This window comes from Petromyzon marinus, chromosome 58 (genome assembly GCF_048934315.1).
Source record: "Petromyzon marinus isolate PM22_M1 ecotype Great Lakes invasive population chromosome 58, UKy_Petmar_22M1.pri1.0, whole genome shotgun sequence".
NCBI classification, from domain to species: Eukaryota; Metazoa; Chordata; class Hyperoartia; order Petromyzontiformes; family Petromyzontidae; genus Petromyzon; species Petromyzon marinus.
Window position 1 is genome coordinate 3,231,304 of NC_133724.1, and position 70,959 is coordinate 3,302,262.

A 70,959-nucleotide genomic window follows, 5' to 3' on the forward strand; every position below is an offset into this window, starting at 1 on the left:
GGGGAGAGGAGGGGGGAGAGGGGGGAGAGGGGGGGGAGAGGAGGGGGGAGAGGGGGGGAGAGGGGGGGGAGAGGAGGGGGGAGAGAGGGGGGGGGAGGGGTTCGCCCACGCTTTGCCCCACCACCAGCAGCAGCAGCAGCAGCGGGCGCACGGGCGTCAGCGTCACAAACGAGAGGCAGCACCGGTGACGATGATTTGAACAGAGATGGCGATGATGGTGATGATGATGGCGATGATGATGATGATGGTGGTGATGATGATGATGGCGATGATGATGGTGATGATGATGGCGATGATGATGATGGTGATGATGATGATGGCGATGATGATGATGGCTATGATAATGATAATGATGGCGATGATGATGGTGGTAATGATGGTGATGATGATGGCGATGATGATTATGGCGATGATGATGACGATGCTGCTGATGATGATGGCGATGATGATGATGATGATGGTGATGATGATGGCGATCATGATGGTGATGATGATGATGGCGATGATGATGGTGATGATGATGGTGATGATGATGGCGATCATGATGGTGATGATGATGATGATGGCGATGATGATGGTGATGATGATGGCGATGATGATGATGGTGATGATGATGATGATGGCGATGATGATGATGGCTATAATAATGATAATGATGGCGATGATGACGGTGGTAATGATGGTGATGATGATGGCGATGATGATTATGGCGATGATGATGACGATGCTGATGATGATGGCGATGATAATGATGGTGGTGATGATGGCGACGATGATGATGGCGATGATGATGATGATGGCGATGATGATGGTGGTGATGATGATGGCGATGACGGTGGTAATGATGGTGATGATGATGGCGATGATGATTATGGCGATGATGAATATAGCGATGATGATGATGGCGATAATGATGATGGCGATGATGATGATGGCGATGATGATGATGGCGATGATGATGATGGCGATGATGATGATGATGGCGATGATGATGATGATGGCGATGATGATGATGATGGCGATGATGATGATGATGATGGTGCCGTTGCCGTGTAGGTGTCGGCCTACGGGTACGCGACGCGTGGCTACGCGCGCCACCCAGCCCGCTTGCTGCACGAGACGGCGCTCAGTCGCCTCGTGCTCTACGTGCGGCACGACGCGCGCATCGAGGCACGGCTCTGGCAGCGTCTCCAGCGCGAGGGCCTCCTGCGCATCCACACGGGCGGCCCACACGGGGCCCACGCGGGGATCACGAGGGGATCACAAGGGGATCACAAGGGGATCACAAGGGGTTCACAAGGGGATCACAAGGGAATCATAAGGGGATCACGCGGGGTTCATAAGGGCCCACAAGGGGATCACAAGGGGATCACAAGGGGTTCATAAGGAGCCCACAAGGGGAACCACATGGGGTCCACACGGGGTCCACGTAGGGACCACATGAGCATCAAGCTGGGACCACATGGGGACCACGTGGGGATCACGTGCGGACCAAGCGGTGATCACACGGGGACTACGTAGCGACTACATGGGGACCACATGGAGACCACGCGGGTACCACATGGGCCCCACTGAGCGCGCTTCGCAGAGCGAGACACCCTCTCCTTCACCGCGCCGTGACCCAGAGCTCGCCCCGCTCCCCCGTGGTCTTCATTCACAACCTCGCAGTTTGCCCGCGTCTCAGACCTGCCACAGAGTCTCACGGGGCTCTCCACCCACAACACAACGGGGGATGTCGTCTGATAACCCTGACCCTGCCATCGACGGAGGCTTCACGCGCACCTCACAAGTAACCCACGGGGTGGTCACCTTAGACCTCACACTAGCACCGCACCAGGGTCCCTACCCTCGCCCGCACCAGGGCCCTAACCTCACAGAATTTTCTTTCTCGCTCGTGACCCCAACGGGGCTGTGGGAGGCCACGAGACGGAGGGCCCGCGTCGTTCGAAAACGGCGCGCGGAAGCGGATATCGCAGAGCTGCCTCTGAGATCCCTTCCTCAAATGACCTCTGTTCACTAAAGTAGATTTAGGCCCTTGTATCGGGATCACCACCATCGTCATCATCATCAACATCATCACGCCATCGTCATCATCAACCACCATCGCAGTGAACATCACCATTCCCAGCGTCACCATCGCCACCGCTTTCACATCTCCACGTGCTCTGTAACACGATCGATTCACACCGTAGGTTAAGCTACAGTAAGTAGGGGGAATTCAATCTCAATCACAAGTAATAAAACAATATTCTTCTTTCGCCTCGAATGTGAAGTTGTTGATTATAAACCAGCATTTATCCGTGCGTCTTTACGCAGAGCAGCGCAGAACAATTAATTGTTGTTGTGCGTCGCTGGGCTCCCGTGTCTATGCTCCCAGCCTCGGGTCGCCACCTTTCCCACAGAAAACACAAATTCGGAGACGTCTCTCTCTGAGTCGTCACCCGGTTTGCAGTTGCAACTGTGATGAAGTTCAACGCGGCAACACCGCAAACAGATCTCGGTGACCCAATCACCTCCTGCCACCGCTACGCACACGGTGAGTGGGTGCGTGGTGGAGTGAGTGAGTGGGTGAATGGGGAGATGTTAACTACCTAGCCTGGTATACAGGAGGTGGTGGGTTCGATCCCGACCCTGACGCCTGCTGCATATTTGGAGTTTACGTGTCTCTCTCTCTCTGCCCGTGGTCACGTGGATTTTTCTCCGGGTCCTCCGGGTTTTCTCTCCACTTGCATTAAGATTATTTGGCTGCTTTAAATTTCCACGTGATAAGCCACTTCGTTGAGCTAGCATTTGTGGCCAAGGCGCGTCTGAAAAGAAGCTATATGGCTCAGATGGGCCTTACCTGGTAAAATAAAATGGTTAGTTTAGTTTCAGTTTAGAGTGTGATTGAGTGGGTGAGTGTGAATGAGTGGGTGAGTTAGTGAGTGGTTGAGTGAGTGGGTGATTGAGTAGGTGAGTGAGTGAAGGATTTAGCGGTTGAGTGAGTGGGTGGTTGAGTAGGTGAGTGAATGGTTGAGTGAGTGATTGGGTAGGTGAGTGAGTGGGTGAGTAAATGATTGAGTGGTTGTGTCGTTGAGTAAGTTGGTGGTTGAGCAGGTGAGTCAGTGGGTGAGTGGTTGAGTGAGTAGGTAGTTACGTAGGTGGGTCAGTGGGTGAATTCATTATTGAGTGGGCGAGTGGTTGAGTGGGTGGGTGAGTGAATGATTGAGTGGGTGAGTGGTTGAGTAAGTTAGTGGTTGAGCAGGTGAGTCAGTGGGTGAGTGGTCAAGTGAGTAGGTGGTTGCGTAGGTGAGTGAGTGGGTGAATTAATGATTGAGTGGGCGAGTGGTTGAGTGAGTGGGTAGCTGAGCAGGTTAGTCAGTGGGTGAGTGGTTGAGTAAGTGGGTGGTTGAGTGGGTGAGTGAGTGGGCGAGTGAGTGAGTTCAAGTGTCAGACGCACAACACCTGACCCAGAGAGGATTTTCTTCACTGTGAATAACTTCGCTCTGCTCTTCTACACGAGAGAGTTCGCCTTCAATTGACAGCTGCCTCTCTCGCTGCATCAGCTCAACCTTCCTATGAGAAAGGACGACTCGTAAAGAAAGGGCGACTCTTAGAGAGAGGGCGACTCTTAGGCGGCAGGTGGAGGAACCACATACGAGCGGGAAGGCTGCAGTTCTCATTTCTTCAGAACTACATTTTGTGTTTCCCTTGATGTCCTTGCCCCGTGCCTCATAGTATATACAACGCCCGTCATTCATCCTAAAGCGGCGGTGAACTCACCACGGCACCTATGCCAGGCCAGGTGCACTTTGAGGCCACGTGAAGTGTCGAAGGCCCGCTGACAGGAGGTCACGGCACAGGGACCGTCCATAAATGACGTCACGCACCTGGGGGGGGGGTTGGTCAGACATTTGTGACGATGTGTGACGAGGGGTTGAGAAATGTGACGTCACATAAAAATGCGCAACTTTAAATAAATATAGACAACACGTCCCACTTATTTAAATAGACTTTTTAATAAATGTGTTCTACAACATCAGAGTGCAGCGCCACATTAAATACGCACTACAATGACAATAGTTTAAAGCGATTTCAAGCATGTTTTATTTATTTTTTGGTAGGGGGGCAGAGCTTTGTGACGTCATATTTGAGGGGGGGGGTCTGACTTTTTGTGACGCCGTGTGACGAAGGGGGGGGGGGGTAAAAAATCGTCCAAAATCGCGTGACGTCATTTATGGACGGCCCCACAGACTCAGCAGGTGCCATGGGTTGACTGACCGGCATGACTGGCAGATATCACTGGCTGTGCCCCCCCTACCGTGGTTATAGTATATACAAAGGCAAAGATCCCCCGTATAGCCTGCACAAAGTGTTGGGGCAAGTGCTGTTTTGCGAGAAGCGCCTATTAAGGCTGGAACGGAACACGAAGGGTATTGGTGGACAGCTCCACGCCCGGCCGCTGTTGACTTTGACGTACCGTGTATATTGTCTATACAGGGTGCTTAAAACATCGTCACAATTCTGAGAATTTTTTTTTGCAAAACAATGACCACGTGACATGTGCTGCTGCCTCCGGGCTCTCGAGGCCACCTGGAGAATATTCCAGGCCACGCGTTGACAACGATGGCGAACACGTGGGAAGAGACTCTTTGACTTTTTTGCAGCTATTAACATTACATTCGTTATCACGTTACGGTGTATTAGCGTCCGTTTTTTTTCCATTCAAAACGATAGTCCCCATGTAATTGTTCAACATTTTTTTTTGAAGCACGCTTCTCCCTGCCCATGTATATGGTATACTAGCTTAACTACCCGGCTCCGCCCGGGACTTTGATTCGCCACGCCCGGCCGTCTTTGTCTCCCCAGTGGCGATGTTCACACACCGCAGCAGTTATTCGTTTGAGGTTGAGTCGACCTAGGGGAGGCCCAGGACCGGTTCAAATAATCGTCACCGGTGGTGGAGGTGGTGGCCGTGAGCGGGAATCGAACTCGGGTCGCCGGGTTCGTAGCGCAGCGCGCGAATCGCTACGCAGTCCCCTCCCACACACAGGATAAAGACAAAATCCACCGTGTAGCCTGTAGAGGCAAGTGCTGTTAGCGAGCACCTATGAAGGCCGGCACGGCACACGAAGGGGTGGGTGGCCAGCAGCACGCCCGGCCGCCTTTGTCTCCCCAGTGGCGATGTTCACACACCACAGCAGTTACTCGTTTGAGGCTGAGTCGACCTAGGGGAGGCCCAGGACCGGTTCAAATAATCGTCACCGGTGGTGGCCGTGAGCGGGAATCGAACTCGGGTCGCCGGGTTCGTAGCGCGGCGTCGTGCTAACCGCTACACTACAATGCGTTACGCTTCCACGTGCGCGGGTCACGTGACAGATTTGACGTCACAGGTCACTTGCCGTGCAAAAAAAAAATGCATTAGTGAACTCCTCACCCCCTAAAAAAACAAAAGCGTTTTAAAAATAATTTTTTGCATGGTGTACAGTCTGCAAAGTACCCACATGGCAAATTCCAAGTTTGTTGCATGTCGGGAAGCACGCTAAACATTTTGAACAGACAGTACCGTACACGTCTGCGTCTTGATGTGAAGCTTTCGTGACTACAGGAATCCATACTCCTTGGTTCTTTCGGTAAAGTCACGTGGGTAGAAATAAAAAAAATAATGCTAAAATCACGACGTTTCGATTGCAACACCTTTGCCACGGCAGCTCTCTCTCTCTCCCACTCCAGCAATTTTTTTTTCTTGCCGTGGTTTTCCCAACCTGATGATCGTCGCTTGCGTTGCAATCGAAACGTCGTGATTTGTTTGATCTTATTTCTAACTCCGTGACTTTACCGAGAGAAACAAAGAGTATGCACACTGCGGGACTCGGTCTGCGCACGTGGATGAACTCTGCCCTCTGCTGGATTCCGCTGCGGACATTCTTAGATGCGTGTGGTGCGTGCACGTTGAACTTCCTTGAACCGTGCTAATCGAAGTTGTTAATGGGGTAGGGGGGAGGCAGGCAGGCAGGCATGTGAACGATTCATCGATTAGATCTATCCTGGGGCTCACAGCAAGGCGTGGACTTCGGCGCGCGTTGGCTGACACACTGCACAGTGATGAGCACTGCCCATGGACTCACATTGCACGTAGACTAACACTGCTTAGACTAACACTGCACCATATACTAACACACTGCCTATAGACTCACATTGCATATAGACTAACACTGCACCATAGACTAACACACTGCCTATAGACTCACATTGCACGTAGACTAACACTGCTTAGACTAACACTGCACCATAGACTAACACACTGCCTATAGATACACTGCACCATAGACTAACACACTGCCTATAGACACACTGCACCATAGACTAACACACTGCTCATAGACTCACATTGCACGGAGACTAACACTGATTAGACTAACACTGCACCATAGACTAACACACTGCCTATAGACTCACACTGCCCAGTGATGAGCACTGCCCATAGACTCACATTGCACATAGACTAAGACTGCACCACAGACCAACACACTGCCTATAGACTCACATTGCACGTAGACTAACACTGCTTAGACTAACACTGCATCATAGATTAACACTGCCCATAGACTAACACTGCCCATCATAGACTACACTGCCCATACACTAACACTGCCCATAGACTAACACTGCCCATACACTAACACTGCACCACAGACTAACACTACCCATCATAGACTAACACTGCACCATAGACTAACACTGCCCATCATAGACTACACTGCCCATAGGCTAAAACTGCCCTTAGACTAACACTACCCATCACAGACTAACACTGCCGATACACTAACACTGCCCATAGACTAACACTGCACCATAGACTAACACTGCACATCATAGACTAACACTGCCCATCATAAATAACACTGCCCATCATAGACTAACACTACCCATCATAGACTAACACTACCCATCATAGACTAACAGTGCCCATCATAGACTAACACTACCCATCATAGACTAACACTACCCATCATAGACTAACACTGCCCATCACAGACTAACACTGCCCATCATAGACTAACACTGCCCATAGACTAACACTGCCGATAGACTAGCACTGTCCATAGACTAACATTGCCCATAGACTAACACTGCCCATCATAGACTAACACTGCCCATCATAGACTAACACTGCCTATCATAAACTAACACTGCCCATCATAGACTAACACTGCCGATACACTAACACTACCCATCATAAACTAACACTGCACCATAGACTAACACTGCACCATAGACTAACACTGCCCATCATAAACTAACACTGCCCAACATAGACTAACACTGCCGATACACTAACACTACCCATCATAAACTAACACTGCCCATCATAGACTAACACTGCCCATAGACTAACACTACCCATCATAGACTAACACTGCCCATCATAGACTAACACTGCCCATAAACTAACACTGCCGATAGACTAACACTGCCCATAGACTAACACTGCCCATAGACTAACACTGCCCATCAAAGACTAACACTGCCCATCATAGAATAACACTGCCCATCATAGACTAACACTGCCCATAGACTAACACTGCCCATCATAGACTAACACTGCCCATAGACTAACACTGTCCCATAGGGAAACAACACTGGCTTTACATATGGAGTATTGGAGTGCTGGAACGTATCTCCTGTATTTTTGTTAAATCTTATTGGAAATAGCTGATCACTTAACGTGGTATCAGTTGAAGTCTTCCAAGAACATAATCCCATACTTGTCAACCCCTTATCAGTGCCTTACCTTATCACAGACCAATTCAGACCTCATTGGTCACCCCGAGCCCTTATAAATCTCAATGTTCATCCAACAAAGTCCCATCACAAGGGAGAAACACAAATAAGACGAAAAATATGATCCTTAACAAAAACTGTTTTACGGATAAGTTTTAATCATTGCTCTCAATGATGTGACTTATCACCACAATACGGTCTGTGATCTTGCATGCCGATGCTGCTGCTTGCTTGACATGTGGATGGACACACACTCATGTTGTAAATGTACAACAATACACACAGACAATTATGAAGGGTTAAACAATACACCTTTTTTTATTTGGCCGTATTGTTGCCCGTATTGAAACGGCTGTACACCGTGTGGACCTGAAAACTCAATTTCCCTGTACAAGAATACGGGTAGACCCTATGGGTTGACAGGTATGGCATAGAAGTGTATAGTAGTGTAGTGTATAGTAGTGAAAAGTAGTGTAGTGTATAGTAGTGTAGTGTATAGTAGTGTATAGTAGTGTAGTGTATAGTAGTGTAGTGTATAGTGTAGTGTAAAGTGTAGTGTAGTGTATAGTAGTGTAGTGTATAGTAGTGTAGTGTATAGTGTAGTGTATAGTGTAGTATATAGTAGTGTATAGTGGAGTGTATAGTAGTGTAGTGTATCGCAGTGTAGTGTATAGTGTAGTATATAGTAGTGTATAGTAGTGTAGTGTATAGTGTAGTGTATAGTGTAGTATATAGTAGTGTATAGTGTAGTGTATAGTAGTGTAGTGTATAGTGTATAGCATACCTGTCGACCCATTATCATTGCTCTACCTTATTACAGACCAATTCAGACCTTATTAGTAACCCCGTGCCCCTTAAAAATCTCAACGTTCATCCTACAAAGTCCCATCACAAGGGAGAAACACAAACAAATAGACACATTATTTGTGTTGTTGCCCGTATTGAAACGGCTGTACGGCGTACGGACCTGGAAACTCAATTTCCCTGTACAAGACTACGGCTAAAGCTTATGGGGCCGTCCATAAATAACGTCACGCACCTGGGGGGGGGGGGGGTCAGACATTTGTGACAATGTGTGACGAGGGGGGGGGGGGGGTTGAGAAATGTGACGTCACATAAAAAATACGCAACTTTAAATAAATATACAATTGTTATAACACTAATTGTTATAACAACACTCCTACAACATCAGAGTGCAACGCCACATTAAATACGCACTACAATGACAATAGTTTAAAGCGATTTGAAGCTTGTTTTATTTTCAAAATGGAAATATGGTTTTGGGGGGGGGGGGCAGAGCTTTGTGACGTCATATTTGAGGGGGGGGTCTGACTTTTTGTGACGTCGTGTGACGAGGGGGGGGGGTCAAAAATCGTCCAAAATCGCGTGACGTCATTTATGGACGGCCCCTATGGGTTGACAGGCATGTGACCCCGACTTAAACTGATTATTCCCAGTATTCATCGAAACGGAACTCGCAACGATCGGGCTGCAGTCAATCGATTAATCGAGGCTTGCCCCTGCAATTATAGCGCCACCGATAATCGATTAATCGAACCGTCTCCCGTAATAATTAGACCAATTGAATCGATCGTGTTATAGCCAATCGCTGATCCTGAATCGTTATTCGTAATGATCGCTTCACCAATAATCGAGCAATAGAATCTTTGCCCGCCATAATCGACTAATCGAATCGTGACTCGAGTTAATCGACAGCTACCCAATCGCAGGGCTCTTGAGTGACGGGCCCCCCCACCACGCCACCCGGCGTGACGTCACGCACAGCTGATCGTGCCCGGCGGGAGGGGGGGAGGGGCGTTTTCCCCGTCACGTGATAGCACGTGACCAGGAAGTATCGGGGAGGCGGGGACCACGTGGCGCCATACGGCCACGTGGCCCCGCCTCTCAGCGTTGGCGCGCCGAGAGGGGGAGCAGAGAGGGGAGGAGAGGAGAGAGCGGAGGAGGGAGGGCAGGAGAGAGGGGAGGAGAGGGCAAGGGAGGACAGGGGCGAGAAGGGAGGACATGAGATAGGAGGAGGGGGGTAGGAGTGAGAGGAGAGTGCAGGGGAGAGGTGTTGGGGGTGTCGCCCCTCTCCCGCCGGCTCGGTTCGACTCCTCCTCCTCCTGCTCCTACTCGCCCTGCTCTTTTTGGCAGCGGTCAGAGCGCGCCTCTCTGTCAGTCTCCGGTCAGCAGCAGCAGCAAGAGCGGTGGTGGTAGTTGTGAGCGAGCGAGTGAGGTGGAGGAGAAGAAGTGAGAGTGCACGCCAATCGGAACAGCGGTAGTAAAAAGAAAGTAATCACTCGCATCGTCAGCAAGCGAGGGCATTGGAGGCAGCAGTGCGAACAGCAGCAGTAACACGCGGCGGCAAGAAGCACTTTCAAGCAAGCAGCAGTATCAGCAGCGTCAGTAATAGCAGCGGCGGCAGCAGCAGCATCAGCAGACGCGGCATCAGCACTAGCAAGCAGCAGCATCAGCACGAGCAGCCACAGCAAAATCAGCACTAGCAGCAGCATCATCACTAGTAAGCAGCAGCAGCAGCATCATAATCAGTACTAGCAGCAGCAGCCACAGCAGAACCAGCACTAGCAGCAGCATCAGCACGAGCAGCAGCAGCATAATCAGTACTAGCAGCAGCAGCCACAGCAGAACCAGCACTAGCAGCAGCATCAGCACTAGCAGCAGCAGCATAATCAGTACTAGCAGCAGCCACAGCAGAACCAGCACTAGCAGCAGCAGCAGAATCAGCACTAGCAGCAGCAGAATCTCAGGATGGGGGGCGACTCCCAGCGCGTGTCTCGCTGGTACTTTGGGGGCCTCGCCTCTGCGGGCGCGGCTTGCTGCACGCACCCCCTGGACCTGATCAAGGTGAGCCCCCCCCCGCACGCGGACACAATGCGGATGCGGCAGCAGCAGCAGCAGGAGCAGCTTCAGATTCCGCAGCTGATAGAGCCGCAGTTGCCTCTCGAATCACCGTGACTCTGCAAACGTACGAGGATGTTGAGTGATGGGGGTGACCTCCCCCACACACCTTAGTCGCGTGGGTGTGCTGTCCGACGGTTCTGTCCAGCAGCGTGCCCGGGTGTCCTGTCTGGTGGGACCATCCTATCTCATGGTGTTGGGTGCCCTGCATGAATGAGTGCTGGATGTCTTGTATGAATGAGTGCCGGGTGCCCTGTATGAATGAGTGCCGGGTGTCCTGTATGAGTAAGTGCTGGGTATCTTGTATGAGTGAGTGCTGGGTGTTCTGTATGAGTAAGTGCTGAGTATCTTGTATGAGTGAGTACTAGGTGTCCTGTATGTATGGTATTGGTACTGGGTGTCATGTATTAGTAAGTGCTGGATGTCCCGTATGAATGAGTGCCGGGTGTCCTGTATTAGTAAGACCTGGGTGTTCTGTATGAATGAGTGCCGTGTGCCCTGTATCTATGAGTGCTGGGTGTCCTGTATCTATGAGTGATGGGTGTCCTGTATCTAGGAGTGCCGGGTGCCCTGTATCTAGGCGTGCTGAGTGTCCTGTATCTAGTAGTGCTGAGTGTCCTGTATCTATGAGTGCTGGGTGTTCTGTTTGAATGAGTGCTGTGTGTCCTGTATCTGAGTGCTGTGTGTCCTGTATCTATGAGTGCTGTGTGTCCTGTATCTATGAGTGCTGAGTGTCCTGTATCTATGAGTGCTGGGTGTCCTGTATCTATGAGTGCTGAGTGTCCTGTATCTATGAGTGCTGTGTGACCTGTATCTATGAGTGCTGGGTGACCTGTATCTATGAGTGCTGTGTGTCCTGTATCTATGAGTGCTGGGTGTCCTGTATCTATGAGTGCTGGGTGACCTGTATCTGAGTGCTGGGTGTCCTGTATCTGAGTGATGGGTGTCCTGTATCTATGAGTGATGAGTGTCCTTTATCTAGAGTGCTGAGTGTCCTGTATCTATGAGTGCTGGGTGTCCTGTATGAGTGCTGGGTGTCCTGTATCTATGAGTGCTGAGTGTCCTGTATCTATGAGTGTTGGGTGTCCTGTATCTATGAGTGCTGTGTGTCCTGTATCTATGAGTGCTGTGTGTCCTGTATCTATGCGTGCTGGGTGTCCTGTATCTAGAGTGCTGGGTGTCCTGTATCTAGAGTGCTGGGCGTCCTGTATCTAGAGTGCTGGGCGTCCTGTATCTAGAGTGCTGGGTGTCCTGTATCTATGAGTGCTGTGCCCTGTATCTGATTGATGGGTGTCCTGTATGAGTGCTGTGTGTCCTGTATCTGTGTGCTGTGTCCTGTATATATGAGTGATGAGTGTCCTGTATCTATGAGTGCTGGGTGTCCTGTATCTATGAGTGCTGTGTCCTGTATCTATGAGTGATGAGTGTCCTGTATCTGAGTGATGGGTGTCCTGTATCTATGAGTGATGAGTGTCCTTTATCTTGAGTGATGGGTGTCCTGTATCTATGAGTGCTGGGTGTCCTGTATCTATGAGTGCTGGGTGTCCTGTATGAGTGCTGGGTGTCCTGTCTCTAGAGTGCTGGGTGTCCTGTATCTAGAGTGCTGGGTGTCCTGTCTCTAGAGTGCTGGGTGTCCTGTATCTAGAATGCTGGGTGTCCTGTATGAGTGCTGTGTGTCCTGTATCTATGAGTGATGGGTGTCCTGTATCTATGAGTGATGGGTGTCCTGTATGAGTGCTGGGTGTCCTGTATCTGAGTGCTGTGTGTCCTGTATCTAGAGTGCTGGGTGTCCTGTATTTAGAGTGCTGGGTGTCCTGTATCTATGAGTTTGGTATTCAAGGCTGCCCGTGAATGTCAACACGGCCGTGTTCGCGTCAACACCGCTGGCTGTCTCTAGCAGCTGACCTCACCCGCATTGACCCGCTGCTTTGGAGAGCCGCATTGTCCAGTGTCCCCCTCGTGTGTGTGTGTCCTTAGTGTGTGTCTCTCGTGTGTGTCTCTCGTGTGTGTGTGTCTGTGTCTCTCGTGTGTGTGTGTCTCTCGTGTGTGTCTCTCGTGTGTGTCTCTCGTGTGTGTCCCTAGTGTGTGTGTCTGTCGTGTGTGTGTGTGTCTCGTGTGTGTGTGTGTCCCTAGTGTGTGTCCCTAGTGTGTGTGTCCCTAGTGTGTGTCTCTCGTGTGTGTGTGTGTGTCCCTAGTGTGTGTGTGTCTCTCGTGTGTGTGTCCCTAGTGTGTGTGTGTGTCTCTCGTGTGTGTGTGTCCTGTGTGTGTGTCCTTTGTGTGTGTGTGTCTCTCGTGTGTGTGTGTGTGCCTCGTGCGTGTGTGTGTCTCGTGCGTGTGTGTGTCTCTCGTGTGTGTCCCTAGTGTGTGTGTCCCTAGTGCGTGTGTGTCTCTCGTGTGTGTGTGTCCCTAGTGTGTGTGTGTCCCTCGTGCGTGTGTGTCCCTAGTGTGTGTGTGTGTGTCTCTCGTGCGTGTGTGTCCCTAGTGTGTGTCCCTAGTGTGTGTGTGTCCCTAGTGAGAGTTATCTCTCTGTGTGTGCATCTGTGTTCCCCCTATGTTGCCTTTGTTCCACCTGTACGTGTGCCCTTGTGTGCATATCTGTGTGTGTGTGTTCCATCTGTGTGTGTGTTCCACCTGTACGTGTGCCCTTGTGTGTATATCTGTGTGTGTGTGTTCCATATTTGTGTGTGTTCCACCTGTGTGTGTGTCCTTGTGTGAGCCTCCTCTCTCTGGAGAAGGCTCGTGAAGGACGCTGCTACTGGGCAGTTGGAGGCAAGTCGCCCACTTAAGTAACAACGGAGGGCAGAGAAGCGACGCTCACAACAACGAACGGAACGCCGGGCGGCTAGGATGCGGCAAGTTGGCAGAGGGGGTACAATCTGGTGAATCTACCAGTCATCTCAGTCAGCTGGGTCTGTTCCGTGACCTGTCACGTGGCCTCACAGTGCACCTAGCCTGGCACAAGCGTCGTGGTGACGTCACCGCCACTTAGTGGCGAATGGCGGTTGTTGTTGTGTGGGGAGCGGTGGTGTAGTGGTTAGCGCCCTGCGCTATAAACCCGGCGAGCCGAGTTCGATTCCCACTCACGGACAACACCAGTGGCGATTATTTGAACCGGTCCTGAGCCTCTCCTAGGTCGACTCAGCCTCAAATGAGTACCTGGTGCGGTGTGTAGTAAACATCGCCACTGGGGAGACAAAGGCGGTCGGGCGTGGTGCTGTCCACTCACCCCCTCGTGTGCCGTTCTGGCGTTCATTGGTTCTACTCGCTAACAGCACTTGCCCCTACAGTCTGTTAAGGCTATACGGGGGATCGTTGGTTGGGGAGTGGGGGGTATGGGGTTGCTGGTAAAAAGTAATTCATTTTCAGATGTTGATTGCACTCTCCCGTGCTACCCGCGTCTGTTTTCCACTGTCGGGAGCGGTAGGGGTAGTGGTTTAGCTCCGCCGCCCTACGAACCGGGCGAACCGAGTTCGATTCCCGCTCACGGCCAACATCGGTGACAAATTCGGCCGGGCGCGGTGCTGGCCACCCACCCGCTCGTGAAGGCCGTGCCGGCCTTCATAGGTGCTACTCGCTACTCGACTAAGAGCAACTTTCTGTTGAGGCTATGTACGGGGGGATGTGTCTGCCTTTCGTGCGTACACTAACAGCACTTGGCCCCTCCAGCCTGCCCCCCCCCCCCATGTGAGAACCCCAGCATCGCCACGGCGTGCCTCCAGGCATTCGTCACGCCACACACACGCCGCGCCCCCTGCCTCTACCCCCGCCGCCGCCGCTGCCATCATGCCACTGCGGGAAGAACGTGCCGACCCCGCGGGGCAAAGTCGCGGCGCGTCCGTTGTCACGCGTTCCAATAATTCTCGCGAGCGTTGTCGTATCCGCGCGCGGAGGGATCTCTTGGCCGCTGATGGTTTTCAGAATCGGTTATTGATCCCCCACGGGAATAGATTCTGGTCAGTAGCGTGACGAGCGTGGGGGGCAGGAGGATGCCCTGCCCCCCCACCCACCCACCCCCTTGGTGGCCAAAGCTACGAGTTAAGATTTGTTTTTCAACAAGAGTGGATGAAAGAACAAGCGGCACTTGCTTAAAACGCGGTTGAAATTACCCGTAGAATCACGCTTCGTGGGATATTTACAGGGCGCTTAAAAAAAAATGCTCACACAGTCTTGAGAATTTTCAACGATCCCTCGAGAAATGTGCTGCTGCCTCCAGGCTCTGGAGAGATCACCTGGAGAAGATTCCAGGGCACGTGTTGACAATGATGGCGAACAAGTGGGCCACTGACTTTTTGAAGCTATTAACATTACATTTGTCATCGTGTTATGGTGTATTGTTATCCGTTCTTTTTCCATTGAAAACGGTAGTCCCCCATGTACGTGTTAACATTTTTTTGTGGCACCCTGTATTTCACTCGGTTATCTTGCAAAGGGGTTAACTTACGTTGGGGCTGGTAGGTGGGCTGCACTTTGACGGAGACCGGGAGCGCCGCTCCCCCTGCAGCGTTCAATGTTGGAGACCGTGAGAGCGTTAACGACGATGCGGTCAGGGCCAAGAGGAGTCCGTGATCTATAATAATAATAGTCTGTAGGTGCGACCTTGCGTACAGACAAATCACAATATTGACCAGTCCCAATCTACCGCATCACCACTGCTGATAATAATAATAATGCCGCATCACCACACTGATAATAATAATGGCGTTCACCACGCTGATAATAATACTAATGCCGTTCACCACGCTGATAATAATAATAATAATAATGCCGTTCACCACGCTGATAATAATAATGCCACATTAGCACGCTGATAATAATGTTGTTCACCATGCTGATAATAATAATGCCGTTCACCACGCTGATAATAATAAAGCCGTTCACCACGCTGATAATAATAATGCCGTTCACCACGTTGATAATAATAATGCCGCATCACCACGCTGATAATAATAATGCCGTTCACCACGCTGATAATAATAATGCCATTTACCACGCTGATAATAATAATAATGCCGCATCACCACGCTGATAATATTCATAATAAAGGTTTTTGGGTTAGATCGCGTTATTTATAAATGTGTCGTAACCCTCCACCACCCGACACGGCCAATCAGCAAAAAAGTGTCACGTTGACAAAAGACAAATAAATTTCGATTTAAAGCTTTCGTGACTGCAATGATTCATCTTCTTTGGTTCTTTCGGTAAAGTCACGTAGAATGAGAATAAAATAATAAATTGATAAAATAAAATAACACAATAATATTCTCACGACGTTTCGGCCACAACACAAGCGGCCTTCATCAGGTGAAGGGAGCGAGACTGTCTGGTAGGACAGCGCTGTCCTACCAGACAGTCTCGCTCCCTTCACCTGATGATTTACAGCGCTGTCCTACCAGACAGTCTCGCTCCCTTCACCTGATGAAGGCCGCTTGTGTTGTGGCCGAAACGTCGTGAGAATATTATTGTGTTATTTTATTTTATCAATTTATTATTTTATTCTCATTCTACGTGACTTTACCGAAAGAACCAAAGAAGAAAAAAGACAAATAGTTCACTACTTTAGCCCACCGGTGTGTTGAAGAGTGAATCCACAACATTTACAGTTTGAATGAGCTAAATGATGACGTCACCCTGCTGCTGCTCTGTTTAAGACCGGGAGCAAGTCAGGGCTTTACCATTCTGGCGAATTGCCCGATGATGCTGGATGTAATTACCAGCGAAATGTCGTATTCAAACTGTAAATGTTGTGGATTCACTCTTCAACACACCGGTGGGCTAAAGTAGTGAACTATTTGTCTTTTGCCAACGTGACACTTTTTTCTGATTGGCCGTGTCGGGTGGTGGCGGGTTACGACACATTTATAAATAACGCGATCTAACCCAAAAACCTTTATTATGAATAATATTGGTCGCGAAAGCCTACGTGTTAAACTGACGCTGATAATAATAATGCCGTTCACCACGCTGATAATAATAATGCCGTTCACCACGCTGATAATAATAATGCCGTTCACCACGCTGATAATAATAATGCCGTTCACCACGCTGATAATAATAATGCCGTTCACGAAGATAATAATAATGCCGTTCACCACGCAGATAATAATGCCGTTCACCACGCTGATAATAATAATGCCGTTCACCACGCTGATAATAATAATGCCGTTCACCACGCTGATAATAATAATGACGTTCACCACGCTGATAATAATAATTCCGTTTACCACGCTGATAATAATGCCGCATCACCACGCTGATAATAATAATGACGTTCACCACGCTGATAATAATAATGCCGTTCACCAAGCTGATAATAATAATAATGCCGTTCACCACGCTGATAATAATAATGCCGCATCACCACGCTGATAATATTAATGCCATTCACCACGCTGATAATAATGACGTTCACCACTCTGATAATAATAATGCCGTTCACCACGCTGATAATAATGCCGTTCACCACGCTGATAATGATAATGCCGCATCACCACACTGATAACAATAATGCCGTTTACCACGCTGATAATAATAATGCCGTTCACCATGCTGATAATAATAATGCCGTTCACCACGCAGATAATAATAATTCCATTCACCATGCTGATAATATTAATGCCATTCACCACGCTGATAATAATGCCGCATTAGCACGCTGATAATAATAATGCCGTTCACCACGCTGATAATAATAATGCCGTTCACCACGCTGATAATAATAATGCCGTTCACCACGCTGATAATAATAATGACGTTCACCACGCTGATAATAATAATGCCGCATCACCACGCTGATAATAATAATGACGTTCACCACGCTGATAATAATGCCGTTCACCACGCTGATAATAATAATGCCGCATTAGCACGCTGATAATAATAATGCCGTTCACCATGTTGATAATAATAATGCCGTTCACCACGCTGATAATAATAATGCCGCATCACCACGCTGATAATAATAATGCCGTTTACCACGCTGATAATAATGCCGTTCACCATGCTGATAATAATGACATTCACCACGCAGATAATAATAATTCCGTTCATCACGCAGATAATAATAATTCCGTTCACCACGCTGATAATAATAATGCCATTCACCACGCAGATAATAATGACGTTCACCACGCTGATAATGATAATGCCGTTCACCACGCTGATAATAATAATGCCGTTCACCACGCTGATAATAATAATGCCGTTCACCACGCTGATAATAATAATGCCGTTCACCACGCTGATAATAATGACGTTCACCACGCCCACCGATTCATTCCGGTGGAATCGTTCATACCGCTAGCGAAGGCCGCTGCTGATTGGCCAGCGGCGGCCGCCGCCGCCGTCCGCGAAGTCACCACGTGGTTGGTCAAGTTGGTTCGTTGCACTTGCCCTCGTCGCTCAAGTTACAAAGCCAAAGGTGCGATTTGATTTGCGATAGCATTTTTTTTAAAGTCAAGCTTCAGTTCAATATTCACTGTGTAATTATAGATTTAAAACACGTCATGGAGCATTACCACGTGATCCCATCAGCATATGAACTGCTCTATATATTCGAATTCTTAGGGATGAGAGCTTAAAAGATATGAATTGCTTCCAACATGTTTGTATTAAAATGTTTAAATTGAAAGGGGCGGTGCTCGCCCCAGCATCCTCGCCCACCAGGTTGAGCCTCAGCTCAGCCCCAGGTGTGCCCTGCGTGAGCTCCATGTGAGCCTCAGGTGAGCTCCATGTGAGCCTCAGGTGAGCTCCATGTGAGCCTCATTTGAGCTCAATGTAAGCCTCAGGTGAGCTCCATAAGAGCCTAATTTGAGCTCCATGTGAGCCTCAGGTGAGCTCAATGTGAGCCTCAGGTGAGCTCCATTTCAGCCTCAGGTGAGCTCCATGTGAGCCTCAGGTGAGCTCCATGTGAGCCTCAGGTGAGCTCCATTGGAGCCTCAGGTGAGCTCCATGTGAGCCTCAGGTGAGCTCCATTGGAGCCTCAGGTGAGCTCCATGGAGCCTCAGGTGAGCTCCACGTGATCCTCAGGTGAGCTCCACGTGAACCCCAGATGAGCCTCAGGTGAGCTCCATTGGAGCCTCAGGTAAGCCGCAGGTGAGCTCCCTAGTGAGCTCCACGTGAGCCCCAGATGAGCTCCACGTGAGCCCCAGATGAACGCCAGGGAATCCCCAGGTGAACCCCAAATGAGCCCCTTGGGAGCCCCAGGGGTAACCAAGATGAGCTCCATGTGAACCCCATGTGAGCCTCACGTGAGCCCCTAGTGTGCCCCTAGTGAGCCCAAGGTGTGCTCCACGTGAGCCCCAGGTGAGTCCCAGGTGTGCCCCAGGTGAGCCCCAGGTGAGCCCCAGGTGAGCCCCCGGTGAGCCCTAGGTGAGCGTGCTGACGGCAGCGTGAGTGTGCGGAATATCTCACAATGCCGGGTATTTGTAAATCCCGGATCATGCCGGTACAGGTGAGCCCAGGTGAGGCGTCCCCAGGGCAGAAGGAGGGAGGGAGTGGGGCGGCGGGGGAAGGCCAGGTGGGGGGTCATGGGAGTTCACCTCTCAGCGTGAGCCTCTCCCAGCCGCCCTGTGACCCGGTCGCTGGTGGAACTCGTGAGCACGCAGGCGGTGCAACTGCAGCGGCCCGCACGTGACATTGGAGGGGGCGGGGCGTAGGGCGGGAATTGGACAGCTGGTCCCCATTTAATTTATTGCACAAGACCACTTGCCTACCACGTGACCCCAAGGGTCTCTATGTGAGTCTATGGGTCTCTGTGTGAGTCTATGGGTCTCTGTGTGAGTCTATGGGTCTCTGTGTGAGTCTATGGGTCTCTGTGTGAGTCTGTGGGTCTCTGTGTGAGTCTGTGGGTCTCTGTGTGAGTCTGTGGGTCTCTGTGTGAGTCTGTGGGTCTTTGTGTGAGTCTATGGGTCTCTGTGTGAGTCTATGGGTCTCTGTGTGAGTCTATGGGTCTCTGTGTGAGTCTATGGGTCTCTGTGTGAATCTATGGGTCTCTGTGTGAGTCTATGGGTCTCTGTGTGATTCTATGGGTCTCTGTGTGAGTCTATGGGTCTCTGTGTGAGTATATGGTTCTCTGTGTGAGTCTATGGGTCTCTGTGTGAGTCTATGGGTCTCTGTGTGAGTCTATGGGTCTCTGTGTGAGTCTATGCGTCTCTGTGTGATTCTATGGGTCTCTGTGTGAGTCTATGGGTCTCTGTGTGAGTCTATGGGTCTCTGTGTGAGTATATGGGTCTCTGTGTGAGTCTATGGGTCTCTGTGTGAGTCTATGGGTCTCTGTGTGAGTCTATGGGTCTCTGTGTGAGTCTGTGGGTCTCTGTGTGAGTCTATGGGTCTCTGTGTGAGTCTATGCGTCTCTGTGTGAGTCTATGGGTCTCTGTGTGAGTCTATGGGTCTCTGTGTGAGTCTATGGGTCTCTGTGTGAGTCTATGGGTCTCTGTGTGAGTCTATGGGTCTCTGTGTGAGTCTTTGGGTCTCTGTGTGAGTCTATGGGTCTCTGTGTGATTCTATGGGTCTCTGTGTGAGTCTATGGGTCTCTGTGTGAGTCTATGGGTCTCTGTGTGAGTCTATGGGTCTCTGTGTGAGTCTATGGGTCTCTGTGTGAGTCTGTGGGTCTCTGTGTGAGTCTGTGGGTCTCTGTGTGAGTCTGTGGGTCTCTGTGTGAGTCTGTGGGTCTCTGTGTGAGTCTATGGGTCTCTGTGTGAGTCTATGGGTCTCTGTGTGAGTCTATGGGTCTCTGTGTGAATCTATGGGTCTCTGTGTGAGTCTATGGGTCTCTGTGTGATTCTATGGGTCTCTGTGTGAGTCTATGGGTCTCTGTGTGAGTATATGGTTCTCTGTGTGAGTCTATGGGTCTCTGTGTGAGTCTATGGGTCTCTGTGTGAGTCTATGGGTCTCTGTGTGAGTCTATGCGTCTCTGTGTGATTCTATGGGTCTCTGTGTGAGTCTATGGGTCTCTGTGTGAGTCTATGGGTCTCTGTGTGAGTATATGGGTCTCTGTGTGAGTCTATGGGTCTCTGTGTGAGTCTATGGGTCTCTGTGTGAGTCTGTGGGTCTCTGTGTGAGTCTGTGGGTCTCTGTGTGAGTCTATGCGTCTCTGTGTGAGTCTATGGGTCTCTGTGTGAGTCTATGGGTCTCTGTGTGAGTCTATGGGTCTCTGTGTGAGTCTATGGGTCTCTGTGTGAGTCTATGGGTCTCTGTGTGAGTCTTTGGGTCTCTGTGTGAGTCTATGGGTCTCTGTGTGATTCTATGGGTCTCTGTGTGAGTCTATGGGTCTCTGTGTGAGTCTATGGGTCTCTGTGTGAGTCTATGGGTCTCTGTGTGAGTCTATGGGTCTCTAGGTGCGCCACGGTGGCGAGATCTTAACTACCTGGTCTGGTGTACAGGAGGTCGTGGGTTCAATACAGACCCTGACGACTGCTTGCGGTGTATTTGGAGTCTGCGTGTTTTTCTCGACCGTCTCTCTCCCCGTGGTCGTGTGGATTTTTCTCAGGGTCCCTCCGCCTCTCCCCCTCCGGAGCTGTTTGGCCGCGATAAATATTCGCGCAACGATAAGCCGCTTCGCTGAGCAATCATTGGCGATAGCCCAAGGGTCACTTCTGAAAGAGACCCGTACCGCTTGGTCAGCGGCGGCGTTCCCATGGTTGAACGAATCGAGTGATGTTTCTCTTGTTAGGTGACGCTATCCCACCGTCGCCGCGTGACTCCACTCAGCGTCCCCACCCGTTGGACCACGTGCCCCTTTGACATTCATCGCCCACACGCCACCGCCGCCGCCGCCGCCGCCGCTGTGCCACTATGGGAACGTGCCGACCCGCACGGGGGATAAAACTGCGCGTCTTTATCATCCCTTCAACGACTGTGCAAACTTTCTCCGCTTCGCGGAGGGATCCCACGCGTTGACCTCTGACCGCGAGGGCGCGGCCGATCGATTTCAGAAGTCGGTCCCGGATTCCCTCCCAAAGTCGGGCAGTCCCCCTCCCCCCGGGGTTGGATTTTGGTGGAGGCATTCAAACCGCGCCACGCCGAGCGCCGACTGCTGATTCGTCAGCCGATGCCGACGCTTGACCCCACCAAAGGTCTGGGGGTCTGTCTGTGAGTCTGGGGTGGGGGGGGGGTCTCTCTGTGGGTCTGGAGGTCTGTCTCTGGGGTTTTCTCTGTGAATCTGGGAATCTCTCTGTGAGTCTTGGGGGCCTCGCTGTGAACCTGGCGGTCTCTCTGGCGGTCTGTCTGTGAGTCTGCGGGTCTCTGTGGGTCTGAGGGTCCCTCTGTGAGTCTGTTGGTCTCTGTGGGTCTGAGGGTCTGTCTGTGAGTCTGTTGGTCTCTGTGGGTCTGAGGGTCTGTCTGTGAGTCTGAGGGTCTGTCTGTGAGTCTGTTGGTCTCTGTGGGTCTGAGGGCCTCTATGTGAGTCTGTTGGTCTCTGTGGGTCTGAGGGTCTGTCTGTGAGTCTGTTGGTCTCTGTGGGTCTGAGGGTCTGTCTGTGAGTCTGTTGGTCTCTGTGGGTCTGAGGGCCTCTATGTGAGTCTGTTGGTCTCTGTGGGTCTGAGGGTCTGTCTGTGAGTCTGTTGGTCTCTGTGGGTCTGAGGGTCTGTCTGTGAGTCTGCGGGTCTCTGTGGATCTTAGGGTCTCTCTGTGAGTCTGTTGGTCTCTGTGGATCTGAGGGCCTCTATGTGAGTCTGTTGGTCTCTGTGGGTCTGAGGGTCTGTCTGTGAGTCTGTTGGTCTCTGTGGATCTGAGGGTCTGTCTGTGAGTCTGTTGGTCTCTGTGGGTCTGAGGGTCTGTCTGTGAGTCTGTTGGTCTCTGTGGATCTGAGGGTCTGTCTGTGAGTCTGTTGGTCTCTGTGGGTCTGAGGGTCTGTCTGTGAGTCTGTTGGTCTCTGTGGGTCTGAGGGTCTGTCTGTGAGTCTGTTGGTCTCTGTGGGTCTGAGGGTCTGTCTGTGAGTCTGTTGGTCTCTGTGGGTCTGAGGGTCTGTCTGTGAGTCTGCGGGTCTCTGTGGGTCTGAGGGCCTCTCTGTGGATCTGAGGGCCTCGCTGTGAGTATGTTGGTCTCTATGGGAGCCTGTGGTACACTCATCGAGTGTACCACAGGCTCCTTGCCAAGCACACTAAGCCACCAGCGTGCGTACAGCAATAGTTAATTTAATAAATCTGCGTGGAGCTTTGACCCACAGCCTGGTGCCGGCCACCCACCCCCTCGTGTGCCGTGCCGGCCTTCATAGGTGCTGCTCGCAAACAGCACTCGTCCCAACAATCTGTTTATGCTATACGGGGGATCTTTTGGCGGGGGGAGGGGGTGGTTAGTAATGAATGTCCAGCTGTTGATTTGCGTTGCCCCCTGCTATACGCGGCGTGGGCCCCCGGCTCTCAGCCCGGCACGGCGTCGCTGCTGCTTCTCGGGTGGGGACCAGACCAGGCGCATTCCACGCCATCTGGTTAAGGGCGATTGTGAAACAGCTTTCAGCCTGGACGAGGCTCTCCTGAAAACGGAGCGTTGGTAGGAGCGGTGCGGTGGTAGGAGCGCTGCGGTGGTAGGAACGGTGCGGTGGTAGGAGCGGTGGTAGGAGCGGTGCGGTGGTAGGAGCGGTGCGGTGGTAGGAGCGGTGCGGTGGTAGGGGCGGAGCGGTGGTAGGTGCGGTGATAGGAAGGAGCGATTGTAGGGGCGGTGCGGTGGTAGGAGCGGTGCGGTGGTAGGGGCGGTGCGGTGGTAGGGGCGGAGCGGTGGTAGGTGCGGTGATAGGAAGGAGCGATTGTAGGGGCGGTGCGGTGGTAGGGGCGGTGCGGTGGTAGGAGCGGAGCGGTGGTAGGAAGGAGCGGTGGTAGGAAGGAGCGGTGGTAGGGGCGGAGCGGTGGTAGGAAGGAGCGGTGGTAGGGGCGGTGCAGTGGTAGGGGCGGTGGCAGTGGCGCTGGCAGTGAGTGTTGAGCTGCTTCACAGGGAGGTGACGAGCGCTCCGTCGCCCAGGAAAATCCCCGCCAAGAGCGTCCGCCCCCCCCCGCGCGACGGTCTTCAGAACGATTGAATAAATAAGTGCACACCTACACTTAAAACTTTCGAGACTTGCAGGAATTCATATTTCTTGTCTCTTTCGGCAAAAGTCTGCGTGGACAGAAAACCAAAGAATAAAAAATAAAAGTAACAAAAATAAATGCGACGTTTTGATGGCGACACAAGCGGCCTGATGGAGACCCGCCGCTTGTGTTGCGATCAAATCGTCGTGGTTTTTTTTTGCTTTTATTTTTTTTATTTTTTCCCTTCTATTTTTTTACGTGACGTTTACCGAAAGAACCAAGATTATGAGTGCACGCCGTTCGTAACTCCACGCGGCGCGTTTTTTTCGTGAAATTGGAAGGTTGCGCGCGCGGGAAACCGGCGCGCAAGCTGGGAACGCGGCGCAGCCACAGTTGCCCGAGCTCTGTCGTCCTACGTTGGGGTCGCCGTTGAACGAGCATTTGGAGATGCGGGGAGGAAACCTGAGTGCCCGGAGAAAACCCCCACGCGAGTGGGGGGCGGGTTGGACGGAGGCAAACAATCCCCCGTTTAGATGGAGGCCGAACAAAGGAATTTTGGCGGTAGCTCTGTGATATCCGCTTCTGTGCGCCGGTTGACCCTGTGGGTGAGTAGCAGTTGACCCTGCGGTTGACCCTGCGGGTGAGTAGCGGTTGACCCTGCGGTTGACTCTGTGGGTGAGTAGCGGTTGACCCTGCGGTTGACCCTGCGGGTGAGTAGCAGTTGACCCTGCGGTTGACCCTGTGGGTGAGTAGCACTTGACCCTGCAGTTGACCATGTGGGTGAGTAGCAGTTGACCCTGCAGTTGACCTTGCGGTTGACCCTGTGGGTGAGTAGCGGTTGACCCTGCGGTTGACCCTGTGGGTGAGTAGCGATTGACCCTGCAGGTGAGTAGCGGTTGACCCTGCGGTTGACCCTGTGGGTGAAGTAGCATTTGACCCTGCAGTTGACCCTGCGGTTGACCCTATGGGTGAGTAGCGGTTGACCGTGCGGTTGACCCTGTGGGTGAGTAGCGATTGACCCTGTGGGTGAGTAGCGATTGACCCTGCGGTTGACCCGGTGTTCCCCCCAGGTCCACCTGCAGACGCAGCAGGAGGTGCGGATGCGCATGAGCTCCATGGCGGTGCACGTGGTGAGGACGCAGGGCGTGCTGGCACTCTACAACGGCCTGAGTGCATCGCTGTGCCGCCAGGTACCAGCTCACCGCTGCCGCGAGCCTGAACCCTGACCCTGAATCTTGACCCTGAATCCTGACCCTGAACCCTGACCCTGAATCCTGACCCTGAACCCTGACCCTTAATCCCGACTCTGAACCCTGACCCTGAATCGTGACCCTGAATCTTGACCCTGAATCCTGACCCTTAATCCCGACCCTGAACCCTGACCCTGAATCGTGACCCTGAATCTTGACCCTGAATCCCGACCCTGAACCCTGACCCTGAATCTCGATCCTGAACCCTGACCCTGAACCCTGACCCTAAACCCTGACCCTAAACCCAGATCCTGAACCCTGAACCCTGACCCTAAACCCTGATCCTGAACCCTGACCCTGAATCTCGACCCTGAATCTCGACCCTGAATCGTGACCCTGAATCTTGACCCTGAATCGTGACCCTGAATCGTGACCCTGAATCGTGACCCTGAATTCCAACTCCGAATCCTGACCCTGAATCTGAATTCCGACTCCGAATCCTGACCTTCGAATCGTCCAATCGAACCTGTAGACTATAGCCACTCCACAGCCTCCCCCCCCCCCCCCAACCCGCCCGGCCCCCCATTTTGCCCATCATCTCTCCCCCCCCCCCCGCCCCTCGGGCACGGGTTCTGCCCATCCGCACGTGGTCCACCAACCCCCGGGCCCGCTGCGCCGGGGTGACGCCCGCCCCGCTGGTTGTGTAACCGTTGCGTAAGCGACCGCCGCCGTGGACGCGGCCCGGCGCCCCCGCCCCGCCACCGCAACACAGGGCGGAAGTGGGGGAGGGGTTTGGCTCTCGGCCAAAGGGGCGGCGGCAGTGGGAGAGGCGTGGCGGTGTGCGGTGGGGGGTGGCTTGTGGCGGGTTGTTGTTGCGGCGTGCGTCCGTAATGAATGAAGTGGGTTTGGTGGTGGAGTTGTGGGTTGCGATGGTGGGTGGGGGGTGGGGGGTGGGGGGAGTGTGTCGGCCCCGGGCCGAGGAGAGAGGCAGTGCGGCCGCGGGATGCCGGGGATTAGCCCGCGGGCACGAGGACGCTCAGCCGCGTGTTGCGAGACGTTGGCTACCTACCTCGCCCGCTGTACAGGAGGTTCGTGGGTTCGATGCCCACCCCTGACGCCTGCTGCTGCTGCTGCTGTATATTTGGAGTTTGCGTGTCTCTCTTAATCTCATCATCATCATCACGGTGGCTAGGAGACGTTGGCTACCTACCTCGCCCGGTACGCAGGAGGTCGTGGGTTCGATGCCCACCCCTGACGCCTGCTGCTGCTGTATATTTGGAGTTTGTGTGTCTCTATGATCTCATCATCATCATCACGGTGGCTAGGAGACGTTGGCTACCTCGCCTGGTGTACAGGAGGTCGTGGGTTTGATCCCGACCCCTGATGCCTGCTGCTGCTGCTGTATATTTGGAGTTTGCGTGTCTCTCTTAATCTCATCATCATCATCATCATCACGGTGGCTAGGAGACGTTGGCTACCTCGCCTCGTGTACAGGAGGTCGTGGGTTCGATGCCGACCCCTGACCCCTGCTCTATATTTGGAGTTTGCGTCTCTCTCTCTCTCTCTCTCCGTGGTCACGTGGACTTTTCTCCCGGTCCTCCGGTTTTTCCACACACATTTAGAATCAACGTCACGCGCGTCGAGTATTCGGCTGCGATGAATTTCCACGCAATGATAATAGCACTTCGATGAGTTACCATTTGTGGCCAGGTCGCTTCTGAAAAATAGCTGCATAGCTCAGTGCGCTTTGCCTGGTAATATAAAAAAAATAGTTCAGTCTTCGTGTCTGTGTGTTCTCACCACTACACCACCACTCCCCCCCCCTCCCCCCCCCCATGCCCATTATTGCGGGGAGCGGTAGTGGAGCCGCGCTACGAACCCGGCGACCCGAGTTCGATTCCCGCTCACGGCCAACATCGCGGATGATTGTTTTAACTGGTCCATGCGCTTGCCCCGAGGTCGGATTCTGCCTCAAATGAGTACCTGGTGCGGTGGGTAAAACGTCGTCAGCGGGGAGACAAAGGCGGCCGGGCGTGATTCTGGCCAGCCTCCCCGTCGTGTGCCTTCGTAGGTGCCCGCTGCTCACGGATCCAGCACTCGCCCCGACAGCCCGTTGAGGCTACACGGGGGACCTTTGTCTCTGTGTCGCGCAGCTCACCTACTCGCTGGCTAGGTTCGCGATCTACGAGCGGGCGCGCGAGTTCGTGGGGAGGGACGGTCGGAACCCGCCCTTCCACACCAAGGTGTTGATCGGCGCCCTCGGGGGTGAGAGCAGCACTCGCCAAACTCGCCCACCTTGCTCGCTCACTCGCTCACTCGCCCGTCCGCCCGCTCGGCCGCCCCGCTCACTCGTCCACTCCCTCGCCCGCTCACCCACCCGCTCGCCAAACTGCTCACTCACCCACTCGCCAAACTCGCTCACCTTGCTCGCTCACTCGCTCGCTCACTCACTCACTCGCCTGCCCGCTCACTCGGCCGCCCCGCTCACTCGTCCACTCCCTCGCCCGCTCACCCACCCGCTCGCCCACCTGCTCACTCACCCCACTCGCCAAACTCGCCCACCTTCCTCGCTCGCTCGCTCAGTCACTCACTCACTCGCCTGCCCGCTCGCTCGGCCGCCCCGCTCACTCGTCCACTCTCTCGCCCGCTCACCCACCCGCTCGCCCACCTGCTCACTCGCCCACTCACCAAACTCGCCTACCCACTCACCTGCTCACCCACCCACTCGCTAAACTCATCCTCCCGCTCACTCACCCACTCACCAAACTCACCTACCCACTCACCTGCTCACCCACCCACTCGCTCAACTCATCCGCTCGCTCACCCAATCACCAAACTCACCCACTCACTCACCTCCTCACCCATCCACTCCCCCACCCACTCACACATCCACTCACCCACCCAACTACTCGCTCGCCCACTCATTTTCTAGCTCGCTTACCAAACTCACTCACCCACCCACCCACTCACTCGTTCGCTCGCTCGCTCACCTGCTCGCTCACTTACTCACCCACCCTCTCACTCATTCACTCACCAAACTCACTCACTCACTCGCCTGCCTGCCTGCTCATTCACCCGCCCCGCTCACTCGTCCACTTCCTCACCCACTCATCCACCCGCTCACCCACCCGCTCACCCACCCGCTCACCCACCTGCTCACTCACCCACTCACCAAACTCACCTACCCACTCAACTGCTTACCCACCCACTCGCTCAACTCACTCTCCCGCTCACTCACCAAATCACCAAACTCACCCACTCACTCGCCCCCTCACCCACCCACTCACCCACCCACTCACCCACCCACTCACCCACCCACTCACCCACCCACTCACACATCTACACACCCACTCACCCAACCACTCGTTCGCTCATTCACTCACTCACCCACTCGCTCACCTGCTCGCTCACTTCACCCACCCTCTCACTCATTCACTCACCAAACTCACTCACTCTCTCGCTCACCCTGCCGCTGTGGCACGTGTGTCCGCACTGCAGGGTTCAGTGGGGGCCTCATCGGCACGCCGGCTGACTTGGTGAACGTACGGTGAGTCCACAGCCCTGGCTCGGGGTGAGCGAGGGAGCGAGTTGGCTGGCTCATTGAGTGAGTGGGCGAGTGAGCAAGCGAGTGAGCAAGCGAGTGAGCAAGTGAGTGAGCGAGTGGGCGAGCGGGCGAGTGGTTGAGTGGAGGAGTGAGTTTGCAGGTGGAGGAGTGAGTGGTTGAGTTTGTGGTTCGTTAAGTGGGCGAGTGGATGAATGAGTGGGTCGGTGGGTGAGTGAGTAAGCGGGTGAGCGGCTGAGTGAATGGGTTAATTCGTAGGTGAGAGGTTTAATGAGTGGGTGAGTGAGTAGGTTGGTGAGCGAGTAAGTGAGTGCGTGAGTGAGTAGGTTGGTGAGCGAGTGAGTGAGTGAGTAGGTTGGTGAGTGAGTGAGTGAGTAGGTTGGTGAGCGAGTGAGTAGGTGGGTGAGTAGGTTGGTGAGCGAGTGGGTGAGTGAGTAGGTTGGTGAGCGAGTGAATGCGTGAGTGAGTAGGTTGGAGAGCGAGTGAGTAGGTGGGTAAGCGAGTAGGTTAGTGAGCGAGTGAGTGAGTGAGTAGGTTGGTGAGCGACTGAGTAGGTGGGTAAGCGAGTAGGTTGGTGAGCGAGTGAGTGAGTGAGTAGGTTGGTGAGCGAGTGAGTGAGTGAGTAGGTTGGTGAGCGAGTGAGTAGGTGGATAAGCGAGTAGGTTGGTGAGCGAGTGAGTGGGTGAGTGAGTAGGTTGGTGAGCGAGTCAGTGCGTGAGTGAGTAGGTTGGTGAGCGAGTGAGTGCGTGAGTGAGTGAGTAGGTTGGTGAGCGAGTGAGTGAGTAGGTTGGTGAGCGAGTGAGTGCGTGAGTGAGTAGGTTGGTGAGCGAGTGAGCGAGTGTGTGGGTGAGCGAATAGGTTGGCAAGTGAGTGAGTGGGTGAGCGAGTAGGGTGGTGAGCGAGTGCTTGAGTGAATAGGTTGGTGAGCGAGTAGGTTGGTGAGCGAGTGAGTGGATGAGTGAATAGGTTGGTGAGTGAGTGAGTGGGTGAGCGAATAGGTTGGTGAGCGAGTAGGTTGGTGAGCGAGTGAGTGGATGAGTGAATAGGTTGGTGAGTGAGTGAGTGGATGAGCGAGTAGGTTGGTGAGTGAGTGCTTGAGTGAATAGGTTGGTGAGCGAGTAGGGTGGTGAGCGAGTGCTTGAGTGAATAGGTTGGTGAGCGAGTGAGTGGGTGAGCGAGTAGGGTGGTGAGCGAGTGCTTGAGTGAATAGGTTGGTGAGCGAGTAGGTTGGTGAGCGAGTGAGTGGGTGAGTGAGTAGGTTGGTGAGCTAGTAGGTTGGTGAGCGAGTGAGTGAGTAGGTTGGTGAGCGAGTGAGTGAATGAGTGAATAGGTTGGTGAGCGAGTAAGTGGGTGAGTGAGTAGGTTGGTGAGCGAGTGAGTGAGTAGGTTGGTGAGCGAGTGAGTGAATGAGTGAATAGGTTGGTGAGCGAGTGAGTGGGTGAGCGTGTAGGGTGGTGAGCGAGTGAGTCAGTGTGTGAGCGAGTAGGTTGGTGAGCGAGTGCGTGGGCGAGTAGATTGGTGAGTGAGTGAGCGAGTAGGGTGGTGGGTGAGCGAGTAGGTTGGTGAGTGAGTGACTGGTTGAGCGAGTAAGTTGATGTTTGGGAGAGTAGGTTGCGGAGTGAGTGGGTGAGCGAGTGAGTGGGTGACGGAGTAGGGTGGTGAGTGAGTGAGTAGGTTGGTGGGGTGTTTCACTCGGCTGTGTATGGGGGAGCGGTAATGCAGTGGTCACCGCACTGTGCTTCAGACACGGTGGCCCCAAACAGATTCCCACTCACGGCCGACATCGGTGGGCATTTTCTTAACCATTCCCTGGGCTTCCTTGAACGTGACTCAGCATTGCCCCTGGGATTCCTTGAACGTGACTCAGGATTGCCACAGTGCCGGCCTTCATGGGTGCTGGTCGCGAACGGGCACTTGCCCCAGCAGCTTGTGCAGGCTACATGGGGGACCTTTCTCTGTATCTGTGTGCGTCTGTGTGTGCACCTGCAGGATGCAGAATGACATCAAACTGCCACTTGACCAGCGACGCAAGTAAGTTCTGACCCTTGACCCCCCCTCCACCTTTGACCTTCGGGGGAAGGGCATTCATTTTTCATAATTAAGCTGTTGAGGTTTGCAATGCCGCGTGACCAGTCCATGCCTATCTCTAGGTGTTCCACCAACCCCTGACCACCACCACCACCACCACCGTGACAATCAACACGATCACTGCCAGTATTTCTGCCATCACCACCACCACGGCCACCACCTCATCACCATCACGATTATAATCATTTAGCAATACCAGCATCATCATCATCATCACGACAACCACCATCACACTCACCACTCTCACCACTATCACCATCACCACCTTAACCGCCGCCATCGCCATCACCACCTTAACCACCGCCACCGCTGCCCAGAGCCCACGGCAGTTAATGCCACGGTCGGTGCGAGGTCACGTTTCGCGACGTTGATGACCGTTGCCCGTGAACCTCGCGATCGCATGTCGCGAATTATTAGATTGCTGCTGCTGTTGTTGTTGTTGTTGTTTTCCGTGCCCTAACCGAATCTGTCCCGGCATGAATAGCGGTCTGCTCGGAGCTTCTCTCTACGGGGGGGGGGGCGGGCGGGGGGCGGGGGGGCGGGGGACCCTTTCGCCAGTGTCGAGTTGCTTCGAACGATGACGAAAAGGCTTGAACACCTCCTGAAGACGTCCGCATGAACCAAGTTCATGCCGCCTATCGCACGGCACCGAGGCTGCGTTCACCACACGGGCTTTTGTGCGGTGACCTACGACACGCCGAGCGGGGGTTGGGGAGGGGGAGGGGGGCGGCGCGGGGCGCGCACGACCCCCCAAACGCGTTTGAGCCGAACACGCGACACGCCAGTGCCATTGGACCTCCCGGTAACAACAAAAAAACTCGGGTTCGTAAATGGGAGCGGCGGCGCCGCCCGGCACGGCCAGAAGCCAAACGACGGCCGCTGCCGTGGGCTCCCGATTTACCCGTCGCGTTCGTCCGCGCGTCACCGAGCGTCAGAGGTCGGTGACCATCAGAGGGGTGGTCCCCTCCCGCCCCCTCCTCCCGCCCCCTCCTCCCGCCCCCTCCTCCCCCTCCACTTCCCCCGAGCAAGCGGCGCTTCGTGGAAACGCGGTGCGAGGCGAACCCACCGACCTCGCCGGTGATGAGCACCACATGGCCGCCTCTGATACCGCCGCCGCCGCTGTCGACAGTGGGTGACGATGATGGCGGTGGTGGTGGCGGTGATGGTGGTGGTGGTGGCGGGATTAGTGGCGCTGGTGGCGATGGCGGTGGTAGCGGTATCAGTGGGTGGTGGTGGTAACGGTGGTAGTGGTGGTGATGGTGGTGGTGGCGATGGCGGTGGTGGTGGCGGTATCAGTTGATCGTGGTGGCCGTGGTGGTAGTGGCGGGTGGTGGCGGTCGTAGTGGTATCAGCGGGGTGGTGGTGGTGATGATTGTGGCAATGGCGGTGGTGGCGGCGGCGTGTATCGGTGATCGTGGTGGTAGTGGCGGTGGTGGCGATGGCGGTCGTAGCGGTATCAGTGGGTGGTGGCGGCGGTGGTGGAAGTGGCGGTGGCGACGTTTGGCCGCGTCGGCACGGCGTGTGGGAGCCATGTGGTTCTCATTGCCGAGGTTGCGCAGCGTCCAGTACCGCCGTCCCGCCAACTCCCCCGCCTTTCAGCTCTCGCCGTGTGACACTGCGGGGTTTCACAACGCCGCTCTGTCTCTCTCTCTCTCGCTCTCTCTGCACGCCCCTCACGGCCGACGACGACCGGCCCTGGGGCCTTCCCCCCCCCCCCCCCCCCCCCGCCACCCAGGTCGGCCCGGCCTCAAAACGAGTGCCCGGTGCGGCCCGTGGTGCATCAGCGCCGCGGCCGTGTGGCGGCCGGCCGCACCAGCCCCTCAAACGCACGCGGCGCCCCAAACCGTCGGTAACGGGCTGTGTGTGCGTGTGATGACCGTCTGCGTGTCTCTCTCTTACAGCTACAAGCACGCCATCGACGGCATTTACCGGGTGGCCAAAGAAGGTGAACCCTACGGTGCCACCGATCGGCACGCCACGCCACGCCACGCCACGCCACACGCGAGCACAAAGACAAAGGTCCCCCGTGTGTAGCCTTTAACAGACTGTCGGGGCAAGTGCTGTTGGCGAGCAGCACCGTACGAAGGCCGGCACCGCGCCCCATTGCTCGTGTTTTTACACACCACACGAGGTTCTTAAATTCAAGCTCACGGCCAACGCCAGTGACGATTCTCTGAACCGGTCCTGGGCCTACCCCTAGGTCGACTCGGCCTCAAATGAGCACCTGGTGCGGTGTGTTAACATCGCCGCTAGAGAGACAAAGGCGGTCGGGCGTGGTGCTGGCTACTCGCCCCCATAATGTGCCGTGCCGGCCTTCATGGGCGCTCACTCGGAGCACTTGCCCCAATATCCTGTTAAGGCTACACGGGGGACCTTTGTCTTTGTTTTGCCCTCCCCCTGTCCCTGCGTCTTGTGAAACCGTGTCCCCGTGTCTCGATTTCTCCTATGTCACTGTGACCCCATGTCCCCCTGTGTCCCCATGTCTTTATGACTCGATGTCCCCGTGTCTCCATGTCTGTGATCCCGTGCCCCCGTGTCCCCGTGTCTCTTTGTCCCCCATGTCCCCGTGACCCCGCGTCTCCACGTCTGACCCCGCGTCTCCACGTCTGACCCCGTGTCTCCACGTCTCCATGCCCCCCCCCCCCCGTGCCCTTGTGTCTCCGTATACCCCTGAGTCTCCACGTCTGACCCCGCGTCTCCACGTCTGACCCCGAGTCTCCACGTCTGACCACGTGTCTCCACGTCTGACCCCGTGTCCTTGTGTCTCCGTATACCCCCGTGTCTCCACGTCTGACCACGTGTCTCCACGTCTGACCCCGTGTCCTTGTGTCTCCGTATACCCCCGAGTCTCCACGTCTGACCCCGTGTCTCCACGTCTGACCACGTGTCTCCACGTCTGACCACGTGTCTCCACGTCTGACCACGTGTCTCCACGTCTGACCACGTGTCTCCACGTCTGACCACGTGTCTCCACGTCTGACCCTGTGTCTCCGCGTCTGACCCCGTGTCTCCCTGGCAGAGGGCATCAGGAAGCTGTTCAACGGCGCTACAATGGCAGCGAGCCGTGGGGCGCTGGTCACGGTTGGACAGGTACGGCCACCGCCGCTACCGCCGCTACCGCCGCTACCGCCGCTACCGCCGCTACCGCCGCTACCGCCGCCACCGCCGCTACCGCCGCTACCGCGATTCGCCGCCCGCCACTTCTCCGCTGCTGGATGAAAGCTTCCACTTCCCCGGGGGGGGGGGGGGGGGTGGCGGTGCCTTGTGCCGTGGTCTCGCGACGCAAATGTTCCGCCACGCGCGACGTCTACTCGTGTGACGATCACGGTGGCCTCCTCCTCTCATCCATGTGATGCGAGTGGTGTGTGTGTGCGTGCGTGCGTGCGTCTGTGCGTGCATGCATATGTATCTGGACGGGGAGCGGAAGTGCAGCGGTTAGCGCCACCGCCCTACGAACCCGGCGACTCGAGTTGGATTACCCGCTCGTGACCGATAACAGCGACGATTATTTGAACCGATCCTAGGCCCGCCCTCGGTGAACTCGGTGCAGCATGGGGAGCGGTGGTGTAGCGGTTAGCGCTACGCTGCGCTATGAACCCGGCGACACGGGTTCGATTCCCGCTCACGGCCAACATCAGTGACGATTATCTGAACCGGTCCCGGGCCTCCCCTAGGTCGGCTCAGCCTCAAATGAGTACCCGGTGCAGTGTGTAAACATCGCTACTAGGGAGACAAAGGCGGTCGGGCGTGGTGCTGGCCACCCACCCCCTCGTGTACCGTTCCGGCCTTCATAGGTGCTCGCTAACAGCACTTGCCCCTGCAGTCTGTTAAGGCTATACGGGGGATCTTTGTCTTTGTATGTGCGTGTGCGTGCGTGCGTGTGCGTGCGTGCGTGTGTATGCGTGTGTGCGCGTGTGTGTGTGTGTGCGTGCGTGCGTGTGTATGCGTGCGTGCGTGCATGTGTGTATGTGTGCGTGCGTGCGTAGCTCTCGTGCTATGACCAGGCCAAGCAGCTGGTGTTGGCGACGGGGCTCATGGGAGACAACATCACAACGCACTTCCTCGCCAGCTTCCTCGCGGTAAGTCTCCCTGCCGCTCTCCCCTCCGCGCTGCCCTCCCCTCTGATCTGTCCCTCCTCTCTGCGCTCTCTGTCAAATAAACAAATAACACGGCCTTCTGCGAGTGCCCGATTTCAGCAGCATTGGTTAAAAAAAAAATCAACAGCAGAGTCAGGCTTTGGTTGAGCCAACGCTGGTGACGCGCCCAATATTTGACTTCAAGGACCATCGCCATCAACCAACCAACCAACCTACCACCACCACCACCACCACCACAGAACCACCACCCCACCACTAGCCCATTACCACCACCACCACCACCACCATTGCACCACCACCACAGAACCACCAGCCCATTACCACCACCACCACCATTGCACCACCACCACCATAGAACCACCACCCCACCACCAGCCCATTACCACTGCCACCACCATTGCACCACCACCACCACCACCACCATTGAACCACCACCCCACCACCAGCCCATTACCACCACCACCATTGCACCACTACCACAGAACCACCACCCCACCACCAGCCCATTACCACCACCACCACTACCATTGCACCACCACTACCATAGAACCACCACCCCACCACCAGCCCATTACCACCGCCACCGCACTTCCATCATCACTACCACCATCCCACCATCGCACAACCACCACCACCACCACCACCCCACCATTATCACCCCACCACCACTGCACCAGCACTACCACCACCACTCGACCACTACCACCCTCCCCCCCCCGTGCAGGCTCCACGGGGCGTCTTAACCCCTGTGTGTGTGTGTGTGTGGGCGTGTGCCGCAGGGGGGCTGCGCTACTGCGCTGTGCCAGCCGTTCGACGTGCTCAAGACGCGGCTGATGAACTCGCACGGGGAGTACCGGGTGAGTGTGTCACGGTGCCACGCGGCCTGCGCTGACGGACACAACAACGCACACACGGTGGACACACGGTGGACACACGGTGGACACGCCGATGGACACACGGTGGACACGCCGATGGGCACGCCGATGGGCACGCCGATGGGCACGCTAAAACTAAAAGCTTTTGTTTATTTTACCAGGTAAGGCCCACTGAGCTATGTAGCTCGTTTTCCGAACCGACCTGGCCACAGATGATAGCTCAACGAAGTGGCTTATCACGTGGAATTTTATAGCAGATGAATACTCTTAAACGCGTGTTTCTCAATGGGGAGGGAAGAAAAGCGGAGGGACCCAGAGGAAAATCCACGCTACCATGGGGGGGAGAGAGACACGCCAACTCCAAATATACAGCAGCAGGCGTCAGGGTTTGGATCGAACACACGACTTCCTGTATACCAGGCGAGGTAGTTAACATCTCACCACGGTGGCGAGATACTGCAGGGAAACGTTTAAAATGATTGATTGATGGAGAGAGACACACAGAGAGAGCGACAGAGAAAGAGAGAGGGTGAGAGAGAGAGCGAGAGCGGTGATGGACAAAGTTCAGTGGCCCTGAGCTGCAGTCGAGTTTGGGCTCTTAAAGGTCACACTTTGAGTCTGGTCTTTGCAGCGAGGTGTATTTTTTCAAGGCTACGAAGTAATAGCTGTAAAGCAGATCTTGTCTTATCAGTTGCACGTCATCCAATCTCGAGCCTGCGGCTGTAGAGAATTGGCTCGTTGGCATGGAGTTGAACGTCAGAATGGTAATGTGCTCGACGCGATATGATCACTATTATTATTATGATGATGATGATTCGCACAGATTGGGAATGGGATAGCACCGAGCGCTGAACCCCGTGGGGGCGGGGGGTGGGGGGGGTGGGGGGACACCTTGCGCCGAGTGGAGCGCAGCCGAAGAGCGTGGCGGGTCCGTCTCCCCGGTGCCGTACCCTGCCGACCGAAAACCCCTTCGCGAACCGCTCCGTCGCCTTCGTGATCTTCGTCACGAACGGCTTTGCGCTCCTCCGTCGCGTTTCGTCACGACGGAGGGCGGACTCGGGTAGCACGGATCGGAGGATGCGGACGGGTACGACGTCACCGATCGACGCCTTCGCCGAGTCTGGCTGGCGGTCGGACTCGGGGGGGGGGGGGGGGGGCGAGAACATTTGCGGGTGGACTTGAATCCGTCTGAAGAGCCCCCCGGCATCACACTGGAAGATCCCACCGTGTCCGTCCTGCGCTCACTTGAGCTGCATGGTCTTCCCGTTGCCGAACGAATGCGTTGTAAGGGTCCCCGCTTGTTACGCACAGAGCGCTCGTCTCAAAGGATTTCGCCAAGGGCCATAACCCGTCGCCACGCCAACTCCGGTAGCAGCAGCAGCAGCAGCAAGCAGCGGCATTTTTGGCTCGGCCGTCGAGCAAACGCGCGGTGGTCACCGCATCGCGCGGCGCTTTCGGGTTCACTTCCGCGGCCGTCTGGAACGCTCTTCCTTCTGATGTTAGGAAGCCATTGGGCGCTATGCACTTTTCAATCCGCTGGATTGAAAACTAATTTCTTAAGGGCTGCCGTCCGTGTTTAGTTTCTTGCCCTTCTCCCGCACCTCCGATTAGCACGGTTGGGCTATGTGCGGTGTGAAAGAAGTTCACCATGCGTACATCCAAAGACTGCTGATCGGATGTTCGTCCTGTTGTCAAGGTGTCCAGATTTGTGGTCTAACAAAGTGTAGCCACCGCCACCGCTACCGACGCCACCGCCGCCACCTTCGCCATCACCGCCACCACCGCCACTACCGCCACCACCACCGCCACCACCTTTGCCACCACCTTTGCCACCACCTTTGTCACCAGCACCATCACCGCCACCGCCGGCGCCACCGCCGGCGCCACCGCCGCCTCCCAGCTCTCTTCAAGCCCTTGACGTAGTGAAGTCAAATTCTTTCGGGGCGGGGAGAACCCCGGACCGGGTGTGGGAGGGGAGAGCGATGAGGGAAGACTTGTTGTGGTTTTAAAAAAAGAAGATAGTTGCCGCGCGGCGGACAGAGCGTCAGCGTTGCCACTGCCGTGCCTAGAAACGGACTCCGGACAGGGGGAGCAGGAGGGGGGGGGAGGATTCAGTCGCAAGTCTTCAGAAGTAAAATCTTTTTAGTTTTTTCGGTAAAGTCACGTTGAAGAGAAACAACAAAATATATATAAAACAATATATGTTTTATATATATTTTGTTATTTTGTTGTTTCTCTTCAACGTGACTTTACCGAAAAAACTAAGAATATGAATTACTGCAGTCACGAAAGCTTTAAATCAAAATTTAAAATCTTTTTGTTTGTTTACCCATCGGACCGAGGATATTTGACGTCGCGTTCGGAGCTCTCCGCCTGGTGTGGCCTTTAGTGCACCCCCCCCCCCCCCCATCATCATCATCATTGTGCTGTCACGAACCCCCAATGGTTTCAAATGTGTGGAGGCACCTCCTCCTCGCGCGCGCTGATGATGTCTCATCGCGCCGCTCGCACACTCACCACGCTCACCGCTCGCACTCACCGCTCACACTCGCCACGCTCACCGCTCACACTCACCGCTCACACTCGCCACGCTCACCGCTCGCACTCACCGCTCACACTCGCCACGCTCACCGCTCACACTCGCCACGCTCACACTCGCCACGCTCACCGCTCGCACTCACCGCTCACACTCGCCACGCTCACCGCTCGCACTCACCGCTCACACTCGCCACGCTCACCGCTCACACTCACCGCTCACACTCGCCACGCTCACCGCTCGCACTCACCGCTCACACTCGCCACGCTCACCGCTCGCACTCGCCACGCTCACCGCTCGCACTCACCGCTCACACTCGCCACGCTCACCGCTCGCACTCACCGCTCACACTCGCCACGCTCACCGCTCACACTCACCGTTCGCACTCACCGCTCACACTCGCCACGCTCACCGCTCACACTCACCGCTCGCATTCGCCACGCTCACACTCGCCACGCTCACCGCTCGCACTCACCATGCTCACCGCTCGCACTCGCCACGCTCACCGCTCGCACTCACCGCTCACACTCGCCACGCTCACCGCTCGCACTCACCACGCTCACCGCTCACACTCACCGCTCACACTCGCCACGCTCACCGCTCACACTCGCCACGCTCACCGCTCGCACTCGCCACGCTCACCGCTCACACTCACCGCTCACACTCGCCACGCTCACCGCTCACACTCGCCACGCTCACCGCTCACACTCGCCACGCTCACCGCTCACACTCACCGCTCGCATTCGCCACGCTCACACTCGCCACGCTCACCGCTCGCACTCGCCACGCTCACCGCTCGCACTCACCGCTCACACTCGCCACGCTCACCGCTCGCACTCACCGCTCGCACTCGCCACGCTCACCGCTCGCACTCACCGCTCGCACTCGCCACGCTCACCGCTTGCACTCGCCACGCTCACCGCTCACACTCACCGCTCACACTCGCCACGCTCACCGCTCACACTCGCCACGCTCACCGCTTGCACTCGCCACGCTCACCGCTCGCACTCACCGCTCACACTCGCCACGCTCACCGCTCGCACTCACCGCTCACACTCGCCACGCTCACCGCTCACACTCGCCACGCTCACCGCTTGCACTCGGCCCGCTCATCGCTCGCACTCACCGCTCACACTCGCACTCACCGCTCACACTCGCACTCACCGCTCACACTCGCCACGCTCACCGCTCGCACTCGCCACGCTCACCGCTCGCACTCACCGCTCACACTCGCCACGCTCACCGCTCGCACTCACCGCTCACACTCGCCACGCTCACCGCTCACACTCGCCACGCTCACCGCTCGCACTCGCCACGCTCACCGCTCGCACTCGCCACGCTCACCGCTCGCACTCACCGCTCACACTCGCCACGCTCACCGCTCGCACTCACCGCTCACACTCGCCACGCTCACCGCTCGCACTCACCGCTCACACTCGCCACGCTCACCGCTCGCACTCACCGCTCACACTCGCCACGCTCACCGCTCGCACTCACCACGCTCACCGCTCGCACTCGCCACGCTCACCGCTCGCACTCACCACGCTCACCGCTCGCACTCACCGCTCACACTCGCCACGCTCACCGCTCGCACTCACCACGCTCACCGCTCGCACTCACCGCTCACACTCGCCATGCTCACCACCGACACTCGCCGCTCACACTCGCCACGCTCACCGCTCGCACTCGCCACGCTCACCACCGACACTCGCCGCTCACACTCGCCCATTACTGCGGGTGGCAGGGATCCAGCACAGTGCCCAGCCTCTGCTGTTGCTGCTACTGATTGTGGTGATGGTGGTGGCGGTGGTGGAGAAGAGGTGGATTCATTGGGTACGGGAGGATGTGGAGCTGAGTGGACTTGCCGACGACCGGTACCAGCGGTGTTAAGATCGGCCTCTGCGGAGGAGGCTCGTGAATGACGCTGCTGCTGCTGCTGCTGGGCAGTTGGAGGCAGTCGCCCTCCAGCAACAACGGAGGGCGGAGGAACGGCGCTCACAACAACGAGCGGAGCGCCGGGTGGCTAGGATGGAGCAAAACCGGCACAGTAGGGGGGTACACAAGCTGGTGGTGCATCTACCGGTCACCTCAGCCAACCCATGGTACCTGCTGGGTCTGTCCCGTGACCTCCACCTGTCAGCGAGCCTTCGAGGCTCCACGTGGTCTGAACGTGCACCTGGCCTGGCACAGGGGCCGTGGTGACGTCACCGTCACTGAGTGGTGGAATGCCGGCCGTTGTTGTCTGTGTGTGCACTCATTTCCTGTGTGTCTGTGCGGTGTCTGTGCGGTGTCTGTGCGGTGTCTGTGCGGTGTCTGTGTGGTGTCTGTGCGGTGTCTGTGCGGTGTCTGTGCGATGTCTGTGCGGTGTCTGTGCGGTGTCTGTGCGGTGTCTGTGCGGTGTCTGTGCGGTGTCTGTGCGGTGTCTGTGCGGTGTCTGTGCGGTGTCTGTGCGGTGTCTGTGTGCAGGGCGTGCTGCACTGCTTCTCTGAGACCGCCCGGCTCGGCCCCTTCGCCTTCTACAAGGTGAGATGCTCCTCCTGCTGCTGCTGCTCCTCCTGCTGCTCCTCCTGCTGCTCCTTCTGCTCCTCCTGCTGCTGCTCCTCCTGCTGCTCCTCCTCCTGCTGCTCCTCCTGCTGCTCCACCTGCTGCTCCTGCTGTTGCTGCTCCTCCTGCTCCTGCTCCTGCTGCTCCTCCTGCTGCTGCTGCTGCTCCTCCTGCTGCTCCTCCTGCTGCTCCTTCTGCTCCTCCTGCTGCTGCTCCTCCTGCTGCTCCTCCTCCTGCTGCTTCTCCTGCTGCTCCACCTGCTGCTCCTGCTGTTGCTGCTCCTCCTGCTCCTGCTCCTGCTGCTCCTCCTGCTGCTACTCCTCTTGCTCCTGCAGCTCCTCCTGCTGCTGCTCCTCCTGCTGGTCCTGCTGCTCCTCCTGCTGCTGCTCCTCCTCGCGGCGTCACGTGGACATTATCCTCACGTCCCCGTGTCTCCATCTCCCTGTGTCCCCACGCCCTCGTGTCCTCACGCTCCCGTGTTCCCGTGTCTCTGTGTCTCTGTCTCTCTGTCTCTCTCTGTGTCCCCGTGTCTCTGTGTCTCTGTCTCTATCTCTGTGTCTCTGTGTCCCCGTGTCTCTGTGTCTCTGTCTCTGTCTCTGTGTCTCTGTGTCCCCGTGTTCCCGTGTCCCCGTGTCTCTGTGTCTCTGTGTCCCCGTGTCTCTGTGTCTCTGTGTCTCTATGTGTCTCTGTGTTCCCGTGTCTCTGTGTCTCTGTGTCTCCGTGTCTCTGTGTCTCTTTGTCTCTCTGTGTCTCTGTGTCTCTGTGTCCCCGTGTCTCTGTCTCTCTCTGTGTCTCTGTGTCTCCGTGTCTCTGTGTCCTCACGCGCCGTGTCCCCGTGTCTCCACGTGCAGGGCTTCGTCCCCGCTGCGATCCGACTCATCCCCCAGACGGTGCTCACCTTCATCTTCCTGGAGCAGCTGAGGTCACACTTTGGCCTCGTGCTCGCGTGAGCCTCACGGAGTGCTCGCGTGAGCGAGTGTCGGAGTGTGGGGTGTGAGTGTGTCAGTGAGTGTGGGAGTGTGGAGTGAGTGTGTCAGTGAGTGTGGGAGTGTGGAGTGAGTGTGTCAGTGAGTGTGGAGTGAGTGTGTCAGTGAGTGTGGGAGTGTGGAGTGTGAGTGAGTGTGTGGGAGAGAGTGTGTGAGAGTGTGGAGTGTATGTGTGTGAGTGAGTGTGGGAGTGTGGAGTGAGTGTGTCAGTGAGTGTGGGAGTGTGGAGTGAGTGTGTCAGTGAGTGTGGGAGTGTGGAGTGTGAGTGAGTGTGTGGGAGAGAGTGTGTGAGAGTGTGGAGTGTATGTGTGAGTGAGTGTGGGAGTGTGGAGTGAGTGTGTCAGTGAGGTGAGGGAGTGTGAGTGAGTGTGTGGGAGAGAGTGTGTGAGAGTGTGGAGTGTATGTGTGAGTGAGTGTGGGAGTGTGGAGTGAGTGTGTCAGTGAGTGTGGGAGTGTGGAGTGAGTGTGTCAGTGAGTGTGGGAGTGTGGAGTGTGAGTGAGTGTGTGGGAGAGAGTGTGTGAGAGTGTGGAGTGTATGTGTGAGTGAGTGTGGGAGTGTGGAGTGAGTGTGTCAGTGAGGTGAGGGAGTGTGAGTGAGTGTGTGGGAGAGAGTGTGTGAGAGTGTGGAGTGTATGTGTGAGTGAGTGTGGGAGTGTGGAGTGAGTGTGTCAGTGAGTGTGGGAGTGTGGAGTGTGAGTGAGTGTGTGGGAGAGAGTGTGTGAGAGTGTGGAGTGTATGTGTGAGTGAGTGTGGAGTGAGTGTGTCAGTGAGGTGAGGGAGTGTGGAGTGTGAGTGAGTGAGTGTGTGGGAGAGTGTGTGAGAGTGTGGAGTGTATGTGTGAGTGAGTGTGGGAGTGTGGAGTGAGTGTGTCAGTGAGTGAGGGAGTGTGGAGTGTGAGTGAGTGTGTGGGAGAGAGTGTGTGAGAGTGTGGAGTGTATGTGTGAGTGAGTGTGGGAGTGTGGAGTGAGTGTGTCAGTGAGTGTGGGAGTGTGGAGTGTGAGTGAGTGTGTGGGAGAGAGTGTGTGAGAGTGTGGAGTGTATGTGTGAGTGAGTGTGGGAGTGTGGAGTGAGTGTGTCAGTGAGGTGAGGGAGTGTGGAGTGTGAGTGAGTGTGTGGGAGAGAGTGTGTGAGAGTGTGGAGTGTATGTGTGAGTGAGTGTGGGAGTGTGGAGTGAGTGTGTCAGTGAGGTGAGGGAGTGTGGAGTGTGAGTGAGTGTGTGGGAGAGAGTGTGTGAGAGTGTGGAGTGTATGTGTGAGTGAGTGTGTGAGAGTGAGTGTGTGTGTGAGAGAGAGTGAGTGTGTGTGGAGGAGTGGCGGTGTAGTGGTTAGTGCACTGCGCTGGGAACCCGATGACCCGGGATCGTTTCCTGCTCAGCCAATGTCGGTGATGAATCCATGAACTGGTCCTGGGCCTCCTCTAGGTCGACTCAGCCTTAAATGGGTAACTGGTACGGTTTGTACGCATGATGCCTGGGGAGACGAAGTCAACAAGGTGTGGTGCTGGTGTTTCCAAACAGCACTGGCCCCAACAGTTTTGTTAAGGCTATCATTGTCTTTGTGTGAGAGTCTGTGATGGTATGGAGAGGAGGCTCGTGAAGGATGCCACTGGCCAATGGGAGGCAGTCGCCCTCCAACAAACGGAGGGGCGACGCTCGCAACAACGAGCGGAGCGCCAAAGCGGCGACAACGCATCAAGTTGGCACCGTAGGGGGGGGCCCACCACGTGGTGCCCTCGGGGTCAGCCATCTCAGTCAGTCGACCCCCAGGGCACCTGCTGGGGTCGGTCCCGTGACCTCCTGTCTGTCGGCAGCGAGCCCTTCGACAGTTCGCGTGTCCTCGGAGTGCACCTAGCCTGGCACAGGCGCCGCGGTGACGTCACCGCCACTTGGTGGCCAATGGTGGCTTGTTGTTGTTGGTGGTGGCTGTCCGAGCTGGGCGGTGTGCTCGTGTTAGGATGGCGTCTGCTGTGCGGTGTGTACGCGATGGAGTAACGGATGTGCGTTGCGTGCGCGTGTCTGTGCGTGCGTGTGTGTGTGATCGTGTGAGTGACGGAGCCCTGCCATGGATTGGCACCACTCCTGATGAGGGTAGCAATTTCCAGTCTGGAGGAAATTAGAATTTAACACAACTAATTACCTTGATACGAATTAACGAATCGAATAATGCCTATTTTTACACATGTAGGGGGACCTGGGTAGGTGTGGTGTAGACGCATTGACTGCCGTTGGATTGTCCGTGCCTACCGGTTTGAGTCGCGGGGACTCGGAGAGACGGGGGCACGGGGATTGCAGAGCTCCAGGCAATGTCGACATGACAGCGTGTACCGACGCAACGTCTCCTGCCTCTGTCCCTGTCTCCCCATCTCTCTGTCTCCCTGTCTCTCTGTCTCCCTGTCTTCCTGGCTTCCCGTCCCCCTGTCTCACAGTCTCCCCATCTGTCTCCCCATCTCTCTGTCTCCCCGTCTCTCTGTCTCCCCATCTCTCTGTCTCCCCGTCTCTCTGTCTCCCCGTCTCTCTGTCTCCCCATCTCTCTGTCTCCCCATCTCTCTGTCTCCCCGTCTCTCTGTCTCCCCGTCTCTCTGTCTCCCCATCTCTCTGTCTCCCCATCTCTCTGTCTCCCCATCTCTCTGTCTCTCTGTCTCGCCATCTCTCTGTCTCCCCGTCTCTCTGTCTCCCCATCTCTGTCTCCCCATCTCTCTGTCTCGCCATCTCTCTGTCTCCCCATCTCTCTGTCTCCCCATCTCTGTCTCTCCATCTCTCTGTCTCCCCATCTCTCTGTCTCCCCATCCCTCTGTCTCCCCATCTCTCTGTCTCCCCATCTCTCTGTCTCCCCATCTCTCTGTCTCCCCATCTCTCTGTCTCCCCATCTCTCTGTCTCCCCATCTCTCTGTCTCCCCATCTCTCTGTCTCCCCATCTCTCTGTCTCCCCATCTCTCTGTCTCCCCATCTCTCTGTCTCCCCATCTCTCTGTCTCCCCATCTGTCTCGCCATCTCTCTGTCTCCCCATCTCTCTGTCTCCCCATCTCTGTCTCCCCATCCCTCTGTCTCCCCATGTCTCTGTCTCCCCATCTCTCTGTCTCCCCATCTCTCTGTCTCCCCATCTCTCTGTCTCCCCATCTGTCTCGCCATCTCTCTGTCTCCCCATCTCTCTGTCTCCCCATCTCTGTCTCTCCATCTCTCTGTCTCCCCATCTCTCTGTCTCCCCATCTCTCTGTCTCCCCATCCCTCTGTCTCCCCATGTCTCTGTCTCCCCATCTCTCTGTCTCCCCATCTCTCTGTCTCCCCATCTGTCTCCCCATCTCTCTGTCTCCCCGTCTCTCTGTCTTCCCATCTCTCTGTCTCCCCATCTCTCTGTCACCCCATGTTTCTGTCTCCCCGTCTCTCTGTCTCCCATCCCTCTGTCTCCCCGTCTCTCTGTCTCCCATCCCTCTGTCTCCCCATCCCTCTGTCTCCCCATCTTTCTGTCCCCCCGTCTCCCTGTCCCCCTTGGTCCCCCTGGTGCACATTCCCGCTACGTCTCGTTGCCTTGGAGTGGGTTCCACTTACGGTGTGGGTCAGTTCATCTGGGGTCGGCGGGCGGGCGGGCGGGCGGGCGGGTCGGTCGGTGGTCGTGTGCGGTTATTCTGAGCGAACGAGAGGGCAGAGGCGGCCGGCGGCGGCGGCTGCGGTGGTGCAGCTTTGAGGGCCCACCCCAAGTGGTGACTCCACTTGACACGCTTCACGCGGGAGGAACGCGCGCACACACTCGCACAACCGCCGCCACCCTCCTTGGAATCCGTTCTTCAATACTTGAACAATCGCCTCGGTGATGCGAGTTATTACTCGTGTGTGTGTGTGTGTGCGCGCGTGCGTGCGCGTTGCGCGCATCGATATGCACGAGGGCAGCTGAGCGTCTCGCTCGTGAGCCTGGGCGGTGGGGAGCGGGGGGGAGGGGAGGGACCCAATCTTTCCGACGGAGCATTGTAAATAAAAAGCCGTAGAGCAAGAGCAGAGTTGTCACGTCCGTGTCGTCAAATCTCTCACATTCCTCCCCGCTTGGAGAAACGACCCGCCGCGCGTGTCGATACCGCCGGAACTGCTCGAGGGGAGAGAGAGTCGCACTCTTTAAAAACCCGCTCCTCGCACGCCGTGGCCGGCTCCCTCGACAATTCAGTCTCGCGGAATGACCGCTGGGTTCTGGTTTCGAAGGGCCGTGCGCTCGCAAGTCGCGCGTGGCGATGTCTCCTGCTGCTGCTGCTGCTGCTGCGGCTGCTGATATCTCGTGGAAACATCTGGAAAATTTAAAAAGCAACTGCAATCTCTGTGACCGCATTGTTGGCTGCTCGCAGAGGGGTTTTGGTCGTGGTGCTGAAACTGCTTTATGCCGACCCCTACTGAGCTCATCCCACCCCTACTGAGCTCATCCCACCCCTACTGAGCTCACCCACCCCTACTGAGCTCATCCCACCCCTACTGAGCTCATCCCACCCCTACTGAACTCATCCCACCCCTACTGAGCTCTCCCACCTCTACTGAACTCATCCCACCCCTACTGAGCTCAGCCCACCCCTACTGACCCCACCCACCCCTACTGAGCTCACCCACCCCTACTGAACTCATCCCACCCCTACTGAGCTCACCCACCCCTACTGAGCTCATCCCACCCCTACTGAGCTCACCCACCCCTACTGAGCTCATCCCACCCCTACTGAGCTCAGCCCACCCCTACTGACCCCACCCACCCCTACTGACCCCACCCACCCCTACTGAACTCATCCCACCCCTACTGAGCTCACCCACCCCTACTGAGCTCATCCCACCCCTACTGAGCTCACCCACCCCTACTGAGCTCATCCCACCCCTACTGAGCTCATCCCACCTTTACTGAGCTCACCCACCCCTACTGAGCTCACCCACCCCTACTGAGCTCACCCACCCCTACTGACCCCACCCACCCCTACTGAGCTCACCCACCCCTACTGAGCTCACCCACCCCTACTGAGCTCACCCACCCCTACTGACCCCACCCACCCCTACTGAGCTCACCCACCCCTACTGAGCTCACCCACCCCTACTGAGCTCACCCACCCCTACTGACCCCACCCACCCCTACTGACCCCACCCACCCCTACTGAGCTCACCCACCCCTACTGAGCTCATCCCACCTCTACTGAGCTCACCCACCCCTACTGAGCTCACCCACCCCTACTGAGCTCATCCCACCCCTACTGAGCTCATCCACCCCTACTGAACTCATCCCACCCCTACTGAGCTCACCCACCCCTACTGACCTCATCCCACCCCTACTGACCCCACCGACCCCTACCGACCCCACCGACCCCTACTGACCCCACCCACCCCTATTGACTCCATCCACCTACTGATCTCACCCACCCCTACTGACGCCATCCACCCTACTCACCCCACCCCCCCCTACTGACCCCACCCACCCCTACCGACCCCTACTGACCCCACCCACCCCTACTGACCCCACCGACCCCTACTGACCCCACCAACCCCTACTGACCTCATCCCACCGTACTGACACCACCCACCCCTACTGACCCCACCAACCCTTACTGACCTCATCCCACCGTACTGACACCACCCATACCCCTACCACTGCTTCAGGCGCACCACTACCTCACCTCCCACCTCTCCCACAACCCCCAACACTACCAGCCTCACCACGTGTCTGGGGAGAAGGGGCGGGACCCAAATAAAAAAAAAGGAGGCGGGGCTTGAAGAAGAAAAAGGGCGGTGCCTAAAAAGGAAAGGCGCCTGGGGCTCAAAGCGGCAGAGACGATGGAGGGAGTGAGGAGGCTGGGCCCTACAGAGGTTAAAATTCACTCTTTTTTGAAGGTAATACAGCAGAGGAGGGGGAAGACACTGCCGATAAGACATCAGTACACATTTGAAACCATGGGGGAGGCGGGGGGGGGTCGTGGGTCTGTGACAGCACGACGATCATGATGATGATGGAGGGTGTTTTCACATTTTGTGTTTTCTTGGGGGCCCTTACTAGAGGCCACGAGGGGGCCCGCCATTGGGGGCTGCAGGGGCCTTGCCACGAAGAATGCTGGAATAGACGCACGGGATCGAGCACGTGCGGTAGGATCGAGCACGTGCGGTAGGATCGAGCACGTGCGGTAGGATCGAGCACGTGCGGTAGGATCAATCACGAGCGGTAGGATCAATCACGAGCGGTAGGATCAAACGCGTGCGGTAGGATCGAGCACGTGCGGTAGGATCAGACACGTGCAGTAGGATCAAACACGTGCGGTAGGATCAAGCACGTGCGGTAGGATCAAACACGTGCGGTAGGATCGAGCACGTGCGGTAGGATCAAGCACGTGCGGTAGGATCAAACGCGTGCGGTAGGATCAATCGCGTGCGGTAGGATCAATCACGAGCGGTAGGATCAATTGCGTGCGGTAGGATCAATCGCGTGCGGTAGGATCAAGCACGTGCAGTAGGATCAATCGCGTGCGGTAGGATCAATCACGAGCGGTAGGATCAATTGCGTGCGGTAGGATCAATCGCGTGCGGTAGGATCAAGCGCGTGCGGTAGGATCAATCGCGTGCGGTAGGATCAAACGCCTGCGGTAGGATCAAACGCGTGCGGTAGGCAGACCGCAAAGCTTTCGTGCACCCAGATGGGGCCCCAGGCCAAGGAGTCGGGATTTGGTCCTCATGGTATTCGCGTCGCTGTTACAGAAAGGGACGACGTTTGAACTCCGTTTTGTTTAACCAGGTAAGGTCTCCGGAGCTGCATAGCTCTTTTTCAGAAGCCACCTGGGTATGGCAAATGATCGCTCAACGAAGTGGCTTATCGTCATCATCATCACGTGGGGATTTATAGCAGCCAAATACTCGAAACGCGTGATGTTTATTCTCAACGTGGAGGGAAAAACCGGAGGTCCCGGAGAAAAATCCACGACTACAGGGAGGGAGAGAGAGAGAGACACGCAAACTCCAAATATACAGCAGCAGGCGTCAGGGTCGGGATCGTTATCCACGACCTCCTGTACACCATGCGAGGTAGTTAACATTTCCTAGCCACCGTGATGATGATGAGAGAGAGAGAGAGACACGCAAACTCCAAATACACAGCAGGCGTCAGGGTCGGGATGGAACCCACGACCTCCTGCACACCAGGCGAGGTAGTCAACGTCTCACCGCCGTGGCGCTGCTCATCGTAAGTGAGAGCCGCGTTTCACGTGCACGGTCGGTGGGAGTTTCACGTGCCCCGATCGCGCCTGCGTTCATGCGGAGGTTGAGCGGTCCGCTCGCTCCGTCTGCGCCACGGTTTTGTGGAATTCCCGAAGCGTTCGCTAATCTCGCAACGTGTGGACACATTTAACGTCGCCTCTGGCAAGCACACCTTCTGAGGCCAGTTCATTCTGTCTCAGCGTTTCCGTCTCTCTCGGTCTTTATCCGTGTTCTTACAGGGCGCCTAGGGGCATTCGTAGAGAAGGCTCCTAATAAAGAAATGTAAATATTATTATTACATCGCTGTTTGGCTTTGCCTTCTAAAATAAAAAAAAATAGTTCTCTTTTTAAACACGTAGGCTTTCATAATAGAGGGGGTTTTTTTCGCGTAAATATATAAATGTGTCGTTGTACTGGTAGGAACCTCCTGGTTACACCACCAAGCCCACAGGGTATTATTGTGTCCGTCCGTCGTGCATCCAAAAATGGGAGGGGTGAGGCTGGGTGGAGAGGGGAGGGGCTGGGTGGGGAGGGTGGGGCTGGGTGGGGGGTGGGAGGGGTGGGGCTGGGTGGGGAGGGGCTGGTCACCCCGTGGTGCCCTTATAAAACTCAACGTTTAACCTACTCACGCCGGCTTGTGCCCGCCCTCACAGTCGGGCATATTTGCGGAATACACCACGTGGTGGTGCCGCCGTTGACCCTGGCCATTGACCAAACAACCCAACGTTCCTACCAGCAGCTCCCTCCGCAGGAGAATGTGTTACCCGCCACCACCCGACACAGCCGACTAGTAAGGGTTGTCACGTAAACAGAACGTGGCCAATTCGTCACTAGTACAGCACTAGTGTATAGTGTAGTGTATAGTGTAGTATACTAGTACAGCACTGGTGTATAGTGTAGTATATAGTGTAGTATATAGTGTAGTATACTAGTACAACACTAGTGTATAGTGTAGTGTATAGTGTAGTATACTAGTACAGCACTAGTGTATAGTGTAGTGTATAGTGTAGTATACTAGTAGAACACTAGTGTATAGTGTAGTGTGTAGTGTATAGTGTATTATACTAGTACAGCAGTAGTGTATAGTGTAGTGTATAGTGTAGTATACTAGTACAACACTAGTGTATAGTGTAGTGTATAGTGTAGTATACTAGTACAACACTAGTGTATAGTGTAGTATACTAGTACAACACTAGTGTATAGTGTAGTGTATAGTGTAGTGTATAGTGTAGTATACTAGTACAACACTAGTGTATAGTGTAGTGTATAGTGTAGTGTATAGTGTAGTATATAGTGTAGTGTATAGTGTAGTATATAGTGTAGTGTATAGTGTAGTGTATAGTGTAGTAAACTAGTACAGCAACACCGGTTGTGTGTTGGAGAGCCACGCCACAACATTTACAATCGGAGTACGACGTTTCGCCAGTAATTACAACCAGCTTCATCAGGCGACAGCCAGATTTGTGGCTTTCTAACACACGGTTCACTCGGCCAAGGATTGTATTAGTATTGAGCAAACAATACAATCAAAACGCGCAGCTCTGCTGTCACCGATTAGCCACAGACGAATGGGGAACGCGTCCAGAGAGGGAATGACGGAGGGACGATATCGGCTCGTGTTGCAGAGAGCTGGATGGGAATGTCGCGTCCGCGGGATAGCGTAGAGATTAGCCTTCATCCAGCAGTGAAATTGACCACGGTTGACGGTGATGATGATGCCGGAGGTGGCTTGGGTCGGCCTTCATCTAGCAGTGGATTGACCACGGTTGACGGTGATGATGATGCCGTCGGATGTGACTTGGGGATATCTACATCCAGCAGTGGATTGACCACGGCTAAATGATGATGGGGGGGGTCTTGTGCAGTCTGGCTTTGTACGCAGAACTCGACATGCAATTTTATTTGAGTGGCCACAAGGCGGCGCTCTTTACTCACATCCAGCTAGCAGCGAGATACCATCTTCCTAGTTTCATTTATTTTGGTATAGCCCTGTGAGCCATTCGGCTCTTGAATCGGGTGCAACCGCAAAACAAAAAACATGAACAAGAAAACATAGGGCTGGTTCCGCAGGAAAGGAAAATCCGTGGGTTCGATCCCAGACCAGTGCCGGATTATCCTAGTAGTCAAAGTAGCTACATATGTAGCTACGGGCCCCGCACTTTCAAGGCACCCGCGCCAAATGCTTTCAAGCTATCAATTCCGGTTCAGTGATTCTGCACTTGCTCTATTACTATAGTACTATACTGCCCTTCAACTTTTATGGACGACTGGGTGTTTCAGCTTAGCGATTTGTCGTATTATTCGGCTATATAGCAAATGAAAAAATGACAATAACTTTACTATGCAAGTAACACAAAATTTGTGTTTTTTTAATATTTATGCGTGTTTTTTTAAGTTTTAGGGCCACTTTATAACATCATATGCTACAGGCCCCGCACTTAACTTCATCCGGCACTGTCCCTGACCCTGGCCGATTGCCTGTTGTTGTGTATTTGGAGTCGCCGTGTTCTCTCCCTCTACGCGGTGGTCGCAGCGCGGATCGTTCTCCGGGTTCCTCCTCCTCCGGTTTTTCCCTCCTACTCCTCCACATTTAGAAACAGCACGCGTCCGGAAAATGATTTGTGCTGACACTGTAAAATTCCCACGCGTGATGATGACGATGATGAATAAGCACCTCCGATGGCTACGCGCGGTTCGAAAGAAGTTCAGCATACATACACAAGTCGAGTCACTGCGATGAGTTTGAAAGTGCGGGCAGACCACCTGAACAAGAGCTCGTAATTTAGCGTCCTGGTAAATAAATAGACGTGAATTTTGCGCAAGAGGTGGCGGTAATCTGCGGGGACGTCGGCTTACGGCAATTCTATCCTCGATTTCACTTATTTAGGAGCTCACGGCCAGTGTGCGGATCGCGTTGACAGATCTCCGCGTACGTCTCTCTCCCTCTGTCTCTCTCCCTCTGTCTCTCTCCCCCTCTGTCTCTCTCCCCCTGTCTCTCTCCCCCTGTGTCTCTCTCCCCCCTGTCTCTCTCCCCCTCTTTCTCTCTCCCTCCCCTGTCTCTCCCCCCCTGTCTCTCCCCCCTGTCCCTCTCCCCCTGTCTCTCTCCCCCTCTGTCTCTCTCTCCCCCCCCTGTCTCCCACCCCCCTGTCTCTCTCCCCCTGGCTCTCTCCCCCTGTCTCTCCCCCTCTGTCTCTCCCCCCCCTTGTCTCTCTCTCCCTCTGTCTCTCTCCCTCTATCTCTCTCCCTCTGTCTCTCTCCCTCTGTCTCTCTCCCCATCTGTCTCTCTCCCCCTGTCTCTCTCCCCCTGTCTCGCTCCCCCTGTCTCTCCCCCCTGTCCCTCTCCCCCTGTCTCTCTCCCCCTCTGTCTCTCTCCCGCTCTGTCTCTCTCCCCTCTGTCTCTCTCCCCCTGTCTCTCCCCCTGTCTCTCTCCCTCTGTCTCTCCCCCCCCCTGTCTCTCTCCCTGTCTCTCTCCCCCTGTCTCTCTCCCCCGTCTCTCTCCCCCTGTCTCTCTCCCTCTGTCTCTCCCCCCCTGTCTCCCTTTGTCTCTCTCCCCCTGTCTCTCTCCCCCTGTCTCTCTCCCCCTGTCTCTCTCCCCCTCTGTCTCTCTCCCCCTGTCTCTCTCCCTCTGTCTCTCCCCCCCCCGTCTCCCCCTGTCTCTCTCCCCCTGTCTCTCTCCCCCTGTCTCTCTCCCTCTGCCTCCCTCCCCTCTGTCTCTCTCCCCCTGTCTCTCTCCCTCTGTCTCCCTCCCTCTGTCTCCCTCCCCTCTGTCTCTCTCCCCCTCTACTCTCTCCCCCCTCCTGTCTCTCTCCCCCTGTCTCTCTCCCCCTGTCTCTCCCCCTGTCTCTCTCCCTCTGCCTCCCTCCCCTCTGTCTCTCTCCCCCTGTCTCTCTCCCCCTGTCTCTCCCCCCTGTCCCTCTCCCCCTGTCTCTCCCCCTCTGTCTCTCTCCCCTCTGTCTCTCTCCCCCCCCTGTCTCTCTCCCTCTGTCTCTCTCCCCCCCTGTCTCTCTCCCCCTGTCTCTCTCCCCCTGTCTCTCTCCCCCTGCCTCTTTCCCTCTCTCTCTCCCTCTGTCTCTCTCCCCGTGCGCGCGTCTCTCTTCCCTGTCTCTCTTCCCTGTCTCTCTCCCCCCCTGTCTCTCTCCCTCTGTCTCTCTCCCCCTGTCTCTCTCCGTGCGCGCGTCTCTCCTCCCACTCTATCTCTCTCTCCGTGCGCGTGGTCGTTTTCGCGTCTCGCTGAATGGAAAAGCGTAAATCTGTTGACCCGTCTTCTTTGGTTCTTTCGGTAAAGTCACGTAGAATGAGAATAAAATAATAAAATAAAAAATACAATTCTCACGACGTTTCGGCCACAACACAAGTAGCCGTCCTCAGGCGAAAACAGCGCTGTCTTCTGGACAGTCCTGTTTCTTCACCTGAGGACGGCTACTTGTGTTGTGGCCGAAACGTGGTGAGAATTTTATTGTTTTATTTTATTATTTTATTCTCATTCTACGTGGTGACTTTACCGAAAGAACCAAAGAAGATGAATCCTTGCAGTCACGAAAGCTTTAAATCGAAATTCTGTTGACCCGGTTTAGTGCGGAGGCCCATGGGTTTTCGGGTTTTCGGGTTCACCAGGCTGTCGAGTTCGGCGTGTCTGCAGACCCCCGCGCTTCGATCGCCGGGTGACGATGGTGGTGGTGGTGGTGCTGGGGAGTGGTCAATTGGAGGCGGTCGCCCTCCAACAACAACGGAGGGCAGAGAGGAGCGTCGCTCAACAACAACAAAATGCAGCAAGTTGTCAGAGTAGGGGGCACAGCTGGTGGTGCATCTGCCAGTCCTCTCAGTCAGTCAACCCATGGCACCTGCTGGGTCTGTCCCGCGACCTGCTGGTGCACCTAGCCTGGCACAGTAGGGGGGTACAGCTGGTGGTGCATCTACCAGTGGTTATCTCAGTCAGTCAACCCATGGCACCTGCTGGGTCTGTCCCGGGACCTCCTGCACCTAGCCTGGCACAGTAGGGGGGTTTGAGCTGGTGGTGCATCTACCAGTGGTCATCTCAGTCGGCCAACCCATGGCACCTGCTGGGTCTGTCCCGTAACCTCTACCTGTCAGCGAGCCCTCGACACTTCACGTGGCCTCAAAGTGCACCTAGCCTGGCACATGCACCGCGGTGACGTCACCGTCACTTAGTGGCGAATGGCGGGTGTTGGTATTATTGGTAGGGCTGGTGGGGGTGGTGGTGGTGATGGGGGTGGTGGTGGTGGTGATGGGGGTGGTGGTGGTGATGGGGGTGGTGGTGGTGATGGGGGTGGTGGTGGTGATGGGGGTGGTGATGGTGGTGGTGGTGGTAGTGGCTACGCTGCTGCTGCACGTGACTGCCTGTGATCCAGCGCTGGTGGAGGCAGCAGTAGTGAATGGTGGTGAATCACCACACAGAAGCCGTCCCCTGGCTCGGCAGGAGAAGACGGTGCATCAACAATGTAGACTCCGCCTGTTACGTCCGTAAGGGGTAGAGTGTTTGCCTCCAGAGCACGCGTTGATTTTTGTTTTCATTATCTGAGCGCTCTGGGTTTCACCTCACGCGTAAACACTCATTAATCGGCCCGCAAAGAACACCTTGATATACAGAGGACTGTAGAGCTTGGGCAATAGTTGGTAGCGCCGCAAGGGAGATGGAATATCGTCTGCTTATTGAACGTGTTCCTTATATTTGCAACAACGACGCCGGTGATTACTTGGCATTAATTGGGAAGGTGAATACAATTGTTCAAATTGTTGCCTGAACTTTTCAGTCTCCTTCTCCTCCTCCTCCTCCGGTTTTGCTGACGAACCAAATCAATCGGCTTTGCCCACGTGACGCGACAACTGCACTTTTGATTGGCTCTCTCACCGACCGGCGGAGTGTCACAGTTAAACACCGTCACGTGATCCCATTCGACGACGATCTGAACCGAAGGCCCGACTTGAAGAATCGCCTAACATTGGCCGGGGAAGCCTGGGCGTAAAAACTTATTGCAAATCCGTGACAATCGCATTTTCTCGTTTTCATCTGTCGATCGATCGATCGCACGAACTTTGCTGCGTGGCGCATCGGAGGCGATGCTGTGCTCGGCGTTTTTTTAAATTTTTTGACCGACGCTGCAGGCAACGCTAATTGTCGGTTAATTAATCTATCGAGCGTCCGAGGTGGGTGCTGCGTCCTCTCGAAGATTAAAATCATTATACCCCCGCTGTTCTGCTGGCGTCCTCAATTTATCACCTCCAGCGAGCGAGCAGGAGACAACTTCCCTGCGCTTGCTCTGTCTTTGGCGATTTGCCAAGGTTTTTTTTTCCAAAAATAAAAAAAATCCTGTTTACTTCGCAGCAGTTCAATCTCACGTCATTATTTAGCGTCGTTCATCGTCGTCATCATCAGCTACGAACGACCCACTGCTGGATGAAGAGCTCTCCAAGCCGTCGCCATAGGATGATGATGACGGTGGTGGTGGCCACGCTGCACGTGGCTGCCTTTGATCCGGCGCTACGAAGGCAACATAATTATTTACATTCATTGTAAGGCGCCTTCCACTCACGTCTCAGTGCGCCTTACAGCAGTGAGGGTTGGTGGATCACCGCACGGGTGTCGTGAAACTCCGTTCTACCCGTAGGCGTCGTGATGGAGCTATGCCCTGGCTCGCCAAGCGAGTGGATGAATCGTCATCTGTTTACATCTGTATGGGGTGGCGGGCGAGCGGGGGTTGGGGGCAGGACCCCGAATGAAACCAATAATCTCAATACTTAAGCGTGGCTTTCCTGGGTAAATAAATGACTTTATTATCACCATCGTCATTATAATTTATGTACATCTGTCCGACGCATTGAGCAGCAGGTGCAATTCGGCATCAGATGGCCTTCTCGTCAATGCCACGATTCACCCGTGCGTCACGTGCGTCCTCATCCCCGACAACTCCTCGAAACAGGGCCGGAGTTCACTCCTAGGACAGGGAGGGCGTGGGTCTTGCTGCGGTGAAGTCGAACGCTTCGCGCCTTAGAACCGCGGGCTGGAATGAAGTGACACATCTTCATTTCAGACTCCAACGACGGGAATGGCTGGAGCAGTTAACATCTTGGCGGCTAAGAGATGTTAACTACCTCGCCTGGTATACAGGAGGTCGTGGGGGTCAATCGCGACCTTGAGACCTGCTGTATATTTAAAGTTTACGTGTCTCTCTCTCATCATCATCACGGTGGCTAAGAGATGTTAACTACCTCGCCTGGTATACAGGAGGTCGTGGGGGTCAATCCCAACCCTGACACCTGCTGTATATTTAAAGTTTACGTGTCTCTCTCTCATCATCATCACGGTGGCTAAGAGATGTTAACTACCTCGCCTGGTATACAGGAGGTCGTGGGGGTCAATCCCGACCCTGACACCTGCTGTATATTTAAAGTTTACGTGTCTCTCATCATCATCACGGTGGCTAAGAGATGTTAACTACCTCGCCTCGTATACAGGAGGTCGTGGGGGTCAATCCCGACCCTGACACCTGCTGTATATTTAAAGTTTACGTGTCTCTCATCATCATCACGGTGGATAAGAGATGTTAACTACCTCGCCTGGTATACAGGAGGTCGTGGGGGTCAATCCCGACCCTGAGACCTGCTGTATATTTGAAGTTTGCGTGTCTCTCTCTCATCATCATCATCATCACGATGGCTAGGAGATGTTAACAACCTCGCCTGGTATACAGGAGGTCGTGTGTTCGAGGCCGACCTTGATGCCTGCTGTATATTTGGAGTCTGCGTGTTCTCCCTCCCCATGGTCGCGTGGATTTTTCTTCGGGTCCTCCGGTTTCATCCCTACACGTTTAGATTATTTGGCTTCTATAAATTTCCACACGACAAGCCACTACGTTGAGCTATCATTTGTGGCCGGTGCGCATCTGAAAGAGAGCTAAATAGCCTTACCTGGTGACGTAAAAAAATTGTTTTAGTTTTAGCTGCAAGGCAGAAATCAGTTACCGCCTAAGACCCGAAGTTAAGTGGCGAGCAGCAGACAGCACCCATTTATCTCCTACGGATGATGGAGAGTCCGGGGAACGGCCCCTACGGTAATGTTGGCAGCCGCGGGGGGAGGGCGAGAAGGTGCCAGCAAGCCCGTGGAAGCTGGCGAGCACGGGGAGCCTGGCTGGCACGGGGGGGGGGGGGGGGGGCTGGCTGGCACGGGGAGGGGGGGCTGGCTGGCACGGGGTAGCTGGCTGGGACGGGGAGCCTGGGTGGAACCTCCTCGTGGAGCTTGGCGGCCACGAGGAAGCTGGCTGGAATTTTCGCTCTCAGACCGCACAGACCTCCACCACCACTCCCCCCCCCCACCTCCACGCTTCGTATTCCGCCCGAGTCATGCGCCCTCTTGCGAAAAGAGTTCCGCGGAACATTCAAAGGCTTCCACGACCATCTCCTCCGCGCCTCTCCGCTCGCACGCAAAGACAAAGCTCGCCCGTGTAGCCTTGAACAGGCCGTGTGTGGGGGGGGGGAGCAGGTGCCGTCGGTGAGCGAGCCTACACCCAACGAAAGCCGGGAGACCTTGCGTGGAACGACGCGACGCCCGGCCGCCTTTGTATCCCCGGTGGTGGCTGACGTTTCACGCGCTCACTTCGCCAGCTACTCTCATTGGAGGCCCAGTCGACCTCAAGGGAGGCTTCAGGGGGGGGGGGGGGGGCCCGTGAAAATATTCGCCACTGTTATTGGGCCGCGAGTTGGAATTGAACTTGGGTTGTCGGGCTCATGGACCAGTGGGCTGACCACTCCACCACTGCTGCAAACACAGTCCCCCCCCTTATAGCCTTAAATACGTTTTGTTTCGGGCAAGTGTCGTTGGCGAACACACAAAAACACAAAGATCCTCCGTATAGTCCTTCACAGACTGTTTTGGGGCAAGTGCTGTTAGCGAGCGCACACACGGACAAAGATCCCCCGTATAGCCTTCACAGACTGTTTGGGGCAAGTGCTGTTAGCGAGCGCACACACGGACAAAGATCCTCCGTATAGTCCTTCACAGACTGTTTGTGGCAAGTGTTAGCGAGCGCACACACGGACAAAGATCCCCCGTATAGTCCTTCACAGACTGTTTTGTGGCAAGTGCTGCTAGCGAGCGCACACACAGACAAAGATCCCCCGTATAGCCTTCACAGACTGTTTGTGGCAAGTGCTGTTAGCGAGCGCACACGCGCGCGCGGGCTTGTTCTCCAGACGCATTGCCTCATTGCTGCATCATCGCTATCGATAGGCATCGCTTTTGCGTTGTCCGTGGCTCCCAACCGCCAAATGTGCTTGGATGTCTCGTGGCAGAATGCCAGAAATGAAGCCCTCCTGGTTCTTTCTGAGCTCCCCCCCCCCCACCGCCCACAGCTGAGGTTGAGGTGAGATTCGACGATGCGAGGAAGGTGCCTCGACTCGCCGTGCTGGCTGGGGTGGGGTGGGGGGCGGTGGTGGTGTCACTGAACCAAGGAGCGCCGTGAATGCAAATCATCACCACCACCACCGTCACCACCATCACGAACACCATCTCACGGCACGTGGCCGTCCTATGCCTCTCGCCCTCACGCCTCGACCTGTTCAGCCTCCCCCGCCCGTGTCCTCCGACGCGAGGATTCCCTGCCGCTCCACGCAGAGCGCCTTTTCTCCCGGGATCTGCTGCGCCCGGATGAACGGCTCATGGCCGCCGACGCCCTTGGTGGCGTCCGGGGGGCCGTAGTCGGACTCGGCCACCATGCTCTCCTGATCCTCGGGCGGGCACGGCGACCTCTGAAGGCGTAGGTAGCACCAGCAGCCGCAGACGAGGGCGCCCAGCGCCGCCACGGCGATGAGGATCACGAGCACCGTGACCACGCCGGTGGTCGCGCTGTGGTCCAGCGCCCACATGGCGACAGCGTTCGCGTGTGTCTGTGTGTGTGTGTCTGTGTGTGTGTCTGTGTGTGTATGTGTGTCTGTGTGTGTGTCTGTGTATGTGTGTCTGTCTGTGTGTCTGTGTGTTTGTCTGTGTGTGTGTGTCTGTGTGTGTGTCTGTGTGTGTGGTGGTAGCGTAGTGGTTAGCGCTACGCTGCGCTATGGACCTGGCGACCCGGGTTCGATTCCCGCTCACGGCGAACACCCAGTGACGATTATCTGAACCGGTCCTGGGCCTCCCCTAGGTCGACCCAGCATCAAATGAGTACCCGGTGCGGTGTGTAAACATCGCCGCTGGGGAGGCAAAGGTGGCCGGGCGTGGTGCTGGCCACGCACCCCCTCATGTGCTGTGCCGGCCTTTATAGGTGCTCGCTAACAGCACTTGCCCCCACAATCTGTTTAGGCTATACGGGGGATCTTTTTCTTTGTTTTGTGTGTGTCTGTGTGTGTGTCTGTGTTTGTGTGTCTATGTGTGTGTGTGCGGAGATCGAGAGATTTTAGAGATTTGAGAGCGAGACAGTGTGCTGCAGATGTGCCTGGCGCTGCTGCTGATGATGCTGCTGCTGTTGATGATGACGCCGCTGATGCTGCGGCTGCTCTGGCTGGTGCTGCTGATGATGCTGCTGTGGCTGGCGCTTCTGATGATGATGCTGATGCTGCTGCTGTGACTCGCACTTCTGATGCTGCGCGCTTCCGCCAATTCTTCGGCGTCTCGCTGCTTGTGATCGTGGCGTCCTCAACTCCTCCGTCCAAACCAGTGATTACGAGCTGCCTCCTCTTCACACAGATGTGATGGGCGACTGGTATCGCTGATGCCGAAGTGCCGCTGCTGCCACTGCCAGCCACGTGGAAGTGGAGTCCTCGCGATGGTTTGGCGCAAGTCGAGAGCTCGAATCTCAAACTCTTTTGAGTGTTTTGCAACTCGGTGAACGAGAGAAAGAGAGAGTGAGAGAGAGAGAGAGAGCGCGAGTCCACGTCAAGGGGGCCCAATCGATTAAATCGTGTACAAGAGGGCGCTGTGTTATTTCACTCTGCGACCAAGTCTTGCGCGGGATGGGGGTGTGGGAACCCTGAAAGAACGAATCGCCAAAAGTTCTGCAACGATCGCGTTCGGCACAACGATGACGCAGCCAGCGGCGAACGCGGATCCTCTGCCGCCTCCCCCACCCCAAGCCAGCCGGAGAACAGGAAGGATCCCGCCACGTGGGTAGCGGTGCACCGTCGGCGGGCAGGGAGTGGGGGTGATGCAGGAGCAAGGAGCAAGGGAGTCGTTGTGGTGGTGGGGTGGAGGGTGAAGTTTCCGGGGTTGTGAGATGATGATGATGATGGCTTTGGGGCTACGCGGAATCTGTCCGGGAGTGACCGACGATCGGTGACTCTCGGCAGCTTCCGTGGTTGATCACCTACCCGTGGCGATGTTTGTTGTTGATGTTGTTGTTGCTGCTGCTGTAAACGTTCTGACCCCGTGCCCCTACTGGGACATCTGTGACAAGAGAGCTTTGTCGGTCAGTCGGATTGCTCCCCCCACGCGGTATAAATCAACAATCGGATTCTGAATTCTGACGAATCGTCGTCGCCTTGCCTCGCGGTCGCGAACGTTCGCGACACAGCCCACGTGCCCCACGTCGCGCAAGTGGCACATTTTGAAGTGAACGAAAAAAAAAAGGAATGGCGTGGAATCGACGACGCCGGCGTTCGTTACGGAATTATCGTAACGAGTTCCCCGTCATCGGCCGTCGAGCGCTCTCCTCTCGTGCATCTGCTCGCGGCCTGCGTCCCGTGCGTCGCAGATTGCCGAGACGGTCGAACGGGCCCGAGTGACGGGGCTCGATGGATGATGAAAGCCCGCGCTCTTCAGCGCGAGTTCCCGGGTCGTCTCCTCCTCCTCCTCCTTCGTCTTCTTCCTCCTCCTCCTCCTTTTCGCAGCACCACGGCGGCCACGTGGTTGGTCACTGCATCCGCGGTGCGGTAAAAGGCGCGTTACGAACGTTCGATAGGGGCCAGAGGTCACCATCATCATCATCATGAAATCCACTGCTGGATGAATGTCTATCCAAGCCACCTCCAGCAGCATTAGCATCAGTCCAGGGTCAATCCACTGCTGGATGAAGGCCTACTCAAGCCAACTCCGGCAGCATTAGCATCAGTCCAGGGTCAATCCACTGCTGGATGAAGGCCTACCAAAGCCACATCCAGCATTATGATTTACAATCGGGTTTTAATCCCCCCTGAAATTTTACTTGGAACGGTTACCGTCTTTCCTGACGTTAGTTTTTTTTACAAGTTATAATTTAATAAATAGACGTCACTATGTATTGATGCTGCGTTGGAAGTGGTGAACAAATTTTAAAAAAGAAGTCCAGGACACGGCCGTCAATAACGCGGAACTGGCTCAGGCTCAGGGATGTGCTCCCAGACCCTCGACAAACTGCGCTGAGCAGGATCGCGCCCACGAGGTTCACACGAGGGGTGGACGGCAGCGGGGTGGACGGTAGCGGGGTGGACGGCAGCGGGGTGGACGGCAGCGGGGTGGACGGCAGCGGGGTGGATGGCAGCGTGGTGGACGGCAGCGGGGTGGACAACAGAGGGGTGGACGGCAGTGGGGTGGACGGCAGCGGGGTAGACGGCAGCGGGGTGGACGGCAGCGGGGTGGACGGCAGCGGGGTGGACAACAGCAGGTCGCCGCGAGCACGTGGGTCGTAGTCGGAGTCGATTTGGAGGAGGAGCAGCGACACGACACGAACTCTCTCTCTGGTGAAGCCCTCTCGTCGGGGCCAGCAGCAGCAGCAGCAACTTCAGCAGTAGCAGCAGCAGGCAGCAGCAGCAGTCATTAGCAGCAGCAGCAGTCATTAGCAGCAGCAGAAATAGCAGCAGCAGTAGGTAGCAGCAGCAACAGCAGCAAGAGCTGCTGAACATCGTGATTCAAGTCGAGCATCCCACACCCCTCTCCGACCAACCCCCCTCCGACCCCCCCCCTCCGACCCCCCCCCCCTCCGAACCCCCCCTCCGACCCCCCGCCCCCTCCGACTCTCAACCATGACCAGACTCTCAACCATGACCAGACTCTCAACCATGGACCAGAATCTCAACCATGACCAGACTCTCAACCATGGACCAGACTCTCAACAATGACCAGACTCTCAACCATGGACCAGACTCTAAACCATGACCAGACTCTCAACCATGGACCAGACTCTCAACCATGGACCAGACTCTCAACCATGACCAGACTCTCAACCATGACCAGACTCTCAACCATGACCAGACTCTCAACCATGACCAGACTCTCAACCATGGACCAGACTCTAGACCATGACCAGACTCTCAACCATGACCAGACTCTCAACCATGGACCAGACTCTCAACAATGACCAGACTCTCAACAATAGACCAGACTCTCAACCATGGACCAGACTCTCAACCATGGACCAGACTCTCAACAATGACCAGACTCTCAACCATGGACCAGACTCTCAACCATGACCAGACTCTCAACCATGACCAGACTCTCAACCATGACCAGACTCTCAACCATGACCAGACTCTCAACCATGGACCAGACTCTCAACCATGACCAGACTCTCAACCATGACCAGACTCTCAACCATGACCAGACTCTCAACCATGGACCAGACTCTCAACCATGACCAGACTCTCAACCATGGACCAGACTCTCAACCATGACCAGACTCTCAACCATGGACCAGACTCTCAACCATGACCAGACTCTCAACCATGGACCAGACTCTCAACCATGACCAGACTCTCAACCATGACCAGACTCTCAACCATGACCAGACTCTCAACAATGACCAGACTCTCAACTATGACCAGACTCTCAACCATGACCAGACTCTCAACCATGACCAGACTCTCAACCATGGACCAGACTCTCAACCATGGACCAGACTCTCAAACATGGACCAGACTCTCAACCATGACCAGACTCTCAACCATGGACCATACTCTCAACCATGGACCAGACTCTCAACAATGACCAGACTCTCAACCATGGACCAGACTCTCAACCATGGACCAGACTCTCAACCATGACCAGACTCTCAACCATGACCAGACTCTCAACCATGACCAGACTCTCAACCATGACCAGACTCTCAACCATGACCAGACTCTCAACCATGGACCAGACTCTCAACCATGACCAGACTCTTAACCATGACCAGACTCTTAACCATGACCAGACTCTCAACCATCACCAGACTCTCAACCATGACCAGACTGTCAACCATCACCAGACTCTCAACCATCCGCGATTGTCGAGGTTAGGAGGCTGCGACCTCCCTCGTCAGGGATTCGTCATTCGTGTCGCGAACCTACCCGCCCACCTCCCCTCTCTTTCACAGCGCTTCTTGGTTTGATACACGCACAGGTGGAGTTTGACTTCTATATTTGTGGGGGTTAGGCGGGGGTCAGGGGTTCGTTGTGCCCCTCACATTAGGAATAGCGGGTGCATACAATTCATTGCATTTATTGTTTTTATTCTAAATTGTAAACTACTGAAAATAAATTATGACGGGTGTCCAGTATGGGGGGGGGGGGGGTGGCGTTGTCCCCCCTCGAACCCCCACCCCGCAAAACTCCGCCCATGGATACACGTGACTGCCTGATGCGTTTGGCTGTGTCGGGTGGTTAAGGGTGCCGACGACACAAGACAGGCCATCGTCAAACCCCACCGCGCTTGCGAAAACGGCCGCTTGCATGGAGGCGCGGGCGAGCGATTCCATCCGCCGAGACCCGGCAACTCCGAATTTGAGACTAGCCCGTCCAGGTTGTCCCGTGGGGTCTCTTGGAGCCACGGGAACAACCCCCAGGGCTCACGACGCTCGCCGTTCCATTCATCGACAGATCCCCCTCCCCGTGCGCACGCTCACCCCGCAACTTGCACGCACGTGTCGCGAACAGCACGCGCGATGGGGTGTCGCTGAGCGCGTGTTCGCTCCTAACTTTCGTTCGTTCGTGGGATGTTTTGTTGTTGTTGTGGTTGCTGCTGCTGTTGTTGTTTTGCAAATCTGTTCAAAGTGCGCACGAACGGCAATGGCAGCCAGCAACCAAGGGACTCCTCCACCCCAACGCCCCCGAATGAAGCAACCAATTCTACATGGGCAGCTCGGCTCAGCCCAAAGCAACATCCACCACGCTTACTTAGCCCGATTTAGGCACTGATAGCGCCACTGATGATGCCACTGATGGTGCCACTGATGGTGCCACTGATGGTGCCACTGATGGTGCCATAGATAACGCCACTGATGATGCCACTGATAACGCCACTGATAACGCCACTGATAACGCCACTGACGATGCCACTGACTATGCCACTGATAACGCCACTGATGATGCCACTGACTATGCCACTGATAACGCCACTGATGGTGCCACTGATGGTGCCATTGATAACGCCACTGATGATGCCACTGATGATGCCACTGATAACGCCACTGATAACGCCACTGATGATGCAGCTGATAACGCCACTGACGATGCCACTGATAACGCCACTGACGATGCCACTGATAATGCCACTGATGATGCCACTGAAAAAGCCACTGACGATGCCACTGATAACGCCACTGATGATGCCACTGATAACGCCACTGATGATGCCACTGAAAAAGCCACTGACGATGCCACTGATAACGCCACTGATGATGCCACTGATAACGCCACTAACGATGCCACCTGATAACGCCACTGACGATGCCATTGATAAAGCCACTGATGATGTCACTGATAACGCCACTGATTATGCCACTGACGATGTCATTGACGATGCCACTGATGATGCCACTGACCATGCCACTGACGATGCCACTGATAACGCCACTGACGATGCCACTGACGATGCCACTGATAACGCCACTGATAACGCCACTGATGATGTCACTGATAACGCCACTGATTATGCCACTGACGATGTCACTGACGATGCCACTGATAACGCCACTGATGATGCCACTGATAACGCCACTGATGATGCAACTGATAACGCCACTGACGATGCCACTGATAACGCCACTGATGATGCAACTGATAACGCCACTGATTATGCCACTGATAACGCCACTGATTATGCCACTGATGATGCCACTGATAACGCCACTGATGATGTCACTGATAACGCCACTGACGATGCCACTGATAACGCCACTGACGATGCCACTGATAACGCCACTGATGATGTCACTGATAACGCCACTGACGATGCCACTGATAACGCCACTGATGATGTCATTGATAACGCCACTGATGATGTCACTGATAACGCCACTGATAACGCCACTGACTATGCCACTGATAACGCCACTGACGATGCCACTGATAACGCCACTGATGATGGAACTGATAACGCCACTGACGATGCCACTGATAACGCCACTGATGATGCAATTGATAACGCCACTGACGACGCCACTGACGATGTCACTGACGATGCCACTGACGACGCCACTGACGATGCCACTGACGATGCCACTGTGGTGTCTAGCAGCACGCTGGTCTTGCGATCCCAGAGGGTAACAGGTTCTCTTCGATCTCCCAGCGCGGCAAATCGAAACAATGGTGTAAGTTTCTTAAATCTCCCCTCCCACCTGCTCCCCCCCTCCCCGCCACCCACCCCCACCATACTGTATCTGTTGACCCAGCAGCGGTGTCAATTGTGTGCACCTCAGTGAGTCAATGGACAGGTTAGTCGAATGCGTGGTGGTGATTGCGTGTGGATAATCCTCACCCCTTTCAAGGCCAAAATACCCTCCAGGAGGGGGGGGGGGGGGGGGCTCTGGACGCTGCCCTTCTGCTAGCAGCGGTGCGAGCAAGAACTTTCAGGGTTGCGCCTTTACCGCTATAATAATAATAATCATCAAATCTATTGCCAACAACATAATCGCGATCATTGATCGCGCATCACCAGAGGCATTGCGCACAAGATGAATTCCCGCGTAGGGAGTGGTGCGGCCATATGCACCACGCCGGGCCGCCTTTGTCTCCCCCGAATGCCGATGTTTACACGCCGCATCGGTCGTGAGCGGGAAATTTAAAAACTGGGGAGTTCATAGCCGCAGCGCGCTAACCACTGCGCCGCCGCTCCCCGTTCACATGCGCCGACGCCCGACGATGCTGCACAAGTGGGGAAGACCGCCGTCACAGCCCCAGAAGAGAAGCACAGGGGCACAGCAGCACGTGGAACTCGATGTCCGAATAAATCGTCGCACGCGACTGCCTCGTGACGAAAGACGACGGAGACTCGTGGATTCGCGCAGAGATCACCACCCCCCCACACACACACACACAAAGACTCAGACAAAGACAAATATCCCCCCCCCCTTCCCCGTATAGCCTGAGCAGACTGTTGGGGCAAGTGCTGTTAGCGAGTAGCAGCGCTCTATGATGTCCGGCGCTGCGGCACACGAGGGGCGCGTGGCCAGCACCACGCCCGGCCGCCTTTGTCTCCCCGGTGGCGGTGTTTACTACACACCGCACCAGATACTCATTTGAGGTTGAGTCGACCTAGGGAAGGCCCAGGACCGATGCAGATAATCGTCAGCGGTGTTGGCGGTCGTGAGCCAGGAAATCTAACCCGGGGTGGAGGGCGTCGCCGGGTTCGTAGCGCAGTGCGCTAACCGGTGCGCCACCACTCGCTCGTTCCCCCCCCCCCCCCATTCATATGCGTTTGAAAAATACAAAGGTCCCCCGTATAGCCCGAACAGACTGTTGGGGCAAGTGCTGTTAGCGAGTAGCACCTGTGAAGGCCGGAAAGGTTACACGGGGGGGGTGGGTGGCCAGCACCACGCCCGACCGCCTTTGTCTCCCCAGTGGCGACGTCTACACACCGCACCCGGTACTAATTTGAGGCTGAGTCGACCTAGGGGAGGCACAGAACCGGTTCAGATAATCGTCACTGGTGTTGGGCGTGAGCGGGGAATCGAACTCGGGTCGCCAGGTTCGTAGCGCAGCGTAGCGCTAACCGATACACCCACCGCTCCCCACAACTCGCCACCCCATTCGTATGCGTTAGCGCGCGCGCACACGAACAAAGACAAAGATCCCCCGTGTAGCCTCTAACAGACTGTAGGGGCAAGTGCTGTTAGCGAGCACCTATGAAGGCCGGCACGGCACACGAGGGGGTGTGTGGCCAACACCACGCCCGGCCGCCTTTGTCTCCCTAGCGGCGATGTTTACACACGCGCGCGCACACACACACACACGCGCACACACACACACACGCCGCTGTCAACGCAATGAGTTATCATGGCACGTAACGATTAACACGTGCACAAAAAACCCATGAAAACCGCGAAATATTAAAAAAAACCTTACAAGCGAGCAGCGGTCGCGATGTTTGTAGTCGTCGGCTTGCAGCGGTTCAAGCAAAGAAAAAATAAACGCGAATATAATTTAAATATAATTTAAATATATAAAACGTTTAAAATCCTGAGTCGGTCAAAGGCGTCGTTGGTGCGCGCCATGACCGCCGCATTTAAATGTGGCGAGTGGGACGAGAGGGAGCGAGCGCGCTAGGGAGGGTGGGGGTAGGGTGGGGGTAGGGTGGGGGTAGGGTGGGAGGTAGGGTGGGGGTAGGGTGATGGTAGGGTGAGGGTAGGGTGGGGGTAGGGTGAGGGTAGGGTGAGGGTAGGGTGGGGGTAGGGTGGGGGTAGGGTGAGGGTAGGGTGAGGGTAGGGTGGGGGTAGGGTGAGGGTAGGGTGGGGAATGGTGAGGGTAGGGTGATGGTAGGGTGAGGGTAAGGTGGGAGCTAGGGTGAGGGTAGGGTGGGGGTAGGGTGAGGGTAGGGTGATGGTAAGGTGGGGGTAGGGTGAGGGTAGGATGAGGGTAGGGTGGGGGTAGGGTGGAGGTAGGGTGAGGTTAGGGTGGGGGTAGGGTGAGGGTAGGGTGGGGGTAGGGTGAGGGTAGGGTGAGGGTAGGGTGGGGGTATGGTGGGGGTAGGGTGAGGGTAGGGTGATGGTAAGGTGGGGCTAGGGTGGGGCTAGGGTGGGGCTAGGGCGAGGGTAGGGTGATGGTAAGGTGGGGGTAGGGTGAGGGTAGGATGAGGGTAGGGTGGGGGTAGGGTGGGGGTAGGATGAGGGTAGGGTGGGGGTAGGGTGAGGGTAGGGTGAGGGTAGGGTGGGGGTAGGGTGGGGGTAGGGTGAGGGTAGGGTGAGGGTAGGGTGGGGGTAGGGTAGGGTGGGGAATGGTGAGGGTAGGGTGATGGTAGGGTGAGGGTAAGGTGGGAGCTAGGGTGAGGGTAGGGTGGGGGTAGGGTGAGGGTAGGGTGATGGTAAGGTGGGGGTAGGGTGAGGGTAGGATGAGGGTAGGGTGGGGGTAGGGTGGAGGTAGGGTGAGGGTAGGGTGGGGGTAGGGTGAGGGTAGGGTGGGGGTAGGGTGAGGGTAGGGTGAGGGTAGGGTGGGGGTAGGGTGGGGGTAGGGTGAGGGTAGGGTGATGGTAAGGTGGGGCTAGGGTGGGGCTAGGGTGGGGCTAGGGCGAGGGTAGGGTGATGGTAAGGTGGGGGTAGGGTGAGGGTAGGATGAGGGTAGGGTGGGGGTAGGGTGGGGGTAGGATGAGGGTAGGGTGGGGTAGGGTGGGGGTAGGGTGAGGGTAGGGTGATGGTAGGGTGGGGGTAGGGTGGGGGTAGGGTGAGGGTAGGGTGGGGGTAGGGTGGGGGTAGGATGAGGGTAGGGTGGGGGTAGGGTGGGGGTAGGGTGAGGGTAGGGTGATGGTAGGGTGGGGGTAGGGTGGGGGTAGGGTGAGGGTAGGGTGGGGTAGGGTGGGGGTAGGGTGAGGGTTGGGTAGGGAATGGTGAGGGTAGGGTGATGGTAGGGTGAGGGTAAGGTGGGAGCTAGGGTGAGGGTAGGGTGAGGGTAGGGTGGGGGTTAGGGTGATGGTAAGGTGATGGTAGGGTGATGGTAAGGTGGGAGCTAGGGTGAGGGTAGGGTGAGGGTAGGGAGCGAACCCCCAATCCCCTCCTTGTCTGAGCGGCCGTGCCAAGGCACACAGTGAGCCCCTCTGTGCCGCCTGTCTCTCTCTGACTGTGCGGCGCTGCCCGCCACGGCTGTCATCGTTAAAGCGCCCGCCTCGCTGTTGGCTCTCATTGGTTGGTTTCAAACAAACTGGGGGGGGGGTGGTGGTGGGGGCCAATCAGACTTTGCTTATTTCTTCGCTCGGATGGAGGAACGTCGCTGCTGCTCCTGGTGCCGCCACGACGAGGGAGCTTCAGCAGAGACCGAGAGACAGAGTTCATGATGGTGGTGGTGGTGGCAGCTGCTGTTGTCACGGCTTCAGCAGAGACAGAGAGAGACAGAGTTCATGATGGTGGTAGCTGCTGCTGTTGTCACGGCTTCAGCAGAGACAGAGAGACAGAGTTCATGATGATGCTGGTGGTGGTGGCAGCTGCTGCTGTCACGGCTTCAGCAGAGACAGAGAGACAGAGTTCATGATGCTGGTGGTGGTGGTGGTGACAGCTGCTGCTATCACGGCTTCAGCAGAGACAGAGAGAGACAGAGTTCATGATGCTGGTGGTGGTGGCTGCTGCTGTCACGGCTTCAGCAGAGACAGAGAGACAGAGTTCATGATGCTGGTGGTGGTGGTGGCTGCTGCTGTCACGGCTTCAGCAGAGACAGAGAGACAGAGTTCATGATGCTGGTGGCAGCTGCTGCTGCTGTCACGGCTTCAGCAGAGACAGAGATACAGAGTTCATGATGATGGTGGCAACAGCAACAGCAGCAGCTGCTGTTGCCACCACCATCATCATGAACTCGGAGTGAGCCTGGACACACGTACAAGAACGCAGCGGCATTTGGTTGACGGCGGTACCGGCGACGATTATGCTGAATCGGTCCTGGGCCTCCCCTAGGTCGACTCAGCCTCAAACGAGCACCTAGTGTGATGTGTGAACATCGCCACTGGGGAGACAAAGGCGGCCTTCGTAGGTGCTCGCGAACAGCACTTGCCCCAACAGTCCATTAAGGCTATATGGGGGGGGGGGGGGTCTTTGTGCGTGGGGTTTGTGTGTTCTCCCCCTGTTCTGCTTGGGTTTCCTCCGGATTCTCTGGTTGTGTGCCATGACGAGAAAAGAAACAAGGGAAAATTGAATTGTCAATTAATTTAAAGCTTGGGAGAATTGAAAGATAAGCCACAAAAATATATATCTTTGGTACCTCTTAAGTTGGCAAAAATTCACAATGCTTTTCTTGAACTCTTTTATATCTGGATCACATCTATTTATGATAGCAATGTCACGGCGGTAGCTTTATCTGAGAAAAAAAACGTGTTAGATGGAGGGGAACACGGTAGCATCTTGGATACGGAATTGCGCGGTCAGCCCCGACCCCAGCCCCTACCACAGCTCTTAATGTGGAGGGAAAAACCGGCAGAATCGGAAAATAATCCACGCCAATACGGCCATAAAGAGAGAGAGACACGCAAACTATATACAACGGGCGTCAGGGTTGGGATCGAATCCACGACCTTCTGCACACCAGGCGAGGTAGTTAACATCTCCTAGCCACCGTGATGATGATGACGAGAGACACGCAAACTCCAAATACACAGCAGGCATCGTCAGGGTCGGGATCGAACCCACGACCTCCTGCACACCAGGCGAGGTAGTTAACATCTCCTAGCCACCGTGATGATGATGATGATGAGAGATACGCAAACTCCAAATAAACAGCAGGCGTCGTCAGGGTCGGGATCGAACCCACGACCTCCTGCACACCAGGCGAGGTAGTTAACATCTCCTAGCCACCGTGATGATGATGACGAGAGACACGCAAACTCCAAATACACAGCAGGCATCGTCAGGGTCGGGATCGAACCCACGACCTTCTGCATACCAGGCGAGGTAGTTAACATCTCCTAGCCACCGTGATGATGATGATGATGAGAGACACGCAAACTCCAAATACACAGCAGGCATCGTCAGGGTCGGGATCGAACCCACGACCTCCTGCACACCAGGCGAGGTAGTTAACATCTCCTAGCCACCGTGATGATGATGACGATGAGAGATACGCAAACTCCAAATAAACAGCAGGCGTCGTCAGGGTCGGGATCGAACCCACGAACCTCCTGCACACCAGGCGAGGTAGTTAACATCTCCTAGCCACCGTGATGATGATGATGAGAGACACGCAAACTCCAAATACACAGCAGGCATCGTCAGGGTCGGGATCGAACCCACGACCTCCTGCACACCAGGCGAGGTAGTTAACATCTCCTAACCACCGTGATGATGATGATGAGAGATACGCAAACTCCAAATACACAGCAGGCGTCGTCAGGGTCGGGATCGAACCCACGA

General features: G+C 55.4%; 2 protein-coding genes and 1 long non-coding RNA gene across 3 annotated transcripts in view; 2 read left to right on the plus strand and 1 right to left on the minus strand.

Annotated features, from left to right (window-relative positions):
• LOC116955130 (uncharacterized) overlaps positions 1-2,260 on the plus strand; it is a 2,404-nt gene extending 144 nt beyond the window's left edge. The window contains exon 2 of the long non-coding RNA XR_012929753.1: positions 1,057-2,260. This is a non-coding gene — a long non-coding RNA (uncharacterized LOC116955130). The remainder of the gene's footprint in view (positions 1-1,056) is intronic.
• Positions 2,261-9,730: 7,470 nt separating this feature from the next.
• SLC25A10 (solute carrier family 25 member 10) lies at positions 9,731-43,089 on the plus strand. The gene is made up of 11 exons (XM_032976111.2): positions 9,731-10,629; positions 24,752-24,871; positions 27,025-27,136; positions 28,370-28,418; positions 30,423-30,464; positions 32,423-32,466; positions 33,541-33,611; positions 34,508-34,600; positions 35,398-35,475; positions 40,496-40,552; positions 41,425-43,089. Exons 1-11 carry the CDS (start codon positions 10,534-10,536, stop codon positions 41,521-41,523), a joined length of 861 nt encoding a protein of 286 aa, XP_032832002.1. The 5' UTR covers positions 9,731-10,533; the 3' UTR covers positions 41,524-43,089.
• A 13,827-nt stretch (positions 43,090-56,916) lies between these two features.
• On the minus strand, positions 56,917-67,175 carry LOC116955149 (stannin-like). The gene is made up of 2 exons (XM_076052861.1): positions 66,983-67,175; positions 56,917-60,603 (listed from the first exon to the last, which is right to left on the minus strand). The coding sequence occupies exon 2, from the start codon at positions 58,625-58,627 to the stop codon at positions 58,322-58,324; it is 306 nt and encodes a 101-aa protein (XP_075908976.1). The 5' UTR covers positions 58,628-60,603; positions 66,983-67,175; the 3' UTR covers positions 56,917-58,321.
• Positions 67,176-70,959: the final 3,784 nt, after the last annotated feature.

Coding starts and splice junctions, on each gene's coding strand:
- LOC116955149 (XM_076052861.1), bottom strand. CDS start 58,627: ATGTGGGCGCTGGACCACAGCGCGACCACCGGCGTGGTCACGGTGCTC.
- SLC25A10 (XM_032976111.2), top strand. CDS start 10,534: ATGGGGGGCGACTCCCAGCGCGTGTCTCGCTGGTACTTTGGGGGCCTC. Junction 28,419..30,422: donor GCTGACTTGGTGAACGTACG/GTGAGTCCACAG, acceptor GTGCACCTGCAG/GATGCAGAATGACATCAAAC. Junction 35,476..40,495: donor ACTCGCACGGGGAGTACCGG/GTGAGTGTGTCA, acceptor GTCTGTGTGCAG/GGCGTGCTGCACTGCTTCTC.